Source organism: Nesoenas mayeri (assembly GCF_963082525.1).
Source record: "Nesoenas mayeri genome assembly, chromosome: 1".
Classification (NCBI taxonomy): Eukaryota; Metazoa; Chordata; class Aves; order Columbiformes; family Columbidae; genus Nesoenas; species Nesoenas mayeri.
The window spans coordinates 87,581,288-87,653,376 of NC_137541.1; the positions used below are offsets into that span (position 1 = coordinate 87,581,288).

The 72,089-nt window shown below is 40.4% G+C and overlaps 1 protein-coding gene across 1 annotated transcript; it reads right to left on the reverse strand.

Moving 5' to 3' along the window:
* Window positions 1-11,888: 11,888 nt before the first annotated feature.
* On the reverse strand, window positions 11,889-50,720 carry CD86 (CD86 molecule; the record flags this gene model as incomplete). Its single annotated transcript, XM_080349491.1, is given in 8 exon segments — window positions 11,889-12,321; window positions 13,221-13,227; window positions 40,319-40,453; window positions 42,500-42,811; window positions 48,841-49,182; window positions 50,473-50,517; window positions 50,520-50,522; window positions 50,654-50,720. Coding segments are annotated over 8 exon segments (1,344 nt in total).
* Window positions 50,721-72,089: the final 21,369 nt, after the last annotated feature.

Here is a 72,089-nt window from a genome sequence, read left to right on the forward strand (position 1 = left end):
AAAATCTGACTCTTGAAAACCTAAGTGGTGCTGAAAAAGCCATGAAGTATTTGTTTACCATGTAGATACCATCCAGAGTTCAAAAACCACACATCAGCCACCCCTATAACAAAGCTATGTCAAAAAAAGTTTCCCCATGTAGTTAATGCTGTCAGAACTTGAACTATATTTTTTTCCATTCCTCATCAGAAGTACAAGACCTTTCCCAACTTTAAGCCAGAAATGCCAGGAACGTTGCTCAGGAAAGCCAGTGCCATTGGCAAGATGGGCACTTGTCTGCAACACACAACTTCTGGAGTCCAACCAGGCCCTGATATGCCTGAAAGACTAGAACTGGGCCATCCTACATACCAAGTGAGCCACCTGCATGTTAGGTTATGGCTATTCAATTATGAAATGGACCTTCCTCTTTTTGAACCAATACTTTCTTGTGTATTTGAAAAAAACCTTTCCCAATACAACTTCCATATACTTCCATGATTTGATTTACATAATTTCACTTTCTCTGTCAAATCCTACACTCATTTCTCCTTCAGAGCAGTATCACCCAAACAAGAACCTGCTGTTTTGTTTGTGAATACACCTGCACACAGTGGCAGAATGCTCAGATCCCCAGCTCAGCTCTGGGAAGAAGGCCTTTTAACTTCGGCTGAAGAACTCACCTTTCATCTGCAGAGCATGAACCTTCAAACATGTTCTGCCACTGGTCAGATCACACAACAAGACAACTGAATCAAGCTTGCCAACATGGGGAAGGTGTGATGACAGGAAATTTAGGGGCAGTGTGGGAAAAACTCACAGTACCAGAAGCCAGGAGATGGATTAAAGGAGGACATAGCTCTGAACAAACGTTCAAACTCTACTTATTTGTGAGTGCAGAAGAGTTGTTCAGACAAATAACACTTGAGAAAGTTTATTTCTCTTGATATCATGTGACCTTAAAAGGATACAATAGTTGCACACGTGCTTTCTAATTTCTAAACTACTAATAGTTTAAGACTACGCAACAGTGAACAATACATGAAGAACTACAAAGGAAATGCATTCCTGATACAAATTTCTGAACAACTATTAAAATCTGTGAAAAGTTAATTAAAATTTCAGAACCTGCTATCAATTTTACCTATATTCAATTTATAATTACCTGATTACCCATGCATAATTAAATCATCCCATAACCAGGGAGCAGGAGCGTTTCCTCAAATCGCAGCTGAACCTAAATGATTATTTTGCTATTTTGTTTAAATGAGATGAAATAACTTCAGTCATGGCAGCACGTGAGTTAGAAACGAGCTGAAAAATCAACTAGTTCAGCTCTACAACATGAGCTTAAATTTGTACTGCTCTAATTCATCTGTATTTTCATTTTTCATCTCAGTATAGAATGAATGACCTTTTGATTTTTCAACTAGCTGAGATTTGCATTATCATGCAATCTTTATTTACACAGCCATACAGTATTCCTGGAATAATATCATGTCAGGCAGCTGTTATTGTAATTTTATATGTGTCAGTGTAGAGTCTTGGAACATGCAGAATATTTCTGAAGAAATGGTCCAAGGAGATAGCGTAAGAAGGACAGTTCATTTAACAAACTGCAGAGGAACCACAAGATCCTCTCTGCTTCTTCAGGCATTTAGGAAAAATAGAGGTATAGTGAGTAATGGCTGGGATAATGTTTGGCATTTGATATAGTTATGGATTTTGTTCAGAGTGAGGACATCTGCATATTCTTATACACAATTATTACTCTAAACTATTTAAGTTGCACTGTAAACATGCTCTGTGTTAAACAGATGTCAGGACTGCAGTGGGCTTTACAAACTAAGTAAGCAATGGAAGAAGGATTTATTCTTTGCCTCTAAGATTTACACACTCCATGCAGATAAGGATTTTATTGTTTTATTAATAAAAAATAAAGGTAGCAGAAAGCAATGAATCTAGGCATCTGTTAAGACCCACAGCTTAAACATTTAACTGAAAAGGAACAATGTGCTGCACAGAACAATTCGACATGAATAAGTGTTGCTGTACAAGTCATGCCCAGATTCTCCAAGCTGTTATTGTCATAAGACCAGAGAAGGTGAAACAAAAATAGCTTTATGCCATCTTTGCAGTTGCCCAAATCCTGTAACAAACAGGGAGGGCAGCCCCAGCCCTGCATGCCACCATAGAGCTACAGGATGTCTCTGTATAACACCCACTTGCCTGTGGTTCCAACAGGGTTTTTGATGACCGAGGACCTTTAGGAGAAGCTGAATTCTACGTCCCACAGGTATTTTCCCCAGGTACAGGAAACTTTAAGGGAGTTGGCCAGTACTGAGGAAATAGGTCTCTGAATTTTAGAAACATCTCAATTTAAAAATTGTACTCTGTGAACTTTTGGGATGAAACAATGCCATAAAACTAACATGAGAACACTTAAACTGGACAAAGTGTGTAGGCAAAGCAGAGAGATCCCACAGGCCACTGTGTTCATCTTCAATTTCTATCAGCCCACAGTATCGAAAGGAAAAGATTAGAACCATGAGTTATCTAGCCCCCCCACCAGCTGTATTAGTGAAACTGTGTTCCTTAATTAAGAGGTATAGATCTTGTAATCCCTTTCCCCAACAGGATGTGAACTCTTGTTCACCTAAAATACTTCATTTAGGAGGAAATGTGTATTGTTAGGGACACACCAGCACCGCTGCATTACATGGTCAACTAAGAATTATTACTTCTTTTTCCTTCCTAGTTATCCTTCCTGTAATACTCCCGGAACAATTTTTGTAGTCGCTTTGCTTCTGAAGAAGGTGTCATAAGATTAGCATAAGCATCATAGATATATGCTAGCTGGCAACTACAGGCTGAAGTCAGAGACAAAGTATCAAAAGCAAAAAAGAAATTTAAAAGCCCAAATCCTACTGAGAAACAAAATACTTCAGGCTTTTAAATGTTTTACAGGCTCATCTAAAACTCCACCTTTTCATCTCTAGGCCCAGAAATCAGATCGTTTCAAACTTCAATGCAAGTTGCCATCTAAACCAATATTTAGATCAATAACATGAAATAGAATATGAATGTAAGTACCCAGCAATAGAAACCTGAACCTGAAAATTACAGTTGTGTATTTTTTCTACTTTAATAATCCCTGATACAAAATGAGAACCCATTATGCTGTAATTAGACATTTTTAAAAGCTCTTTTAGATCTTCGGATGAAAGACAGTTATCTGAATGCCAAGCTGTTGTCAACTGTTTTTACTGTCTGGAATTGCATGTTCAAATCCTGGTTCAATCAAGCCAATATTTCTTACTTCTGAGACAGCTATTTCAATGTACTCTGATTTATAACAAGCAGAGGTTTTTAACAAGGCCATATAATGTAGGGCTGTTTTGAACAGTGCCTATAAAAACAAAATCTTAATATTCTACATGTGTTGCTTGCAAGTATATTCTTTATAATTTACAAGATGTGATTGTTTTTAATGGCCATCCCTCCAAACTTATCTGCCAGTTTGCAAATTGGTAACAGCAAGAGAAAGGCATCAGAACAAACTGTGCCCTCAGTGTCACCTACTGTATCCCCCAATTTGTTGGCACAACTGTAAACAGTTCTCAATTACAAGTCAGTAATTCTGTAGGCAATGCACACAAAGAGAGAGGACACAAATTGTTGTGTCAGCTCCAATGGTTTTGCCATGTTAATAGAAACCACAGTGCCCACGATTTGTTTTAGTCTTCAGTAACTGCAGCTATCACCTTGATAAATATGGCAATAGATGTATTGAATAAGAAAATGATACTACTACAAATCACCACCCAGAATAAGATTTCATGGTAAAAACTACAAACACTAACAATATCATGGTGTTGCTTATAGGAAAGGTATCTTGGCAAAACTATAAAATTTTCAGGAAAATTAAGTAATTTCAGAAAAAGTTATTTAAATTATCTTGATATAGTGGCATTAAAGTAATCTGTTCCTCAGTAATAATCTTTGTCAATAGTCTCTTCTTGCAGCATGTCACTGGGATCTTCAGTGTTGTTTGATGGGCACTGTCAGGTCTATCACTGCACACAGGAAGACCATCAAAGAGAACCAGTGCACAAGGAGAACCACATATTGTTCACCTATTACATACACTGACCAATAATTATGGATATTTCTGACTGTAGTGAACTCCTTCCCATCAAAAGTGTCCCATGTCCAACTTTTGTTGCTCTTCCTTCATAAAATACTTCATTGCCTCAATTGAAAACTGAAATACACTCTATGAAATCAACGAAATTAACTACAGAAAAGCAAATCCCCAAAACTTAATCTGCTTCATTCTGGTGATTTCCAACACATGGTGACAGATCCTCCTGCCTTTGTGAGATTCCAGCCACAGAGTTACATGGTCACAGCACAAACTCAGCAAGAATGCACCTATGACTTCGGTGAACAGCGATCATGTGGGTTCATTTGAACATCAGTTTTAAATTAAAACTAAATCCTTCTAGCTCTCATGGCTGTGAACCAAAACTTCAATGCATAAGTAGAGCAAAACAAATGCATTCAATGTTGTGGACACTCCAGAAGAGGACAGGATTGCAATTATTAACAATGAGGACCTAAAGCTCAGGTCCTTTAAGGTTCTTGAGATATTCAACAACCACTTCAGGCACAGAGATTTTTGTACCCTCAAAAATGCCACCCAGCTGCTGCTTAAGCCTGGAGGGTTAAGATCTCATCACTGCAAGCCAGCACACCGACACTGTGCCTCCTGAACCAGTTCATAGAGAGACACAACTGAAAGCTCCCAGGCAGCATATTCAAAGCATGTACACTGATCTAACCATGAAGAAGGGAGGGTAAAGGCTTCTTAAGATTAAGCAGAGCTTTCTGACTGACTGCTGCTTTCAAAGGCTTAGGTATGCAAATGTCAACAAAAATGGACATGACACATCAGAGGCCATTAACTGTGAAAACGCTACTTCCTGAGAAATGGAAGCAGCAGTAATTGCATCTCAGCTAGCTGCTACAATTAGTCCACCTAAGACTATCCTGGGAAGTAAAAGAAGCGTAATCTACTGCTGGTATCTTTGTTAAAGACAGAAGTCTAAATCACATCAAGAACTCATGCTTACACATTCACACATCACTGTTGATACTAATGTTTGCATCTTCTTTAAAATGCTTTAGGCCAGGGTATCACATGGAGTAATGTATTTAAAGGACATTGTGGTACAACAGGTGAAACTATTTTTCTTGTATAGAAACCAGACTTTTATACCCAGTTTGTCATTCAGTAACAGGATCCAGCCCCTTCAATCTCTAAAACATAAAACAGGAGAATTAGTTACCTCCCTAAGGTAAGATAAGGACTGCAGGCATGTTCCCTGCAATAATAAATACAGGCAGTGGAAGATTTAGGATTACAGCTCGGTTTATAAATCTGCGCATTTTTGCTAGACTGAAGGCCATTGAATGGAGGAAACTTATCAGCAGGGTTGACATTTTATCATTTGTGCAAGAATATGACAGTCTTGCAAAATATATGGCCATGCAGAAGGCATAAAATATCTGTGGGACTTATCTGTGACGTAGATTAGTTGTCCTTTGAGCAGACTGTTGTCTTTCCAGGACCAAGTCTGCTGGAAAGAACTACCTCCACAATTCAGAATACTTTCAAAGCACTTCTGCAGAAAGAATGGCATCTGAACAGCTGCAACACTGCATGGTGTAGAGTGTACTGCTTGTTGTAGACTGGGTACAGCTTAGTTAAATTCCTTCTCAAAGGCTAAATGTAAAACATGTTCTAAAATGTAAACAAAGAAAGAGATCTGAAAACTGTGTTGCTGTTGCAGGGCTTGGACAGTTGGCTTGCTCAGGAATAGTCAGAAATTCATAATATGTACCAATTATATGTTCAAAATATTTAAAACCACATACAGCTAAACAGGTAATCTTGAAAGCAGCTGCCAGAGCAGACTGAGTGTGGTATGTGTGGACCCATGCAGTCATGGCTTTCCACAACGAGGTTTGGTTTCAAGTGGTACCAAAGAACTGAGCAGAAATGTGCACTGCACGCGGCAAAGGCAGCAATAAGGCAAAAGGCGGAGACAGATGGGAAGAAGGAGGTAATCCCCACCACAAGCACCAACTACTGAGGCACTAGTCTAGACGTTTCAACCTGCCTACACTGTGCCTTGTTAGAATACCAGAGGTAACTGCACCAGTCTGACAGACATGACACAGGACCTGCAAAAGGTCCTTGCCCTTCCAGGGCACAGCGGCTGCAGGCTGGCTGGCATACTGCTGCGCACATGAAATGGTACTCACTGAGTATTTTAAAGGTAGCTCTACCTTTCTGGGAAGAGAGAAGGGTGCCAACAAAACAGTCTGCAAGCTCTAGATCAGCTTAGGCTTCTCAAAGAAGAATTTAAGTAGAAGACTGGATGAACGACCCATCTGCTACCTCAGTCCCTAACCTGCAAATTCACTGATGAACCTCATCACCACCAAGACCTCAACTGCCCTTTTTGACTTGCCTCTGCGGAGAGTTTTGAGCAACAGACCATGTAAACACAGCCACGAGTGGATGTTCCTAGAGAGCTCCTGAGTTTGCTGAATACTTTGACACTAATGACCAGTAAAAGAGACACAGATCAACTGCACATTCACTGAAACAGTCTGCCCCCATCCCCATCCCCATCCCCTCTTGATGCTTCCAGTTAGTACTAGAGGAGCCAGCAAAAATGGGGCTGGAGGAAATTTCCCAATAACGTTACATTCCTGTAACGGTTTGTCTTCAATGGTGCTCCTCTAGCACAGGCAGCTCCCAGACAAAGCATCTTCACAAGCAAATGCTTAATTAATGGTGCCAGGCCATTGGTGAGACAGAGGGTAGAAAAACAGGAATTAGGAATGAATGTCCCTGCTTCAAGAAGATTAGGCTTACAAGGTAAAAAGAAAGCACAGAGAACAGAAAGCAGAAAATACAGTTTAGATGGTACTTCTTGGAAAAAAATACTTACATCTGTTAAACTCTGCCTTGAGGAGATGATGACAGGAAATGGAAAGATTAAATGTCTTTCATCTCCTTAACTGAATCTGCTTGAGAAAACTTCAGCACTTTATGGCAGGGACCAGCTCTCTTTTCAGCTTGCAGAGCATACTGTAGACCACTATTCTGACTTATGAGATGTCCTCCTAACCAGAGACAAGTAACAGTAACAATAACAGGTCAGCAGTCCTACTGCTTGCAAAACCCAGCAAGACTGCTCTGAGCATGGTGCTGGAAGGACTTGCTGACTGAAGGCAGAGGGCAGGCAGAGCTTCTTACAGCAGGGATGATTTATAGTGACCCTTTAATGAAGATTTTGCTTTGGGTTGCTCCTAAATGTTCTGTTTCTCATAAGATGCACGTAAAGCAACCCAAAGTCACTAGTCTCCCAATGTTTTAATTCAAGACATCGTGTCCAAGTATAGCAGTGGCACAATGAGTAAACAGAAGCATCAGATCTCAAACTCTTTCAAATTAAAGTGGGCTTTCTGTAGATTAATAGACCTATATGTTGCTTATTCATGATAAACACCAGAAAAAAATTCTGAAACTGTCCTATGAATTCTTGTGTATTCGATTTGCTCAGAAAGGTTGGTGCATCTGTCATCTACCTTTAAAAGTTCACATATTGGTACTCTCAAGTAGTAAGTTTAATTAGGAAACTTTACTAAACTGATCCCATAATTTAAGTGTTGTAGAGAATTTATTGTTACTCATTAGAGGTGACTTAATGTGTTCCCAATTTATTAAGCTGAAATAACTGTTTCTGGGAGCTGAACACTGGTAAAAGTCTCAAAAATAGTGTGTTTGTGTAAACTTTTACACAAAACAAGTGTTTTAAGGAATTTCTGTAAACACCAGCATGGACACTGAGTTATTTCTTTTAAATAGATGCAAACAGTTTAGCTGTAATGAATGGAGTATTCAGATAACTACTGTTTTGGTTGTCAGATGTCTGTGAACAGACTGATTTTTATCATATCTTTCAGAACCAGGAGTGTACCTTTCTGGTTGAGTCATGGCAATGTATTCATTTTTTGAGAGGACCAAATTCCATTTCATGACTGTCCATGGGCTGCATCATAAATTCAAGACTACACACTCCCCTCTCTCTACTGATCTCCCACAGATGCCAAAAGGAAGCTTGTACAGAGATCAAAGAAAGAATTTGGGCTCTGTGTAGTAAAATAAAACTTCCAGTTGTTATTTTTTACATCACATTCAGAACTGCTTAGTGGAAAATGTTCCCTTTGCTAGGATTATTGCCACCCTTGCTTCTGTCTCTCATTCCTTCACCATCCTTCTTTCTTTTCTGTCTTCTTTTTCATCTTTTTGTATGTGTCATCACAAATTCCCATCCTCTCTGCAATGTGTTGGAATGGTCACTGTTAGCATGCAAAGTGTCACCCTTCACCACAAGTACTGGCACCCTGACAAGTCCTGAGAAGGGAGGGTTCAAATCTACCTCCAGACCCACGACACAGCACAATGGCCCTCACTTTCTGCACCACAAGAGAATATTGCCTATCTGTATCTGCAATGTCACAGCTGTGTTTAACAACTCCCACTCCCATTTTTCAAGAAGCAAAAATCAGAATCCAGGCACTTACTAAATGCCATACCCATATCAAACACTCACCCAGGTGTTTGGTATCTTGTCCACCAACGTATTCAGCACCAAGTAGTCTCTGTCCTGGTGTCAGGCACTGTAGGCAGGGACAGGTTAATATGCCAGCCCCAAGTGCCCCAAACTATTAATAAATGGAATTATCAAGTTCAGTGAGATGAAGTTTTCCTTCCAACTCCAAAATAGATTTAGATCAATCCAGCTAGTTTCAGGTACAGGGGATATAGCTACAAGGTCCACCTGAAGACTGCAGAACAGAGAAACAGTCACCTGTCCTTGTGCATCACAACAGTCAGTTGAACCTTCCTGAAAATGGCAGGAAAAAGAATCAGAAACTTCTGAACTTCTCCACTCTGCCTGTTCCCATATGGTAACCATACCTTACAAAAATACAGAGATTTTGTCTGGAAATTCCAGGGTGTGCTTTAGAAACCCCTGTTTCAAAACAAGACATTTCTAACAAGACCCTACGAGGCATGGTTCTTATCCCCACTTTTGAAACTGGAAAAGTGAAAGGAAATGGTTTGCCCAAGGCCAGTGTCCAAGCCTGGGACAGGTTCTGGAATCATCTTCACAATTAAGTCATTGGATCCTGTTGCCTTCACTAGCAATTCACATATGCTTCAAGAGATCACAATCCCTTATATTTTGTGAGCTAAGTGGCTCATCTATTCTAACTTCATCAGCTGAACAAAACATGTGCTTGAACAGAATTAGCCCTGATACATCAACAGAGATTATTTTGGTACTAAAGCTACCACCACTCTGTCAATGCCCTCCTCAGTCTATTTGAGTGTCAATAATGTTCTTACAATCTGTGGCACAAATTAGTGCAGGTAAAGCATTCCTCACTCTTGCAGTTAATAAGTGACTGAGAAAGTCTATCAACTTATGCAGAAGAGGTTGTTTGCAACCAACAGTAGATGCAACAGTTTGCAACCCAAATGCAGATGGAACGGGAGCTGACTGAAAAAGCTCCTGTTGTCTCACTTGGCATTTTTGCTTATATTTTGGAAGATAATTCTAACAAGCTTATAAAGCATCAATAAAGTATTGAGGTCTGAGAATGGCACAAAGAGTGTCAGACTGACAGACCTGCAATCTGAATTCTTTCATTGAGCCATAAAGTTTAAGTGCAGGAGGTAACTATGCAACCTTCTCTGTCAATACCACTCTACTGCTACTTCAAGAATGATGTCAAAATTTTGCCTGCATGTCACCCACTCCATCACTAACCTATTTGAGAAGATAATGGTAGGACAGTTTGTTGTCAAATACTGTGGTCAAATTAAACACACACTTGGGCACAGAATTGGGATCACCTTAATAATTTCACAGACAACCCCAAACATCAGCCATGTCATGTCCTAGAATAAAAGAAATTACTTTGGGATACTCTGTATGCCTTCTCATCACCAATATGCCATAATCTATCTGCTTTAAAATTATCTACTTTTCAGCAACTTCAGTTACATTAATTAAATGTAAGTTAGTTATTGAAACAGTTTCATTGGAATAGTCATCAGATCCCTTCACCACCACTCAGTAAACCTCAGCAAAAGTATTCCTAATAATCATCATACTAATTTTTTCCACTCTCACAACTAGAACACATGTATGGATCTAGACTTCACAACACTGGGATCAATGACCAGACCCCAGTGGACACACAGGGAACAGAACGGGATCCTGTCCCTGGGGCTGGAACTTGCATTTGTCACTGAAAGGTGTGCTTAGTCCTGCAGCGTGGTGAGGCAAAAAGGGTAGAACAGAAAGCAAAGAAAAGAGTTGCCCAGCTCCAGCCTCAATCAAGAACAGGAGTTAAGGGCTCTAATTTCCACAATTAGCATAAACACTTTCAGGGACACTACACTGCCAGGGAAATAGCCTTAGCAACGCCTCACTAATACTCCTCTGACCTTGCCCCTCCCAGCACATCCTCATTGCATTTACACCAGGGGGTGAAACTCGAGTAGGAGGGAAAAAAGTCGTGGCTGTGATAGAGACACTACTTACAAGGGGAAATCAGGAAAAGCCTGCAAAGCCGCTCTCCCCCACGCACATGACTGAGCAGGAGCACCGCACTGGGCATGGCTGAGAGATGTAGGGCTACTGGCCCATTACCTCCCCTACTCCTCTGAGTCCAGCCTGGAGTGTCGAGTAGGTTTGCACCTGCTTTGCACCAGGACTGCACAGTAATGCACGCAGAGATGGTTTTCAGGGGCAGAGCCTCACAGTGAGCAGGAGGGCTGCGCATAGAAGACCATCCGTTCAAAGTAGAAAAATATATACATATATCAGTAAAAAGGGAAACACTTAAAGCAATTAAACACATCAAGAAATTCTAAGGATCATATCCTTTACCCACAGAAGTCAAAATGAAGATTTTAAGGGCAGATACATTAGTTTTTAGAATCTCTTTTCAGGCATATGGTGAAATTTGTTTTGAGCAGTGTTTTGAGCTCTCAAAAATTCTACTTGCGTTACAAATCAGTTTGCAGAATACTGCTATTAGCTGCTTCCTATCAGGCCCACTTGTGGTGATTTTTTTTTCCTGTGCATGTTTTCAGTAAAACAACCTGTTGCTCTTCAAAGTTTTGTTATGAATTACTGTTCTTCCCCTCAATATTATTTCTAGATAACTTCAGCCAGAGAAAACACCTCAGATGTCTATGGAAATTGCTCCTTTTGCCTGATCCTCCACGTAACAGAAGCCACCCTGCCCAAGGTTTGGGGAAGGGAGGCGGAGGGGTCCCTCCGTGGAATTACGTCTGCATCTGGCATGGCCGGCCGGGCTCAGCCTGAAATGCCCTGTCTCCCCGTCGCCCTCGGCTTGTCCCCGACCTCGCCTCGCCGGGGGCTTTGCTCCTCTGGGTTTCTGCACCCCCAAATCCAGACCCCGGCGCTGCATTGCGGGCTCTCTCCCCTCCCGCCTCGCCGCCCGTGCAAACCCCGCAGGCTGTGCCCCGTCCCTTCCCCGTGCGCCCCCAGCGCGGGCGGGCTGGCCCCGGCGGGAGCACTGCCCGCCCCGGCCCCGGCCCTGGCCCCGGCCCCGCTCCCGCTCCCGGGCGCGCACCCACCTGCCCCGCGGGCCCGCGCCCCGCTCACCTCCTCCCGCCGCCGGGGCTGCTCCTGCCGCCACCAGCTCCTGCCCTCACTCCGGCACTGGGCAGGGCGGCGGCAGCATCCCCCGCCGGCCCCCCAGCTGCCGCGGCGGCACTTGCAGCCTCACGGGAACCGGCGGCGAGGGGAGGAGGGGGTGGGGGAGAGAGAAACCCCTGGCCAGGGCCCCGTCCCAGCCCTCCCCGCCGCCTCCGGCACCCGGGCCCGCTCCCACGGGCCACGCAAGGCGGGGCGGGCGGCGGCGACCGCGGCGACCCGCCCGGGTGCGTCCCGCTCCGCGCCGCCCCGCGCAGCGCCCACAGGTAGCGGCCCGGGCCGCCCGCTGCTGCCGGGCACAGCGTCCCCGGCCGGGGCACCGCGCACACCGGCCAGGAGGTGCGGCCAAGTCAGATACCTCTTCATGAACCTTTCTGCAGCTGGGCTACGCTGCGCTGACCGATGTGCGAGCTCCCCTGCATGGCACCGGGGCACGGCCGCCGTGCTGCCCGGCTCTTGGGTTGCAGCGGCATCCGACAGGTTGGCACCCGAGTTCTTTACCCTGCAGCAGGACACGAGTGTGTGGGGGGAAAAAAGCCCAAACATCACTCGTTCCGTTTTCTTTTAAAGTCTGGGGTCGTCTTCCAGTTCACACCAAAAAAAGTCTGGCCGCCTGTTTTGTCACTGTTCCCTGGTACCTGAGCCCCGTGCAGTAAAGATACCGGAGACCTGTATCTTTTGAAGCAGAAAAATCCCCAGCTCGCTCTGTTGTGTGGTTGTGCGGGCACGACCAGCTCCAGATTTGCCATGTTCATCCATTTCTTTGGATCTTAAGAACTGAAACGCAGAGAATAAACTGTTTTCATCATTATTTGCTATCACTTATGTTGCTATGCTGCTTTTCACGTCCAGCGATCTGTTAATATTGATTGAGAGAAACACTGTCTTTTGAGATCATAATATAGTTTATATCTGACATCTCTTAACCTGATAAATTTGTTGTTATGTTTTGTTTTGGTTTTAGGAAAGGTAGCATGTAGCCCCATACTTAGATTCTGCTGCCATTCTACAGCCCAACCCTAGTCACCTGGATCTGTCCTGAGAGTCCAGTTTTCATGTTCCCAAATAAAAAAAAAAAAAAAAATTGTTATAGTTGCAATGTACTCATGAGAGTGACACTTTGAATATATTAAAACTGTATTGTATTTTTCACCCTGAAGGGGTGACAGAGACCTTTACTTCTGAAGGAGATCCATGAGACCTAACTTTAGTAAATAAGTAGTCCATATATTACTGCAGAATTACCAATGGATTTAAAGTCACTTAGGTCCTCAAATACCATTTGGTATATTAGGATGAAGTTATTTTGAAAAATATTTTTTAAAAAAAATATTATTTTCCCACTTCTACTGCAGTAAACAAACTTCTTAAGAAGAAGATAATACTTATAATAATGCTTACCGTATAACTGCGTGACATAAATAAGTGATCACAAATGATTTTCAGATTTTAAAAAAAATGCTGATTGCATAGGTGAATGAATAGCTTCCTTAATTCTTAATCATGCTTAATTACGAATTCAGAGAATTCCCCATGAAGATTTGGCTAAATGTTTATTTAGGGACCCATGCAAACCTAGCAGTTCCCTGCAGCAGTCAAAATGTTAATGTTTTGAATACCAAAACAAATTAAACACTTTTGAAGAAATAGTAGAGATTTCTTCGTACACCAAGTGTGTGTAGTCAAGTTTTTCAGGACTGTGCTGTAGCATGGCAATAAAATTCAACTTTTTTAAGGCTATTCTCTGGTTGTACAGAAACTGGAGGAGAAGAAGAAGGTGGCTATTTTAAGTTATCATCTAGCTATAGCTTTGGGGTAGAGACAGGAAAGATGGAAGGAAAAAAATACCTTTAAAATGGGAAACAATCCAGGTCCGATGTCAGATTGTGGTACCTTTCCAAACTTCTCCCACAAAATCTGTAAATCAAGTATTTCTATATTCATTGCAGCACTACTTCCGCTCAGCCAATGGTAGAATTTATACCATAGGTTTTGTGTGGCCCAGTATTTGAGGCATGGTTTTGTCAAATAGGAAACAAGGTAACAGAAGGTTTTTGGTTTTTATTTCTCTTTGTATTAATTGTAGCTCCCTGTTATCTGCCATTTCATCACTTTGTGATTGCTTCTTCCACCATGATAGTAGCAATAGAGCAAAAACTGTTTCTGCCAATAAAAATGGGACAATGGAGAGGCAGCAGGACAAGCCCATAGGGACCTTCTGTACTCTTGCTGGACAATTCATTGCTTCCTAGAGCTTAGCTACACAAGCCAAGGTAGTAAAGTTACATCCATTCAGGGCCCTTGTATCTAAGTCGGAGTAACACAACAGGCATTTTTTCTTTGTCTCACCTATTGAGTTCAAGCAGGCCATACCAGAATACAATTTGTCAGGGCACTCTTGAATCCCAGCATTTGGAGAGTTCAGTCAGACTGTAGAAGGCTCAACTCCTCCTGTGTGTAAGCAGATTTGAACCCACATCTCTCACTTAGCATGGGAATAGCTTGAACAGCTGGCCACAGAGCATTCCAGAGGAAGAATTACCCATGTGGTCCTTTTGAAACCCATGCTACCCTTTGTCTTGTTTCACATCGCCTCATTTTATTTTGAAATTGGTGGGAGGAAAAAGAAAGAATAAACTCCTTACACCAGGGAAACGCTAACATTTTGAGTGCTGTGCTAATGATGGTTGATTGTGGTTTTGACTCTATCATTTTCCTTATAGATGAAGCTGCCATTTTTAGTAGACTCTGGATCCAAGCCAGCTTCATTAGTGACTTAATTTGGGAGCTAGTCTTTATATCTCAGCTTCTCTCTGCAATTGACATATACAACATACACTTAAAATACAGCATAAAAATAACAAGTAAAATCCAAATATATTACTTTTATTATTAATTTCCATATTTATTGTAATACCATACAGCATTAGCAGCTCAGTGATACAGGGCCTATGAAAGATGCAAAGCAACTGAGGATCACCTCTATTTCAAAGACACATGTGAGCATAAAAAGAAATGGAACACACAGAACTACAGAGAACATGCAGCTGTTTGTTCCTTTAAAACTACAAGTGAAATCCACCTTTGAGTATTTCCTGGAATACTACAAGCAGTTTAAACAAGGAAAAGCCAGGTAGGGCTGAGCTGGAACATCAGACCTAAGGGTAAAGAAGAGAACAGCTGAGGTGGCAAGAGTTTCCAGGTAGATTTTCAGGGTAGCGTGGTCACCATTGATTGGAATGAAATATGTAGTCAGTTGGACCTACTGAGGATTTATGTATGTAACACATCTTATTTTGAAGAACTAAGGCAAACAGGGTCTTCTGGACTGTCCTTTAGGGCACAGTTAGACAATTTATGTTAGGCTGCTGATTCTTCTGATGATGCCTCTGGTGATCCCTGGTCAGGAATAACATCTTTGTTGGGTGGCATTGCGCAGCCATCTTTCCTCTCCAAGCTAATTTCCTAGTGAGCAGCCAGAGTTGGGACTGTGCAGATGCCATGAGGTCATGAAATTTCACAAAGGCATGGGGAGTCATGATGTCATGTTGATGTGAACAGGGCAGGTGTGAGCTTATAGGGCGGAGGACTGTAGGTTGCACTTTGCATACAGGCATTTTGTTCACCTGCTGCTGGTTGCCTCTATGCGTGAAGGACAAAATAATCCCACAGAAGCATTTTCCTGCAGGAACTCTGCAGTGGTACAACTTCGTCCATCATCTGGACAAAGATTTAGGTGACCTCCCAGACAAAACTCTTGCAGCTCTCAAGTGCAGCAGTCAGGCAGCTCTCCGAAAGGATTGGAAAGCTGTCTGATTCACCCGGCCCTGCTTGGCAGGGTGCCAGGGTAGGTTTGCTGCTCCTCTAAGTTAGCCTCTTCCAGCTTCTCTGCGTCCCTTATCCAGGATGTGCATGTGGTTGGGGAAGAAGAAAGGGTCAGGAAGAAGGTTGTTAGGGAGTAGATAACATAGGCTAGATGTAAAGGCTAGATGGCAAGGTGCAAAGTCAGATGGAACAACTGGAAAGTCCCGTTCTGACAAAGCTTTCTGATGGTGCAGCAGGTGCTTGCCAGAGGTATGCTTAATACAATGGGTGTGGATGTAAGTGGGTTAGCCCAGTTGCTTGGGAAGCTGAAGCCCAAATTTCAGCCAGACTACTGAAGGATGAGTCTTGTCCCCAGGCCTTGATGTGCTGAAGAGGATTATACTGATAAAGCCTAAACCAGGTTCTCCATTGTTTTGTTTTGTTAGATAAAGTCAGGGAAGTATATGACAGGGAGAATGACTATGTCTACCTCAAATTCTTAAACTACTTTTATTGCTAATAAAAGAAAGTAGACTCATAGTTTGAAGACTGACAACTCAGAAGGCTGAGGTCTTCTTTCCAAAGGACAAGCTGAGTACCACAGGCAAGGCATGTCCTGGTCTCCTGCTACCCCAGAATGTTCCTCGTCTTTGGCTTGTATAGGAGAAAAAGCTTTATTCAAGCCTTCCTCTCTACCGAGACCAAATGATGAGCACTTGGAAGGATTATGTGCAGGCTGAGTTTTGACTGGGATTCAGAGAAAATTGGAGTTATTATACTGTGGAGGAAATGCTAGGTGTGAAGCTGACCTACTTCGGCTGTGTAGATGTGGCTATATCACTGTCTAGTGGCTGTCCCATGGAACACAAGTCCCTTCTCTGCAATTAGACTTTATGGATAGATCATGTGCTCAAATAATGAGTTCTATGTTTTTCAAGCCCAAAATTCTTCTTCCCCTGCTGAGGCCCATGAAGTCTGTGTATCTGCAACACATGGATCCCTTACAGAGGAGAAGATTTGCTCTCGGATGGCAGTTGATGTTTTGGTCAGTGCAGGAATGAAGAAAAGAATCAGCTTTTAGTAACTAAATGCTGAAGGAACTAGACGGGTATTATACTACCCAAAATGAAATCTACTGGTCTGTCTAGGAGTGAAACATAAACAAAGCAAAATTTGAATTAAAGGCTGCTAGAAAGAGAATGCACCCAGTGTGCATTGGATAAAACCTGCAGCCCTGTGGACTGAGGACAATCCAACAACAACTCCAGCCCAGCTCCACAAATGTTATTGAACAAGTCTCATGAAGGTGTGTCCTATGTGAGTTAGCCTTAAACAAAGAGGACTAAAAATCTCAAGCCTGTTCCTTCTTCCTCCCTGCTGTCTTGGTTTAAAAGTTGAAAAGTCATGATTAAATTGGCTGAACTTGTTATTTAATATGTTTTATTTAGTTTGTATCTATGATTTTTTAAATATTTATCATATTGCTAAAGAATGGTGACTGTTTTCATAGAAATTGGAGATGGAAGAGACCAAATAAGTTCACATCCAGTCCATCCCCCCTGCTGCCATTGCAGAATTGTTCTGCAAGTACATTCTCCAAACTGATTTTTAAATTTTTTGGTTGAGAGTCTGTGTTCCTCATGTACAGTTCTGGAAACAGCTGGTGATGTCCATTCTCATATTTTCTTTACTCCTTTCCCTCTTCATCTTCTTTGTTCTTGAATTCCTTTTTCAGGCACAGGCACTCCTTATTTGGTTATTCTTAAGTGTTTCTTCTCTTTCCTTAGCTTTTATAAAAGGATCTGTGCAGCTGGGCAGGGCTACCCTGGCAGATACAAGCAGCCTAAGCAATATGATTTGAGCAATTATTTGTTGAGCAATCCTGGAATATCCTGCCCTGAGGAGTATTAAAAACCAAAACAAAAGCTCCAAGGTATTTGCTGAATATCAAAGCAGAAGCACACAGAGAACGCTGTCCCTCTGTTAATCACAGCCAAGCATACTCTTCTTAAAATCGTCTTTTGCGATAACTTTTCAGCAATGAATTTTCTGTTAAAAATGTTACTTATAACTATTGTAGCTCCTTTTTTTATTATTCAGTCCCTGCATTTGTTTTATCTAGAGGTCACATTTGGCCTTCTTGGGGCAGCCTAGTGACCTGACTGTTTTCCCTCATGACAGAGTCATCTTGTGCTTCAGGAGCTAGCCATGGGTAAAATAACAGTTTCATGTCCACATTTTATGATTGCAAAGAAAACTTTCTAGATGTGAGCCAGCCAAAATGGATGTAGTGATATCTGCACCAGAAGGCTGCCAGCTTCAAACAATAATTCTGGGAGGCAGGACTTGCTTTCCATATTTCAGCAACAGAGCCCATTAATAACTATTTGAAAATCAGCGTGGTGAACAGTATCTCTGTTTGCTCATAAATGAAAAGAGACAACTAGCATGAAAAAATAGGCCACTGAGGATGAAGCTTTCCAACGTTAGCACAAGTGAACTAGTGTCTGACTGCCTGCTTTTTCCAGTCAGGCTCCTCCTGTATTCTCTGATATTCTTTCCTCAGTTAGGTTTGGTTTGGTTGTTTGGTTGTTATTGGTTTGTTTGTTTGTTTGGAGTTTGTTTGTTTGTTTGTTTCCTCCTTTCTAAGATCAGTTCTCTCACTGTCTTCCCTCATTATCACGTCTTTATTTCTTCTCTAGATTTCCAAAGTTTGGTTCAAGAGAGCTACAGAAAAACCTTGCACACACTACCCTGTCTTTTTTTCTCAGGCCGAAGCACAAAGGCAGCACATCTGCCCAAGGCAGTAGTGATTATTAAGTGTGGAGGTCCATAAACGCTATTCCCATTGCGTTAGTCTGCAGTTGGTGCAAGTGAAGTGTTGGGGTGGAGAAACATCAAATGTGACCTCAGAGGAGGCTTCCAAACGTCCCTTCAGCACTGACAACCCAAGCAAGAGTTATATCATAGAATTAAAACCAAACACAGAACTACATTGAAATCAGAAGACTTTGAATTTACAGCAGGATATCTTAAGAATGTCCCATCTGTGTGATTTATTTAAAGAGTCAATTCTGTGTCATGTTGTTGCAGGTGTGAGCAGATTTTGACAGATTGACTGGGTATGGTGTGGGTTTTGTGTTTGATTTTGGTCAGTTCAGGTGTTATCTGTCTGGACAAACAATAACTGAGAGATGAATCTTAAGTTCAGCTGCTGTTGTGGTTAATTATTCATTATGATGAAGGTTAATAGCTACCTTTCCCTACAATCTTCGTAAGTGAAAGTTTTTACTGTAGTAAAAGCTGAATGCTAATGCACTCCTCCATATAAATCACAGAGAACTGCCTTTCTACAAATTAGTTATTGTCTCCTGTTGTTCTCTAATAACACTAAGCAGATGAAGAAATGGCAGTGCAAGAGGTGATCTGTAATTCAGATTGTTTAGGAAACTTACTATATAACAAATAACAGAGGGTCAGTGAAAGTATAAGGCTCCATCAAGAGACCCTGGAGGTGTCTGTCTCTACAGAGTAGAGAGGCAGCATGGGACAATTTTTTGCGCCTAACCAAGATACTTCAGTCAGGACCTTAAAATTTGGATGAAAAAAAACCCCTTAAAACTAGGATGAATATAGTTCTCAGTATATTTTTAGATTCACACAAAATGCCACCAATCTTACTTTAGCACTTCTGCTCAGTTATTCACAAAAGTCTAATCTCTTCAGCTGTTTTTGGGTTATTAGTGATGAGAAATCCACACATATTGACACTTGTGCATGTAGCCACTAGGGCTTAGTCCTCAACTGCTACGAAAGCAGCAGAACGTATCAGTGGATGTGTAAATGAATATCAGGTTCACCTGAACAATACTGCACAGAAATGTGTTAATTTAGAAACTGGAGATCTGCTTCTGATTTGCACTACCGTGGCAACAGATGGAATGGTGTATCAAGGGCAAGTATTCTCACTTTAAGTCAGATGGCCTTAAAACTGGAAATGAGCAAGAAAAAGGACATAAGAATTATTAAAGATTTGGCAAAAATGCCTCAGTAAAATTTGAAAGAGACAGATGTTTACTTTATGAAAAGGAAGCCATCAAGCACCCACAGTGGGTGGGAAAGTCATAATAGAGAGCTTTTCATTTTGAAAGCCACAGACAGGTTTATGCTAGTGAAGTAAAAAGTAGATAACCTTATCTGTTTGGTGTTCCAAGCTAGGCAAAAAACAGATGGGTAAGCCCTTAGTTCCTCAGAAACGGACAGACATCCACATGCCTGCATTTACACACAGAAACCTAGCAGGGCAAGAGACATTTGTTGAAATTTGAATTTAAGCAAATTTAGACTTGAAATCAAGTAAGTTCTGCAACATGGCTGAAAAATAGCTTTCAGAATAATTACAACGATTTCTGGTATGATCTCCTGCAATGGAAATCTTCGCAATTCAAAACTGGGTTTTTTTAATAGTCAGGACATGAATTCCAAATCCAACAGTCTCTGTCACAGGAAAGGTTGGATTACATGTACACAATGCTTTCTCCTGTCTTTATAACATCCAATCTCTGAATGTATGCCTTTATTACAATATTGTTTGGTCATCAGTCTTAATGAAGTTCTCATTAACCACCTCTGTGAAATGGTCACACATACTGTTCAGCCATTACTGGATAAATCTGGTCATTAAAGAAAGAAAATAAATAATCTCTTCTTGGCTTCTGTGTCACAGCTGCTAATGGGATGATATCTGTAATGTACCTCATAAAGTACATTCTGTTTCCTTTTAAAAACAAAGAAAATAATTTAAAATGTTGCTATCATGTTGCACCTACCTTTTGACATGTACTTTTCCACACTTATCATGACTTAGAACATACTCCTTGGGCAGAGTAAATCCTTAGTCTTCTATAGATAATGACAATTTTCTGAGTGGTTTTTAAATACTTAGTTATTGGTTAATATTGACATAATGTTTGAAGGGCAAGAGAAGAGATATGATCATGTTTAGCTCTATATCCTACTACATTCTTTTGCTACATCAGTCTTAATAGTTTCTATGACAAAATGCTTTAATGTTTTAATGTATTTAGGAATTCTTTTCCTTCTGGGAAAGTTTTTTGCTGCGAAGACACACTTGGTTAAGTATTGCCTCTCCTTTGCAAATAGGAATCAACTCACTTGAATTAATATCCATATTCAGTATTACAGAGATTAGTTTCATATAGTTACAAGAATGAGCAACTCCACAAACAAACAGGCAGTGATTTATTATATAGGTCTTTAGTGCTGGGTATTTGAAAATAATTTCTCCACCTTACCAGCTGTGACTTGGTCTAATTGTCTGTACAAAATTTTGGTATGATCTTGTTTACCTCATTATTTGTCAGTGACTGACCAGTTTAACTATTGGTTCCATGGCCACATGTGTTCCTCTGCCGATTCAACAACTAGGTCACTATTGAAATAAAACAAATGGACCTATTATCACAACACCAATAGTTCTACATTTTTAGAAGGAAGGGCCTAATGAGATAGCTGAATATCTTATATCACCTGTCTGTGTTTGAGGCTATGGCTCCAAGAAAATCCTCCTAGAAGGAGTCATAAGGTTAAGAAATTGCTACTTGACTCCCTTGGCCCTGAATGGTCACCTCTTTGTTGTGTGTGACTGTGGAAGTGGACAGGAAATTGGAGAACTGATCTGATTAAAGAAATAAATTAAAAATACATGTTTTTACTTGGTCCTTTTTACTGGACAGCCCCGCAATCATTGATAGTGTCACAAGTAAGGAGAGGCCAGATGGGAACAGAAAGGGCAGCTGCCTGAATCAGGAGAAATAGCTATAAAAAGTGGCCCAGAATAATGCCTATATTCCTAGATGGTTCCTGAAGCTACTCTGAGAAATAACCCAGAAACTGTTAATTAGTCTGAGGATAATTCTTCCAAAAAGCTAGCCCTTGCTTAGGAGTTCACAAAATGCTTTCATAAACTAAACTCACTCCTCAGGTTGAAAGGCCCCTCCTCTTAGTATAATCAAGTTTCAATTAGACATTAATTGAAATTTTTGCCTCTCAATACTCACCTCAGATTTCTTGGAATTTGAGAAAAGGTTGATATAAGTACAATTAGAATATAGTAACTCAGCACAAACACAGCTTGTTCATTATAACAAAGGCTCAACAATCAGTATCATCACTTCACAGTTTTCCAGTCTAGGATGACCAAATGACAGTACTCAGAGATGATATCTTATGTAGTATTCTGGAGTCTTAATATTAGTTCTACCTTTTACTTTATGCTGATCATTCCATAGTCCTCCATCAGCAGTAGTCATACTTACTGCTTTCACCGTTTACCTTCTCTTCAAGTTATTACACTTGCTTTGCATTGTTGGCTTTTCTAAGTAGCACTTACCACCCTCAGAAAGTATTGTACTAATTTTTAACTTCCTCAGAATCCAACTTATTTTGCTTGGAGTTTGAAATAAAATAATCATCCATCATTTTACAAGGCAGAAGGTGACACTTGGCACTGTACCTTGGTGTAAGTAACATTTTTCAAATTTATTTTTCTGCTGCTGGTTTGTTTTGGATGATGGCAAAACTTTTGTTATTTTGCAGTGACCAGATTGGTTGGGGTGTTGTTTTTTTTTCCTTATTTTCTTTTTTTTTTTTTTAATTCTCTTTTTCTATTTCTTTTTTCTTTTTCTATTTCCTTTTTATTTTTCTTTTTCTATTTCTTTTTCCTTTTTTCGTTTTCTTTTTTCTTTTTCTTTTTCTTTTTCTTTTTCTTTTTCTTTTTCTTTTTCTTTTTCTTTTTCTTTTTCTTTTTCTTTTTCTTTTTCTTTTTCTTTTTCTTTTTCTTTTTCTTTCTTTTTCTTTTTCTTTTTCTTTTCCTTTTTCCTTTTTCCTTTTTCCTTTTTTCTTTTTCCCTTTTTCTTTTTCTTTTTCCCTTTTCCTTTTTCTTCCTTTTCCTTTTCCTTTTCCTTTTCCTTTTCCTTTTCCTTTTCCTTTTCCTTTTCCTTTTCCTTTTCCTTTTCCTTTTCCTTTTCCTTTTCCTTTTCCTTTTCCTTTTCCTTTTCCTTTCTTTTTCTTTTACTCCCCCCTTTTTTTTATTTTGGTGGTGGTGGATAATTTTGTTTATTTCATTCTTTGTTTTTTTTGGGAATACTTGTATAGTACAAGAGGATTTACATTGTTTACTACTGGTTGCAATTCAACTACCAGCTGCTTGCCTTTCAGCTTCTTGTTGAATTCAGTGGACTTGCCATGGGAAGACTAAAACTCTGACATGTCCACATCTGGAATGTTGTCCTCAGCTCTGGTCTTTCCCACTGAAAACAGGGTATATTGGAACTACAAGAGTCACAAAGTAAAGGAGTAAGAATAATCAGTGAACAGGAATGCCTTATGTTCAGGGAGAGACTGCATAGGCTCTTCAGTTTGGAGATGAGGCAGATGAGATATGTTACGATAGAGGTCTGCAAAATCGTGAATTGTCTGGAAAAAGCAAAACAGGAATTTGCCATTTCTCATAATACAAGAAGTGCATTGGAAGCCTAGTGAAACAATATGGAAAAGGGTTGAACAAACAAAAGGACAGAATGTCTTTTCCACACAGATTGTGGAGTTCAGTGACAAGGGATGTCATTGACACCAAAAGGATGAATGGGTTCAAAATTGAATTCGACAATCTCATGAAAGAAGCTTCTGCCCAGGACTGTTTTGGCTTGTTGGGAGTATTCGAACTGGTGGATTTCTAGAACATGGGAGAGAATTGAACCACATTTTGACTGTTCTTGTACTCCTTCCCTCAGCATTTCTCAATGGCCCACAGAGGCGGTATGATACCTTCTTAAGTGGAGCATTACTAAAACTGAAGATGGTTGTTCTCATGTGCTTAAGAAGGCTGAGAACAGAGAGGGAGAGAGAGATGGAGAGGAGCATTGAATGCATTGGGATATGAGATCGAGTAATCTGTGAGAAAGTGATGTGATTGTTTACTGCTAGACAGGAGGAGAGGAGAGCAAGGAAAGAATCTGCCTTTTCATCTCCTTGTCCTATACTTTCAAATGACTCAATTTGCAGTTTTCAGTGTGAGGCTGTTGTTTGGTCTCCTGTCTCTGTCATCTCTGTTCATACTCCTGCCCCTTCAATAGCCCCACAACCTTCCCTAAATCAAATATTAGAGGCAAGATATCAGTTCAAAAATATATGCCCTGAAGTAAACCTTCTACATTCCATACCATCTCCTTTGGCACCAGAAGGCCTATACAAATTGAATTTCTTCTGCAGGCTGCTGTTCCTCTCTTTCAGCCATCATATGTCTTATTGCAGACCAGCTGCTTTAATGTTGCTAATGTTTTCCCCTTGTTGTGCACTCGTTGTATAAACAAATGTCTTTTTGCACAAAATGAAGCCGAGTTATCATCTTTGATCAGATTGTTTGGATCAGGTTCAGCTGACAACTTGAGTTGTTTTTCCACCCCTATGCATTTTCAACATGCTGCAAATCCCTTATGCTTGTGGGATTTCTTGTTTGTTTGCTTGGGTTTCTTCAGAGGTTAACTTCTCCAAAGAGCAGTGTCGAAAAGAGAGGAAAGCAGCAAATTTCCCGGATACTAAGGAGCAAAGAATGTGTGCTGCTGGCAGAATACAATTGCTAAGAAACATCTTGGATACCATCAAGCTAAAAGCATAAGGGCTGTGAAGTCAGAGAGTGCATCCACAGGAAAAAGGTGAAGCTCAAGCTGTCAGGCCTTTGAGCATATGGTGCACACCTGAAATAGATCTTCAAGATCAAAGGTTAAAAGTTATTTTTTAACTCATATAAACAATCCTTTTGTGCTTCCACAGTGCCTTTTGTCTAGGGATCCCAAAGCATTTTTGTAGCATGGGGGACCATTAGCTTATCTAATAATCAGGGACACTAATGTGCAGAGAGTTGAGGTGCAAAGTCAAGTCACACAATCAGAAAGTAAAGGCTGGCAATGCTGGAAACTATACCTTTCTCTGTGGACCTTTTTTTTCAACATCAAGGATGTAATTTTTAAAATACTTTGTTAGTAGTGTAATTATCAACTGACTAACCCTTCCTATAGCAAAAAGACCACCAAAATGTGACTTTGTAGCAAAATACCTGTGATTTACCAAAGGAAAGACTGATGGTTGTCCAGACAAGGAAGTATTGTTATTCTTCCCATTTTAGAGATACTCAACCCTCAGTCCTATGTTATAATGAATGAACCATGTTTGCAACAATTTTTAGGTGTATATACTTCTATTCTGTCCACCTTTATAAGAGTGCACATACTGAAACACAAGCAGTTAGACAAGGCAGCAATAATTTTGTTTAAATCTTAGCCTTACTGCAGGCTCTGATTGGCTCCACGAGCCCAAAGTCTCAAGTCTCCACCTGGAACCTGTACATTGCAGCACTGGTGGAATCAGTATGAAAGAAGTTATTTACCGGATACAGAGCTTGACAACAGCAATGCCAGGCATGTTTTGTCCAACGTATTAGACATCAGTGCTCAAAGTTCAAATACAATTTATGCTTCTAAGTGCTTACATATCTCTTCACTTGCCCTCATCAGCCAGGAATGAAAACAGAAATAGCACAGTACTATAGAGATAGATCAGATTGTTCTTGCAGTATTTCAGACCTTGGAACTGAAATATGAAGTGGTTGTTTCTTTGATCTAGAAAGTCTGAATAACACCTAAAGTACCAAAGTGATCTACAGGAAAGGGCATGATGGAATGTATTCATTTTGCCAACGTCTCTGATTTTGAATGAACCACATTAAACACAAGCAGATGTTTGGAAAATAGGCAAAGTTATCGGCAAAGGCCCTAATAAGAACTGCTTTAGAAGAGTGCCTGATTTGGAATATCTGGATAGGCATCAGTGATGTGAAAAAAATGGAGAAAGTTTACAGAGGAGTCTCAAGCAGATTTGTGTTTCTATGAAGGTCTGATTTTGAAGTATCTCTTCTTCCTGAAGTGGCAGAAAGACCATAAGCTTACAAAACACAGAGAAAGGAAATTCTGTGGGAAATAATCTATGAGGAAAAAAAGATTGGGGGGGCTTGAAATACTGGTATGCTGATTTTGAAACCTACTTTTTCCATGTGAGCTTCTGAATATTTAAAGCCTTTTAAAACATAAATATTGGACACAAAAAGATTTTCCAGATGAAAAAGAAGGCTTCATTTTCAACACATTAAATTCAGATATCATAACCACATAATTTCCCCAGATTTTACCGAGTCAGTTTATGAAAAACTGCTCCTCTTACTAGCAGGGCTGGTTTCAAAGAATTAGCTTTTCCTAATGAACACTGTTACTTCAGAAAATCTTATCTGGTTTTAAGAAGGACTGTGTTTAAAAGCAATGCAAAACTCCTGACGTGGGGGCTGGGGCGCATACACTGCTTGTCAGTGACAAATATATAATCATCTGGTGGTAGCTAGCCTTTTATCAACAGCTGTCAAAAGGTACAGGTCAGCAAGACCAGCACAGAAAAAAGGTGCTGGTGCAGCATCCTGAGTAGGAGGCCTGACCATGTAAGTTGAGAAGATGAAGAGTTTTTTTTACAGGGGCTAGAATTACTTGGGGGCATCAATTAGTCACATGGATGTGCATACAGGGAAGTATGTTCTCTGTGGCTGCAAATGAGACAAGAAATTATTTACAGGGCAATCTGTCTATTTCTATATTGTCCCCAGCATGATAAAGTTCAAAGGTTCCTGGTCAGGTTAGTAACCTGGTCCCTAATGCCTACTGACAGCTTCCTGGTACTTCCCACAAGCTATATCTGCACTGTACTGCTGATGTGATGCATTTCCTTAGGTGTCTGGGAAATGAGCAACTACAGAAGGATTACTATGGAAAATCTATTAATTCTGTTGTGTACTGACTGCACATGTACAATGGTCTAGGATCCAGGAGCCATGGAAATGCCAATGGCTGGCTTAAGAGATGCAGTTATTAATAAAAGATTAAGTATACTCATTTGGATGGATGATAAGCAAGGTTATTTGCTCTAGATAGCACAAAGGCATATTCCAACAATATAGGATACTCAAACCAATAAATCAATACTTTATTTAATCCACATTTGCTGAAATACTACTTTCAAGCCTCTGACTCGATTTGTTTCCTCCACTGTGCTCTTTTTCCCTTGCAGATCAATCTGCTCAGATTCTAAAACTGCTTTTATCCATTTATCATTCAGAAACATCTACATCCTTTTCTTATCTTGATTCAAGCAAAGCCCAGAATGTGGATTTCCTGTTGGAAAAGTGGTCTGCAGTGACTGAGATCAGTTGTTGAGCAGTTGGCTCAACAAGGAAGAATGGCCTTGTCAATCAGACAGTGGAGTGATTCTCAGGAGATCAGATTCTCTACCTTAGTCTTTCAAAACCTTCCTGTATATCTTCAGTCTAATGGCTTCACTCTGTGTTTTAGTTTTTCCATGACACAGTGTGACAGTACTTGATTACTTCCATTGGGAATTCCTTGCACATTATGGTGATGCTGACAAATTGAGCACCTAAATTACTAGACAGCTCCAATGCCAGCTTCTGTATCTGCCCTGACATATACCTCAGTTCTACAAAGACACCAGAACCCTCACAGATGCCTTCTCTTAACTTCCTAAGTGTTTCCTCATCTCTTTTTTGGAGATGTTTAGCTCCATTGTTTCAATTCCAGACTTTCCCTGTTGCTGAAAGGTTTCATTTATGACAGATTATAAACCAGATTGGAGCTAATCATAACAGCCATTTTAATTTTTTCCTATCTACTTTCAAATGCAGGAAAAAGGCCTTTGGAATTTTCAGCTAGTCAGTCGTCCGTCTAACTTCCTTTGAACCATTTGTGTGTAGGCAATGTTAAACAATTGCTGTGGTCCATCTCAGACATTTCTGTAGTGAGCTGTTCCAACATAGAATGAATACAATACATAGAGAATTAGGCCTTCACGTGCCCCCATCACTGAAGGTAACTTAATCTCTCAAACACATTTCCTTGAGGCTGAGACTCCATTGCAGGGTAATTTTCAGGTTCTGTTTCCATAGCAGAGTCTCCTGGAAAATCAGTAGGATACAACCCTGGGCCAGATCTCAGTTCTCTGTTTTCTTGTGGGGGTCTGGCTGCAGGAGAAAAGTTGTGAAGTAAAAGGCTCCAAGAAACCAGTGACTTGGGTTTTATTCTCACTTCAGACATTGTAGAGGATCCTGTAATTATTTTTTTTTCTATGACTTAAAGGTGGCAGATTCCTCCTTTGTTTTGTGAATCAAGAATTTTACTTAGTTAAAAAAAAAATCCCAAACAAGATGCATCTTCATATTTTTTACCTTATGAGACATCGCACAAATTGTTTAATTAGGTGTTGGGCTGGAGGACTAACAGGGCAAACACATTTCTCTCTCACTGAAAATAAATTCTACCTAGCACTCTGTTGCAGAAGTTTCTGAACACAATGGAGCTTCAGGCAAACATCTTTACTCTTTCCCATGTAAAGTAGCAGGAAACACCCACGTCTCCAAATATGCAAACTCACATGGGTAAGTTCTCCTGTTGCTGCTCTATGTGTACTTATCAAAAACATAAGGGATGAGGCTGTGATGTTTATACTAGTTCCCAGCATGGCTCATGCAAGATTGATTCCAGGGCCTGTTATATTTTCTGGTACCATGTTTCAGAATTTTGCTTCTTCTTACCGATCTCCTTAAGATCAGTTAAGAGTGGCTCAGCTGCTTAACCACGTTAGCTGCTTCCAGTTGTCAGAAGGAGGAACAGAGTGAACTTGTTCCTCTTCAACAATAGACATTTTTTTTAAACAGTGGGAGAAGACCACCAGACAAACACGTTAGAATAATATGCTTTCGCTACCACCTGTAAAATCTAAGTCACTTTTTCCTGACACTGCGTTTCTGACAGCTATGTTGGACTACTTGCTTAAAAGCAGTGGATTTTCCTACTGAATGCTGAGTATACATCCAGTAGCAGTATTGCCATAATATACTGAGGGATGTGTTCTTTTTTTTCTGATTTTCTTTCATGGACCAAGTGTGAAGGTCCTGATGCACCAAGATTCAGATTTACCTAGCTAATGCTCAGAAACTTTTCATCAGGACCTACAGAGGATATAATTTTTTTTTCTCTTCAAATCTTTGTGGAGAAATCACTTAAGCCTATGGTGATCTGCTGTCTTCTTCATCTTTCCACATAAGCAGCATTTTGGTCATATTTTGCTAGGAAGGCAAAGACCCATTGCAGTTGCCTGCCATCGAATATACTGCATTTGGTGACATACTTTTTAGAGGTTATTCAAGAAGTGCACTTGAATCAAGAAATCTATTTCTCTGGATGTTTTTCCTGCATATTTTTGAAGTTTCTTATGCAATTTGCCTTTTGCGTAACTTTTTTTTTTTTCTCATATTAGCAGAACTAAGTCCATGTAGGGTTCAATGACCTTTGTTCCCGAGCCAAAGAGACCTAAGGGCTTGTGAGGTCAGACAGAAACTGCTATTTTACTTCAAATTGCTCAGATAGGTAGAAAAAAGATGGTCCTCCTACAATCAAGGTATCAACTACAAGAGCTCAAGTGTACTGATTGCTTTCTTCCAGAATATTTTGTATTCTTGGAACATGCAGAGCTGCTGCCAGGACATGAAGGATGGGGCATTCCTTATACTTTTTTTTTTCTTTTTTTTTTTTTTTTCTTTTCCTGTACATGTGAGAGGCAGAAAGGGAAGAAAAAAGAGTGGGGGTGTAAAGAACTTTTCAGGTGTTGCTAAGGCAAAAATTTCAGTTAATATTGCTTGTATAGCCAGAGTAAGAACGTACAAAATATCTCAGAGAAGATCAGTAATAAGTAACATTTTTATATAAGGCCAATAAATAATTATGGTAATGTCTCTAAGACTTTAAGTCCCATGTGCTCTTCAGTTTACCTCCTAAAATGTCCAGGAAAGCAGGAATTGTCTGCTGAAAATCCACAATTGTAGGAATACTTGTCTCATTCTGACAGAGCCTTACATCTCTTTTGCTTGCTGCCCTAGGTAATGCCATAAGGACATAATAACACCATTTTTCCTTAAGATGTTGAGGTCACATGGGAATGCTGCAAAAGAGTGCTTTTGCAAAATGTCACTGTGACACCCCTACCCAGCTTCACACTTTTGTCAGGACGATGCTGCATTGCACAGTGGGAGTCATCATGCGTGTGTAGTAAAAGTAATGCTGGAGCCTTCCCCTATGGATGCCTACTCAACCTACCTAAATGCTTGGAAATTTTCACAGGGGCATGTAAGAGAATGGATTTTCCTGTCTCAGATGGCTAGTGTTCTATCATCTTATAGAGTGCTAGTGCAAACTGAAAGGATTTCATACTACACTTCTTGTTTTTTCATGGTTCTGCCACATGAAGTGTCTTCAGAGGGCCTTTTCTTGTCTGACCTTCTCGCTCTCAGCGGTATTACTTAATTCTATTATTTTCATGTTGTTACTTATTTTTGAAATTGTGCTTATGCACACCAATAAAAGATTTAGGAAATACAGCTGACGGAGTATACATCATGGAGTTGTTCTCTACTATGCAGCTTAAAAACCACTGTACTTATATTGATACATGTCTAATGACACATATTAGATAGTGGGATCTATTTAACCAAAACTATCAAGCATCTTTATTCACTTGTAGATCAGTCCCTCAGTGTTTCTCTTTAGGTCAGCTGAAATCAGCCCATAAATAAAATTCAGTGCAGAGAAAACTTCAGGTATTACAAAGAAAATTTCAACAGAATTTTTATTCCTCTTGAAAATACTAAAAAAAAAATTGTCTTTAGACGTTGGGGAGGGGGGGAAATATTCAAACTCAAAAAAGGATTACTTTGATATTTTATATGTTCTCATTCTGATCCTTATTTTGTTTGGATTGTACAGTACTGACACTGTTGAATTTAAATGCCTAGACTAGACTTTTTTCCAGTTTTTACAAATACCTTTTTTTCATAATTTCCCCTTTAAGAGTAAGCGTATACTCAAAATTATTAATATTTTCCCTGAGAGGAAAGCTGCTTTCTATCAACTGAAATTTGCACCTGCAAGGGTTTATAAGTTTCATGAAAAAGGAAGAGAGTCTCTGTCCTTCTCTCTGATATGTTATCATCCAGATTCTCAACTGTCAGTATGAGTTCCATTCTCCCTGTTGCATTTAGTTGTCTGAATATCTTTTCACTTTCAAATACACAAATCATTTCCCCTCTTTTCTAAACCTCAGTCTTGTTGTCCCATTACTTCTTTTTTTTTTTTTCCTGGACTGGCTGTTCACATTAAAAAAAAAAATCTCCTTTTCTCTGTATCTTCTGAGTACCTTGTAGTTTCACATGAAAGACTCACAAGATGTCAGTAGAACAAATTGCAAAGGATTTATTGAAAGTGGGCTAGACTTGTGGAGCTGATCATGAGCCAGGCCAGAGAAGAGGAGAAATGGCAAGAAGACTACAACACAACATTAAAGACAGTTTGAGTGAATGCATCGATTCTCAACACCTTGTCTCCAAAATTGTTAGCTGCCACTGGGGAAAAGATGAAAAGAATCCCATCAATATGGAAGAAGGTGTTGGTGAGATGATTTCTATCCGTGTAACTCACGATAGAAGAGTGTGTTGGCAGCAAACAAGGCAAATGGTATCCAGGGCTGTACTGACAGCAGCATTGCCAGTGGATTGAGTGAGGGGAGTAACACTACCCCTTTTTACTCAGCACTTGTAGAAAAAATAACTATAATAGCATGTCCAGCTCTGGACTCCCCAGTGCAAGAAAGACGTGGATAAATTGGAACAAGTTCGGTGGGAGATGGCCTAGGTAATGATGGTTCTGGAGTACTTGCACTGTGAGGAGAGGCTGGAGGGGCTCACTTTGTTTGGCTTGCAGAAGAGGTACCTAATTGCATCTTTCCGACACCTACAAGGAAGCTATTAAAAAGATGGAGCCAGGCTGGTCACAGTGGTGCATAGTGGGAGGATGAGAGATGACAGCCAGAAACTGAAAGAAGAGTGGTTCAGGTTGGGTGTAAGGAAAACTTTTACCCTGTGAGGACAGTGAAGCAGCAGGCCAAGTCTCCACTGTGAGGTTGCGCAGTTTCCATACTTGGTGGTTTTCAATACCTGCCTGGACAAAGCCCTGAGCAGCTCAGTCTGACCTCAGAGCTGACCAGAGCTGTTTGCAGCTTTCAGGGTGGCACTGGAGACCTCCTGATGTCACTCCCAGCCTGCGACGCTGTGACACCCTCACCTCCCCACAAACACCCTCTGACAGCAGCATCTCCAGATGTGTCTGTTGGGGCCATTGGAGCTCTGCCCTGGCAGGGCATGGTGAGGGCTGCCTCTCACTTTTTTTTTTTTTTAAAGAAATAAAAAGGATGTGAAATCAAGAGGGTACCAGGGTGTCAGCACAACCAGGGAGCAGTGGTGGCCCTCCCCTGAGCAAAGGCTGTGGCTCGGGCTGTTCCTGGAGGTGCTCCCTGTCTCAGGGAGGCTTGTCGGGCAGGAGGAGACTGCCGAGTGTGCTTGAGAGCCTGTTGATGCTGCTGGTCAAGTGTTCCAGGAAAACAAAGGAGAAGGAAAAGAGAACAAAAAGCCAAGCCCAGTGTCCTGACTGAGGACTCCCGTTATAAGACTACATTTTCCCTCAGTGGTGTACTGCCACTGCGGGTGTTCGTGTTGGGTTTTAGAGAGGCTAGTTACAGTCAGCCTCCCAAAATTCCCCTGCAGATGAATGTCTAGGGTGCAATAGCCTTGAATTCAGTTTGGTCACTTTTTGCCAATGGGAGAAAGCTAAGAAATAGTAAAAACTTACACGAGAAGATTATGTGCTGTGGTTCCAAACTCCGGTTTCTGGGATCATGCAGCTGTTTTGCATTACTTTAGGGGAAGCTGGGTTTTAATATATTGGTGTTTCATGCTGATAGAGCATTTTTGTAGGTTTTACTTGATAAAACCTACTCTGTTCTTCTACTGCAGTTGTTTTTATACATTTTCTGCCCTGGCTGCATACATAATATGGAAGGACTTAATCACTGACCCAGTCAAAAAAACCCCTTCCTAGTGCTTATAGTCTAATTGAATTTCTATAAAGGCTTAGGTCTGCAATCTAGTTTTCATTCCTGATCACTTCTGTCCTGCTTCCCCGTGATTGCAAAGATGTTAAGCAATACCTTTTCCTTTTAAGAATAACAATCAGCTCTAACTGTAGCTGAACTAGAGCAGAAGAAGGAATTAGTTGTTATTGAGAGATGAATTATTTTAAATTATCTTTTCCAATGCTTCTGGACAAAGATGACTGCCCATATGATATGTTGTTATGCATCAACATAATTCTGCCAGTTTCAGCCAATCCGATCTGACCAAACCTTTATACACTCTCTAAACTGTAGTTGGAGAGTGGATCTTGTACAATAACCCAGAAACAGAAATAAAATCTCTGAAGAAAGATCTCAGAGTTTTTGAGTCCTCCTCTGCTGGATGTCTGATCTGATAGGAAAAGCTTGATTTCTACTTCATTGACAACATGCTCTGTTGCCATAGGCAACTTACATAGTGGAAGCTGTGACCACTGATAATTCTTCCAAGAAGCTATGTAGTGATGAGAGAATATGCTGTGGAGCATCTTCTTTCCTTTTCTTGGGTTTGTCTTGGCTTTTCTTCCCACCTGGAGTCTCTTGCTAAGTGTAATAATTTTCCTCACTCTAACCTTTTTTTTTTTTTTAATCAGTCCCTTTCTATTCTGCAGTACAAACCTTTATTGTATGCTGGCTCTTTCAGATACATCCTAGAAACCTGCTTATTCTTTCTCTTTTAACTCAACTTCTTTGCTTCCTTTCCATGCAGCAGCATATGCTGGACAAGCTGGAAATCAGCTTTGCAGAAAAAGACTTGGGGTTCCTGGTGGACACCAAGCTCAACATGAGCCAGGAACATGTGCTTGTGGCAAAGAAGGTGAACAGTATTCTGGGCTGCATTAGGAGGGAGTGTTGCCAGCCGGTCAAGGAATGTGATCCTTCCCCTCTGTTCAGCGCTGGTGAGGCCACACCTGTAGTAGTGTGTCCAGTTCTGGGCTCCCCAATACAGGAGTCGCTTAGTAGGAAGGATCTTTCACATCTTCCGTATCTAACAAGTCGTTCAAAGTGTTGGAATGCTAGACAGATTGTTCAGGTCCTTCCTCCGTTTTCTTCATCATCTCCCTAGGTTGAACTCCATAAACTTCACATTGTAAACTTGCTTTCTAGAGCCTTAGTCACCTTTTATCACTTTTTATCACTTTTCTATTTCTAATACTTTAACGTCTTTTTGAAATATGACGTGGTTCTGGATACAGTAGTGCATTTAACAGTGCAAGCTAAAGAAACGAGATCTCCACTTCTGTATCATAGACAAATTTTCATACCTGCAAGGAGTGCATTAGTCCTCTCAGCTGCGTAACAGACTGTGGTTCTGGCAAACAGAAAGACAAGTGAAAGCTGTTTTCATGGTTGAGAACCTTGAGAAAAGTCTCTCTCAGACTGTGGGTTCTATAGGACAGATGGAGGGCAAAGATGAAAAAGGGTGTAAAGTTGAGGTGGTAGTGAAGTTCTCAGTTTTGAACACTCTGAAAATGGAGCATTTTCTCTTACTAATAGCAATAGAACTAGGCTGAGGAAACCTTTAGAAAATTATTCCAAAACAAACTAGTTATGCTTTTGATTTCACTTGTATATTTCCGAAGAGGGTTGGCAATATACGTGGTTCATTAGCTGTGTGTGTATGCATGTAACTGCAATTTGAGCTATTGTCACCTCATCTTTCATTTATTTCCTAGTTCTATGTCCTTCTGAAATCATAAGCACTGCTTATTAGGGATGGGTCACTAAGCATAATTTTTAAGATTTTAATGAGTTTTTGTTTTAAAAGCTATATTAACAAAAGCAGTGGACAAAAGGTATGCAGGTCTTGACACTAAGCATGCACTAAGTGCAGAAATGTTTGATCTTGCATATCTGCCATCAAATTCACAAGTATGTAAAGAGGTATGGCAAGTCAAGGACTGTGAGAATATTCTGGATTTCAGGACCTCTGTGCAGAAGCTCTCCTTGCTAATGGCACTGCTGCTGGCTGGAGAGAAGCTTTCCCCAGAAGGCAATGGTCAGAGAGCTGCCAGAACCTTTTCTTTCCTGGGGTCTATGAAGCAGGGTCTTGTGCATAGGCTCTGCACTTGATCCATGTGCACTTCCTGTTGGAAGCCAGCCTGATGTGTCACTCTTTTCCTTACACCTTCTCAGCCCTTATCCATTTATTCCCCTCTTTCTCTTCTTTCACCAGCTTTCCTGCCTAACTGTATTTTTTCTCTTGACAGCCTCCTGGTAGCCCATCCTGAGATCAGAAAACATATCTTCCTTAGACCCTTCCCTGTCCCAACATTATGGCTCTCACAGCCCAGAAGATGGGAAAGCAAAAAGAGACTAATTATTAATTATCATAGCCCAGCATTCCAGTGTATATAAATATTTAATTTTTTTTCTTTTTTTTTTTCTTTCTGAGTTTGGAAAGGAGGGAGGACGAGAATTTGAACCCAAAACTTAGAGGTAATATACACAAGAACTAGATTTTTTTTTTTTTTTTTTTTTTTTTTTAATAGAATCACCATATTTCTGTGGACAAATGCAACCTCCAGTAGCAAATAATTCACCTGAAGAGGAAAATGTCCACTAAGGGATGTTTGCCATGAGATGGTTTGTTAATGACAATCTCCTCAGAAGTGACTGTGGAATAATCTGGAAATGCAATACTTCACTGTCCCCTCATCTGTTAACCATAGGAAAGCGTTGCTTGGTGCAGTAGTACTGTCTGACATTAAGAAATCTGCAGTAAAATTGAGTTTCTTCTTCACTAATGACCTGCATGATGGGAGCGAGTGTACTTTCAGCAAGTTTATAGTTGATAAAAAACTGGGAAGAGTGGCACACTAGAGGGTTGTGCTGCCATCCAGAGGGATCTCAAGAGGATGGAGAAATGTGCAGAGAGGAACCTCAACAAAGGGAAATTCATAGTCCTGCACCCGGGGACGAGTAACCTCATACACCAGTACAGGCTGGGGCAAGCCATCTGGAAAGCAGCTTTGCAGAAAAGGACATGGATGGCCTAGCGGACAGGTTGAAGATGAGGCAGCAGTGCGCCCTCGTGGTAAAGGCAGCCAACAGTATCTGGGCTGCATCAGCATTGCCAGCAGGCTGAGGGAGGCCATCATTCCTCTCAGCACTAGTGAGGCCACACCTGGAGTCCTATGTCCAGTTCTGGATTCCCTGGTACAGGAGAGACATCAACATACTGAAGAGACTACAGCGAAGGACCTCAAAGAGGATTAAGGGACTGGAGGATCTCTCATCTGAGGAAGGGCTGAGAGAGCTGGGACTGTGCAGCCTGGAGAAGAGAAGCCTCAGGGTGATCTCATCAGTGTGTATAAATCCCTGAAGGGAGAGTCCAAAAAAGACCGAGTCAGGCCCTTTTCAGTGATGCCCAGTGCCAGGCCCAGAGGCAGTGGGCACAAACTGAAACACAGGAGGTTCCCTCTGAGCTCAAGGAAACCCTTTTTTTTACTGTGAAGGGTGACAGAGCCCTGGAGCAGGTTGCACAGATTCAGAAGCTGTCTGCACATGGACCTGGGCACCTTGCTCCAGGTGACCCTGCTTGAGCATGGGGGTTGAACTGGACAATTTCCCTAGGTCCATTCCAATCTCAACTATTCTGTGACTCTGTGCTGGTTGATCAGTGAACCTGAAGCATTCTATCACTAGTGTAAGTCTGATGACAGGATTTTAGCTTAGGGCATTGTATACTGGTTTAACACAACATTTCCATTTCGTTGTTAGCATTTTCTGAAATTTGTAATGTTATGCCTAAAAATAAAGGAATGGTCTTTTTAAGTGAAGCTGTTACATGATGTGGCATGTCGTGGGTATATGCTCATTTGTTTGCTTGCCGTATTTCTAGAATCACTAAATGACTGAAAGCTTGCTGTCCAAGAAAAGACCACAAAGTGAGTGAGGAGGTAGCCTGGAAATCTGAATGTATTTGTATGGAGGACAAAAATGCCAGCACATCAGCTTTTCTTGTACCTGGCTACTGTGCTCATTACATCTGCTGGTGCAGAGGATTAATGCATTTGAACAGATAGAGGAAAACTAAGATTTTCCTTGAAGTCCATCTGTTTGTTTGTTTGTTTTTCCCTTAACTGTCTTTAGATGAAGGAGGGAATTAGAGTTGATTATAAGGGCAAGAAAAGAGGAGGTAGAGAAACTGAGCAGGTAATAGAAGGAAGTTGGCAGCCTGAAGTAGAGAGATGGCAAGGCAGGACAAAAACCAACTTCACTAATTAGGAACAAATAAAGGATGAAACAGCTGCTGGTAGTGATAGTAGACAGTGCATTGGGGTTAAAAGCCCCCTCAGAGGTACTAAGACATGTTGCAAAACTTGTTGAATTTCCAAGTGCTAGGTTTGTTGTTTTTGTTGTTGTTATGTGAATGTGCTAGAGAAGAGACCTTGACTCCTAGCACAGATTTTGAGACACCCTATCCATTGTGGAATAACTGGTTATTGTTTTTCTCCTTGGGACAAACATGAAAGGTTGGTGACGGATTTCTTCCTCAGTGCATAAAGCTGACCAGATATGCAGCACATCAGGATTCAGGGACTGGTAGGAGAGGTCCAAGACTGTGAGTTCAAGTGTGTATGTGTACATGTGTGAATCTAGTCATATGAAAGACAAAAGACCCACAAGACTTGTTGTCTGGGTAGGAGCAAAGTAGTAGCTTGAACTGTTGTTCTGCCGACCTCAATGTTAGTGAGGATTTCAAGGGGATCACTTGAGTGGGAAGGGAAAATGTTGAAAAAAAGAACTGAATTACAATGTGTTAAAAATAGCAAGGCAGACAACACAAATCTAGTGAGTATCTACCTGATTTGTATATCTGATAGTTTAACACATGCTTTATTTAACGAACTAAATGTTAATAAGAGTTAGAGAAGATTGTGTGACCCACTGGAGATATATTTGACAATGTGCACTATAGAATCAAAAGGCCAAATTTTCAGACTGGAATTTTTATCTAATCTTTGAAGAGTATAGGTCAATAAATCAAGGAAGTATGCATACACAGAGTTGTGCACATATATCCAGCTCCATGAACGAACATATGAAACCTTCAGTTGTGCCATTCTTGGTCATTGCAGCAATACCTTTTTTACTCATTTATTTCCAAGAAATAATTCCGGGAGTGTTTCCTCCCTGAGAACAATAACTGTGGGTATTCCCCAATATACTGCTTAAATGCCAGGAGAATAAAACACCAACACAGAAAAAGACATATTTTAATAAGTCACTTAAATAATTTTGCTAGCAAATATAAAATTAACATAAAAGTAAAGCCTTTAACGTCTACTAAAATTTGAATTATATTCATCTGAATGAAAGTACTAGGAATGTTAGTGTAATAGCTTCATAAACTGACTCCCAGTGGTTTAGCTAACTCAGAGGGACATGCACATTCTCTCACATACTTGAAAATGGAGTAAAAATTGACATGGAATCTAGCAACTCACAACATCATTTAACAGAAAAGATTATTTGTACCCAGCAAAAACTGAGAGAACTTATGTCCCCAGACTGCAACTCTGAGCTGAAATTTGGTTTGAGAATGTGGTGCTAATGGCCCTCCGTTTGCTGAAAATGTCAGACCTACAACAACAATCAAGACCTCAGAAGAATTCTGTCTCAATTCTCCTGCACTTTTCCTCCTGAACAATGTAGATGTTGTTGAAGGATATAAAGTGCAGAAATCGTTCAAGATTGGAGAACTTGCACATTTTGAGTGAAACAGAGAATATTTGCTGTAAGGTAACACTACTTCTCATAGTTGAGCATACCATAGTGTATGGATTGCTCTGTCTTCAAGGTTTGAATCAAAATTAAGAAAGAGGAAACATAGTCAACCGAATTGGAACATGACCTACTTATATAATATTTTTTCATTATCTGCTTAGCTTAATTCTGTATATTTGGATTTATACACATATGAATGATACATCATGCTTTCTTTTTCTATCCCTAAACAACTAATACAACATCCAGTCAGAATACAGAGGAGCAAAGCGTGGAGGTATTAACAGTCTGGGCATATTAAGCTCAGATGTCAGTGGAAAAAAAAAAAAAAGTCAAGATCACCAGAAATTATGTTTAAAGTTAGTCTTTCCTTCAGGTGATTTCTAGTTTCAAATGACTGATAGGAATTGTATGACTTTTCACAGAAGGTGGGAAGTGCCCTGAAGTAGTTCTTTCTGCTGTGGAGCTTTGCAAGAAAGTTCCTGGTACAAAGCCAAATTGGCTCTTCCAAAAGTGTTTATGCCTCATGGTTAATAGCCTTTCTCTGATCATGTTTCTAGTGATGGTTATGATTCACAGATTATGGCCTAACTCTTTCTGTTTCTGAGACATTCTCTTCTGTAACTCACACAGCTCTGCTTTCTACACTGACTCTCAGGATTTTACAATGTCACAGTGCATAATGAAAGATATAGCAAAAAGATAGTCATGCAGACAGATAGACATGCAGACAGACCACCATTCTGAAGCAAAAATAAAAGCATAAGAACACTGGATGGTGGATTTCAGCCGCCACACAAAAATGTTGTATGTTGTTCTGCAGCATATCTGGAGAGGATTCTTATTTTGACAGAACATCTAATAATATGGGACCTCAGTCCTTGCTATGTGCAGAGATGGTTCCCAGTCAGTAGTCAGGCTGATGGCCTTGGTTTCAAGATGGGTAGCTTCTAGACTGCTAGACTGACACCTAAAATAGAGAAATATGTCATTTACAGAAACGTGAGAAATAGGAGCTGAAAAAGAGTTGATAGTAAATGTCCGGTTATCTTAGGATTTGGAGAAAGAATGAAGTGGGGCTCAAACACCTTGGCTATGTAAGAAAACAGGACTGCCTGTGAGGGAAGCATTTCCTTCTTGCTATGAGGAAGGAAAGGCTCTAATATCAGCATGAGGATCCTTTCAGTGCAGAGTAAGTCAAGGACTACTGAGACCTAGTCTTGGAATAAAACAGAGAAACACTATACAAAAATTGAATTTTGTTCCTTGTACCAGGTGATTTTTCCAGTACAGTGTTGGGCAGCCTGTGGTGTAACAATACCTTGATCCTTCAGTTGTGTGATAACAGAGATACTTGCACTTAATGGAAGCCTCATCTAATTCCTCTCTCATCTTCACCTTTCTAACAAATGGTGATGGACAAGAAAGGTTTATACAATTTGATGATTTTAGGAGCCAAATCTACCAAAAAAAAAAACCCAGAAGGAAAGGATGAGGCTTCTGGGAGAAGTGGTAAGCTGATACTGTGACAGTCTCACAGAGTACAAAGAGGGAGAAGTAGACCCCAGGATGAGACAGAAGAAAGATGTTTTCTTTTGTTGCTGGATGGACTAAATTGTTGCAGGAACTGAGTTGTCCAAGGAGGTTTAGCTTAAGTCCAGCCTGAAACCCAATTTTTAGTCAACAGCTGGAATGTAGATAAAGGAATGACTACAAAGAACAAAGCCTGTGAATTAAGGGACAGTAGAGATGAATGAGAAGTAATAACTTACTCTGGTTGGTAGGTGAGCTATTTCTTTTCTTCTTCAATATCACAAAAACCAGAGAAAGTGTGATCAGTATAATCACAGCTGTAAGTGGGCCCAAGAAATCTATCTTCACTTGCTCCATTTCTTCCCCTGGTATCTCTAAATAAGAAAACAGATGAGATACACACAGGAAAGATTTAATTCGGTGACAATTAGCTTAAACAATATATCCCAAAGTTATGTGAATTAGAAGTTTAGGGGGAGGCTCTCAGCATCCTTTACTTTTACAGTGCTTTAATAGCATCAATAAATTACATTGCTTATTTCCATTTCCAATAACTAGCTAAACTGTCAGGTCTTAATGGCCACTTCAACAACAATAAGGCAAAGGGGTCTTTCTGAAGTTTAGGTAACATATGAGAGATCAGCAACTAAATACAAGACCCTGTGAGGCAGCTACTGTGCTAATGCTACTCTATGCTACTGTGCAAGTTTGAAGAACCTGGGACATGTTACTATTTGGCGTCTGTTGGAAATGATGGTCAAAGCCTAATGAAAATGCCCTAAGGGATGTGAAAGTAGCAGGGAATGCGAAGGAATTTCCCTCTATTTCTGGTTATTGTGCTTCTGAGGTTTTAGTTTCAAGGGTTAGCTACAGTTATTGACAAACAAAGCTCTTGTTTATATGGGGTTCCTAGTTTCTTACCCATCATCACTGCTTATCAGGTGGCTACTTTCATAAAGCCAAGGAGAACAGAAAAAGAATTGAATAGGGAAGAGGAGGATGCAGTGCTATAGCTATAATAATATAGCTAATATAGCCATGTTAACACTCAACAAACAACATGTAGAGCTGTGCAAACCTCAGAAGACTTCTATATTGTATTTTAATGTTATTTAAAAATCCTAGGAAGTGAGGACATTAGAGGCCATTTGCCACATCTAGCATTGATGACTTAACCCTTTAGCTAAACTTATATGCAGAAAACTGCACCGTGGAACTTCTTCCAGAATGAGTGGCAAGCTGGATTTACATCTGCAGTAAAAAAGTGCATGCCTGGACTACCCTGGTAGGCTTTCCTGCAATGCTACCATTCCCTTGTGGCTCCCTGTTCCCGTCAGTTGAAGCACAGCTCTCCGTTTTCAACATTGTCTAAAGGGAACATGTGGAAGCCAAACAAACTTATGACCTACGTGGGAATTGTCTTTATTTTTATGAGCTCGTGCCATGCCTTATAGACAAAAGTATGTCAAATTGTGTTTTCCTGTCCCAGGAGATAAATTAAATGCAGCTTTAGTTTTAAGAATGGATCAGTCATGTGGAACTCTGAGATAATCCAGCAGTAAAGTCTTATTGGAACTCAGCTGCATACTGCAAGAGGTGTCTGAAAAAAGACACAATCTCAGTGGAAAAAGAATTCCCAAATAGTCATTTTGGAATGTGCACTTCATTCTGCCAAATGTTATGAAAACCACCAGGAATGCTTCTAAGACTAGTCAAGGTTTTGTGGCCTTAACATTTAAACTCAGCACAGTCTATTTGGCAGTTTGTGATTCAAATCTGGTCCAAGGGACTCTTCTGTTTAGCCTTCTTCTTTCCTCTAAGGAATGATCAAGAATAGCAGCTCAAGCACTTAAACATCAGAAAAAAAGATGTTTTTACTGTCAGAGTGGTAAAGTGTGGAACAGTTTGCTAAGAGAGGTTGTGGATCCTCTATCCTGGGGGATATTTAAAACTCAACTGGACAAGGCCCTGGACTACTTGTTGACCCTACTTTGAGCACAGCGGTTGAATTCCAGATGCCTCCAACCTTAACAGTTCTCTGATTCTGTGAAGTGGCAACCTCTCTTAACAGCTGTCACTCCCAGAAACTGGTTGCTGCCTAATCCAGACATCCAGGTTGCTCTGTTGCTACTGCAACAGGGGTTGGATGAACAGGGCTGTGTTCTGGATTGTGCAGCAGTAGCCTTCCTTCTCTGTGCTCTCTCCTCGCTGTAATAAGATTTCTCATATGGAAAGGAGAGGGAATTTGCTGGCTATGGCTGTTGGTGAACAGGATGGAGAACACAACCCTCATAATCAACTCCTACTGCTGCTTATGGTTTACTCCCTGCCTTGACTATGCTGCTATCTGTGACTAGCTCTACTGCAACCTGCCCTGCTCCTACCCATGTAAAAATCTGTATGGGCAAATGGAGACTTACCTATGCCTAGTGGCACTGAGACAAGACTCCCCAGCTGCTCTCCAAGGTGAAGCAAGCAGCTAATATTAGTGAGGGTGTTCGCAGGAACTGTGATATTCAGCTTGGTGGTAACACTGTATAGCTTTGTTACAGCATCCTGTGAGACATCCATGTGACGCATAAGCCTGAGTGTTCTGTTTTCGCGTGAAATTAGCCAAGTCATCTGCTTGGGCTCTGGATAACCTCCGCTGGAAGAACAGGAAAGATTCAAGTATTTGTTGGGCTTTAGTTCCCCAGTGTGCAGCCACACTATCTCAGGTTGACTATAGTTGGCTGAAATAGACCAAAGACAAAGCATCATAAGTCAGACATACCATATCTCATGACAGTTCCTGCCAATTATTTAAGATTTTCAGGCAGAAGCAAGGCTAAGCAATTTTCTCAGGAAAACCACGGGAGTCCCAAGAAGGTTTTGTTATGGTTTTGGTGTACGTGTAGGCTTGCTGCTTCTTGTCCTCAGGGTTTTTCAAGGACATAAGTCTGATCAGCCAGACAATGGTCCCCTGTCTCTCCCACCTCCTTTAGATCCATTGACACTTCAGAATAAGCAAACCTGGCCTGTTTGCAGGCAAGTGCTTAAGCATAAAATGGGAATAGGATATAGTGCTGCCTACTCTTGACCTCCTGATTAGGTATAGGCAAAATCACAAACTTCAGACTCTGAAGTGTAGAGAAAGAAATAATCTGAGGGACTTTAGATGGGGTAAGTTCGTGATCCAGTGCTGTCACAGGTAGAAATATCCTTGGTGTCTGTCAGTATTATGAGTAATCATTTTGCAGCATATAAAGTAACTCTCTCATCCTAACTTAACAGTATTTGCTCAGCTTTTTATGTGGAAGGGACAACAGTGCAGGTTTTTGTGTCATTGTCATTTTGTGTCATTTTTGTGTCATTGGACACTCATTCCAGCCAATGAAAAACATACCTATTGCTTTAAAAAGTCAAGTTTCCCAGGCAAGAAATAGTTAGAGAGGTTTGCAAAGACTTATTTAAACATAAAATATGAATCACAAATGGAAGGTTTTAGTCAATACTCTCTAAAGTAATATTCTCAATGAGGATTTGTTTGGTTAAAAGGTCATAGGACAAATAGTAGACTATAATGGAAAAGGAGAAGGAGAGAATGTAGACATAATATTGACTGCAAATTGGCATACAGTAAGTTAAAAAAAAAAAAAAAAAGCAACAACAACCAAGAAACAGATTCAAGGCTTCACTGAAAATGCTTATTATTTTAGTGCCACTAGGTTTAAAGACAATATGGAGGAATATTGGAGAAAGGGAAAAGGATTCATGGATGTCATGGAAGGCTTTTTACTTTTTAGGAAAGACAGGCCAGCAAGGCGAGGTGGAAGAGTTGCACTTTATCTGACAGAGCAACTCGAATGTATTGAACTCTGCCTGCGGGGGGAGTTAAGAACGAGTTGAGTCCTTATGGACAAAAATTAAGAGACAAGCTAAGAATAGTGACACTGTTGTGGGTGTTTACTACAGGCCACCTGATCAGGAAGAGAAAGTTGATGACACCTTCTACAGACAGCTGAAAGTGGCCTCACAATCACATGCCCTGGTTCTCATGGGAGGCTTTAATCACCGTGACATCTGCTGGGAAGACAACACAGCTAAGCACACACAGTCCAGGAGGTTCCTACAGATCATTGATGACAACTTCATGACATGGTGGAGGAGCCAATGAGGAGAGGTGTGCTGCTGGACCTTGTCCTAAAAAACAAAGAAGAACTGGTTGGAGATGTGAGGGTTGGGGGGAGCTTTGGCTGCAGTGACCATGAGATGGTGGAGTTCAAGACCCTGCATGGAGGAAGCAGGGCAATAAGTAGGATTACAACCATAGACTTCAACAGGGCAAACTTTGGTCTCTTCAAGGTCCTGTTTGGAAGAATCTCATGCATTAGGGCTCCAGAGGGTAGGGGGGTCCAAGAGAGCTGGCTAATATGCAAACATCACTTCCTTCAAGCTCAAGACTGAGGCATCCCTATGAGGAAGAAATCAAGTAAAGGGAGTAGAAGGCCATCATGGATGAGTAAGGAGCTTCTGTCAAAGCTCAGGTGGAAGAAGGATTTTTATGCAATGTGGAAAAAGGGGCAGATCATCTGGGAGGAATACAGGGAGGCTGCTAGAGTATACAGGGATGCGGTGAGGAAAGCCAAGCTCCACTTGAAATTAAAACTGGCCAGGGATATCAAGGACTTCTTCAAGTACATCAGCAGCAAAAGGAAGATTAGGGAAAATGTTGGTCTGCTACTGAATGAGGTGAGTACTCTGGTGACAGAGGATACAGAGAAGGCGGAGTTACTGAATGCCTTCTTTGTTTCCATCCTTACTGCTAAAACTGGCCCTCAGGAATCCCAGACCCTGGAGGTAAGAGAGAAAGTCTGGTGAAAGGAAGACTTTCCCTTGGTTGTGGAGGATCAGGTTAGAGATCATTTAGGCAAACTGGACACCGACAAATCCATGGGCCCCAATGGGATGCCCTCAGGAGTGCTGAGAGAGCTGGAAGATGTTACTGCTAAACCACTCTTCATCATCTTTGAAAGGTCTTGGAGAACAGGAAAGGTGCCTGAGGACTGGAAGAAAGCCAACGTCACTCCGGTCTTCAAAAAGGGCAAGAAGGGTGACCCAGGAAACTACAGGCCAGTCAGCGTCACCTCCATCCCAGGAAAGGTGATGGAACAACTCCTTCTGGGTGTCATCTCCAAGCATGTGGAGGAAAAGAAGGTTATCAGGAGTAGTCAACATAGGTTCACTAAGGAGAAATCATGTTTGACCAACTTGATAGCCTTCTATGAGGTATGACTGGCTGGGTAGACAAGGGGAGAGCAGTGGATATTGTCTACCTTGACTTCAGCAAGGCTTTTGATACTGTCTCTCACAACCTCTTCATAGGCAAGCTCAGGAAGTGTGGTCTGGATGAACGCACAGTGAGGTGGATTGAGAACTGGCTGGACAGCAGAGCTGAGGGGCTTATCATCAATAGCATCAAGTCTGGTTGGAGTCCTGTATGTAGTTAGTGAAGTTCCCCAGGGGTCAGTCCTGTTCAACCTGTTCCCCAATGACCTGGATAAAGAGACTGAGTGTGGCCTCAGCAAGTTTGCTGATGATACCAAACTGGGAGGAAGGACCAACACACCAGAAGGCTGTGCTGCCATTCAGTGAGACCTGGACTGGCTGGAGGACTGGGCAGAGAAGAACCTGATGAAGTTTAACAAGAGTAAGTATAAGGTCCTGCACCTGGGGAGGAACAACCCCAGGCACCAGTACAGGTTAGGGGTTGACCTTCTGAAAAGCAGCTTTGCAGAGAAGGACCTGGGAGTCCTGGTTGACAACAGGTTGACCATGAGTGAGTAGTGTACCTTGTGGCCAAGAAGGTCAACAGTATCCTGGGGTGCATTAGGAAGAGTGTGACCAGCAGGTCGAGGGAGGTTATCCTACCCCTCTGCTTGTCCTAGTGAAGGCCACATCTGGAGTACTGTGTGCAGTTCTGGGCTCCCCAACTTAAGAAGGACAAAGAATTACTGAAGAGAGTCCAGCACAGAGCTACAAAAATGATTAGAGGTCTGGAGCATCTTTCTGATGAGGAAAAGCTGAGAGAAACCACCTTTTTCACACTCTAAAGTTCAGTTAAGTTGTCCCTCAGGAAGGCTCAAGCTGCTTCTTTCTCCTCAAGGTCTGACTTGCTTAACCCACTGTTCAGTCCACCTTCTGATCTGGAGTATTTATTCTCTCCTTGGCATTCTACAGGGTGGACAGGAATGCAATTCACAGCTGTGAAACTTGCCAAATCATCCAACTGAATTAAGAGTTTCAATCTTATTGATGGTAAGTGGAAATAGTGGAATATACCTTGATCAAAGCACTTCTGTATTTAAGGTTTCTGGAACCTCAAACTACTTAAAGTGATGTTGGTTGCATGGAGGGTAGAGGCTACATATATTTGGATTGTTAAAAGAAAAGCATGTTTCAGAAAGTGCATTTTAAGATAAAACATCTTCCAAAAAGGCTATGGGTTCAGATTTAAATACCTCAAAAGACAGCAGATCCATCAAGCCCTTAATATTTTTTCTCAATGGCTTAATTACACTACCTGGTTTTGTTCCGTTTTCTAAAGTGACAGCGTGCCTTATTTCTCACTTGCTTCCAGCCACTGATTGTTTTTATATCTTCACTGAATTAATTAGCCTTTTTTTAATGTCCAATATTTTAAGTGTATTTCAGGTTCCCACACAGTGAAAACAAGACTCTTCTCAGTCTTCTGAATTATAAGCTAATCAGATAGATCTTTTAATGTCTCTAATTGGACTGTATTTTTTCCAGCCTCAGATAACTCTAGTACAGCTTTTCTTCATGCTTTTAAGTTTTCCAAGATGCACTTTAAAATGAGGATGCAAACTGTTAAGTCTCTATTCTGACATCAGTTTGACTCCCAACTCTTTGAATAGCGCATATTTTTAAATAGCTTCCCCCGTCTCACCTACTTCCCTTATTGATCTATCCAAAGAAAGCACTAGAGCCATTCTACAGCAGCAGAATTTCCAGTTAAGGTGCTTGTCACTATGGTCCCTACCTTGCCTGTTTTAAGAGCTGAAGCTTTCCATTGTGAAACCTCCTCTTCTTTCCAGAGAATGATCTGTATTCTTTGTTCTTATATAAATCATCCTGGCTGTACACAATACATGTAATATACATCTATCTATCTGTCTGTCTATCTATCTATCTATCTATCTATCTGTCTATCTTCCTAATGTAATACACATAAATAACACATGTAAACTGTATTAGAAGGTACTTCTGTATTTCTGAATGGGCTTGGTCACCAAGTGATCTAGATATCTTTGTATGACTGCCTTATCATTCTTGTACAGCACTCAATCTTTCTTCTGTCCATTTTAAGTGTGACACACTACAAAAAACCCCTCCATGTACGATATGAGATTCTAACTAGGAAACAGTAGGTCAGCACAAGTACATTTCAACATTTGTATTTTTCTTCTAATTATTTTCAAGCTTTTGTTTAAAACAGTTTTATGCTTCTCCTTCCTTTGGGAGCTTATTGAACACAGTCATTTGGAAGGAACACAGCAGCAAATAGTTTAAAAATCTTCACAAGTTAAACCTTTAAGGTCTGGGAAAGTTTTAGTGCCTGTGAGACTTCTATAAAATATTGCTCAGATGTTGTCTAAGCTGTTAACTGATTTAGCTGCTTGAATTAACTGAATGGTTGATGCTAAGCATCTCCTAAACTGGATGCCTTGATACTGAGTGCATATTATGAGTTTCAGAGTTCTAAAACTTTACTGAAAATACTTGTCAAGTAGATTTTGGGAGAACCAAAATTAACAGTCTAGGTTTTCTATCTGTGAATCGAGGGAATACTTGCTGGTAGCACAAAGCTGAATAGGCTCAAATGTCCTGGTACTCCATTTTTGGCTGCTGTTACACATGGCCTGTTTTCTTGTGAAGCAGTTTTGAAAACACCAGTGGAAGTTAAAAGCTGCTATTATTAATGACTAGCACTATCATAATGGAAGAGAGAACACAGGCATATGGACCAAGGTGACTAGCAGAACAATTTAAAATAGAAAAACTTTGGGAAAATATATTAGGAATCACTAAAACTATACAAAATATTAGGGAAAGATTGCTTCCTCACTGAACCTCATTGCCCTGTTAAAAGATTTTAGGCTTTTTCCTCTGATAACATGCAAAAAATCAGGCTGAATGTCATCAATGCCTGCGTTTTCTCTTCAGAGATATTTTCAGTCTTACTTTAACTGAGCATATGAATTTCTACTCCTCCACATATGAGCTGCTCTTTTCTTTATTTTCCCTGCAATTTATACCATTATAAAATAGCTGAGTGTTTGCAGAAATCTTGTTATGTTTCAATTGTAATTTACTACCAACAGTGCTAACTACTAGTGCTATTAATAGAAGGCAGTACATCAGATGCAAATAAAGAAGTGTATTTTCCAGAGTCCTAAAAGCCATCAAACTTGCAGGAGGCTAGAGGAAGAAGGCAGAATGGTTTTTACTATAAAGTATGACAGGGTGGGAATCAGGAATCATGCAATACTAAGCAAATTTGAGGATTTTCTCTTGAGAATGCTCTTATCCATCTTTAGTAATTACGCTCCAGTGCAGGTACATCTCCAGCGACTTGGGGACAGTACCATGCATTTCTGGACTGAAAAAAGTGACAGAGACCCACTGTCATGTTCCACCCCCTGCCAAAATCCAAACCAATAGAACTCAGACCAGATGACAACTAGAAGAGATTACTTACCAATGATGTACAGTAAGCACTCAGATGTGTATATGAGCTTTGGTGACTCTTTATCTCTGTGCTGTATAATAATACATTGATACTGTCCCTCATCCACAATTCCTGCATTTAACAATTGCAAGGTCCATTTGTTCATATCCATCTTGGTGCGATTTATATATTTAGGGCTAAGGTGGTCATGTTTTTCTTGGCCATGGTATACTTCGTGCACCACTTCATCACCTTTTTGCCAAAAAACTACGAAATCCTTTATGTCAGTCGTCTGAGAGTTTGGAAAATAGCAGGATAGGTATGCAGTGTGATTGAGAAATGACATCACCTGATGCACACTGGCAGCAATACCTTAGACAAAGAGAGAGAAGAAATTTAGATTTCCCTCAGCTACAAAAAAACATCAAGTATTTGCACTCACAGAGGCAACACTTAAGAACAGTAGCAATAAAAATGCCAGCGTTTACATACAAATTCTCCCAGTAGGTATGACAGGACACATAGTTCTTCAAACTGACTCAGTTTTGTGGAGTTCAGGTCATAAAACTGTTTCTTATTTTTCTTCCTGTATTTTGCTTTCCAAGGAAGGTCTACCACACAGAGGTTGTGAGCATCTATATTTTTAGAATACATATATGCAGGCAAAAGGTCCAAACCATTCTTGTGTGTAGCTTCCTGAATGCAGTGAGATTCTGCCACAAAGGAGATACTTGCACAATTTCTTTTTAAAAAGTTGAGTTCACTCTCCTGAAAAAATAACACAGCACTGCAGTTTTGAACAAAGCTGTGAAGTGCACACTATGTGGTAAATGTTGGTTTCTAGGGAACAGATGACCATGAGGTCTGAAACAGGTGGACATTTTCAGTCTCACCAAAAATTAATCTAAAGTTTAATGAGATACTGAATGTCAGATTTAAGTGTTCTGTAATTAATCTAGAGTTTAATGGCTGATTAAATGCCAAATTTAACTGTTCTGTTGCTGATCTTGTTAACAGAAATAGTCAATAAACACAATTTTGTCTTCATGCAAAGAAAGCATGAACCGTATTACACAAGGGATGATTTTTCTCTGTCTTTCATCAGTGTATGTAGCCATTATTATGGGTGGTGGTGGGTTGGAAGGACCATCTTTTATTGGAATGAGAAATGTAGTCCTCTGTCCCAGAAAATACAAACACCTCTGCTGTGTTCAAAAGGTGAAGATTTACAGTCTTTCTCCTGGTGCAAAGTTTTGACTGCTCCTCCAGAGCACCAGACTGCAAAATGATCTTCACAGCTGCCTAAAACTCCAGTTGTCCCATACCAAACTGTCAGTTTTCAGTTTAATATTGCTCTGCTGTATGATATACAGAGGTGATATACACATATTTTAAAAATGAATTTAAATTGAAAAGTTAAGAGCAACATGAAATGAGTGTAAAGTAAAGATATAAAGTGGAAGAGAGAAAGAACTTACTAGATATTTTATAGAGTCCCTGCACACGATTTAAATACATGTTGCATAGGCTATATGACCTTGATTGTGGAACAGAAATGATTAATTACTACTAAGGAATGAGCTTCTTAGTGGATGAGAAAGTATCACATACCAGGACACAAACAATCAAACCAGTTTTTACACTTAAAAATGCGCTTTTTACCTGGGGGAAGTATCATAGCATAAAGGAAGAATATGCAGACCTCCATGACACTGTAAGAAGGAAGAATAAAATAAATACATTAAAGGTTGAAAACACTCCAGTACCTTCTCCAGTACTCCCAAAGAAGTGGTAAAACAAGAAGTTTTGGCAAGAGACAGACTATTGATAAAGTTAATCTCACCTTTTCCATGGACTGGTACAAGGACTTCTGTGTGCTTCACAGCCTTTAGCAACAAGAAGCATGCCATGATAGATCTCTGGTTTACAGAGAAGCTGATGTGGTGCAAGATTACTGCAGACAGGGTATGCCATGGGAGAAACACAGAGCCCCCAGGGTGCAAAGGACAGGATGAGTACCCAAAACGCTTGGTGTGGAGGAAAGAGGAATGGGGAGCATGTGTGACCTTGGCAGTGTGGGGAAGGAGATGGGGGAACTGAAAGTAGAGGAGGAGGAGAGGATGACACAGGAGGAAGAGGTGGGGGAGACAGTGGGATGATGTCAGCTACCAAAAGCGATGGAGTTTGTGACCTTCAGTTTTGTAACAGGAACTTATCCTTCAAGTCAGTAAAAGATAACTGAGAGAAATCCTATATGGTTTAAAGAGTTGAGGCTAAACAGCATGTAATTTATATTCAAGAAAAACTGGTATCTGTTTAGAAAACACGAAAAAGCCCTATGACTCAACTCATAAGCAAAACAACTCTATAGCTGCTTGGGTTCTTCTGGTATAAAGGCCTATAATCCTGGTAAACAGCCAAATGTCATTCCCATGCACCGGTGAGAGAACAGCACCTGCATCTGCCTGGCCTGTGGTTGCTGGTTTGCTTTTTAGCAGCACCTTCATGTTTTTCCTGTGTCTTTTCCAGATATTCAAGAGATGCCTCCATAACAACCCTGACGAGGTCCTTTACTTTCCTCCTTTAAACAGCTCCAGAGAATCCTGTTTTGCTGGAGCATGCGTAAAATCTCTTCCCCTCTTATACTACTTAAAACCAGTGAGATTGCTGTCTGCTGTCCTGTTAGTACAGCTTCCCAGTGGTTTCCCATTTTTTGTCATGTTTTATTTTAAGCTGGTACACTTAGATCTTTACCTTTACCTCAGGTCTCTGGGAGAAAGAGTCTCTTCTTCTGTTTAATACAGAATTCCCCTCAGTCTGCTGACATGCTTTTTGTGTGTTTACTGTAATGTACAGAATTGTAAATTATATTTTTTCCAGATTCATCCTGTCTTTTCATAGGAAAGAAAAAGAGAAATAAGCCCAAATGTCTCAGAGGATATAGATAATTTTCTTTGTGATCTACCTGTCATAGCCAAAGAGGAGGGAGGGCTTGTGCAGAATGCATGAATCCATTTTCATAGACAGAGCTCATTCTCTTTCTGCTCCAGCCACCCTACTACATGGTGAATTTTTACCAAGGGGTTTTCCTCCTAGGCTGGGTTCCACTGAATTAAACCACACAACTGATTGTCCAAATAAAATTGCCTGTGCCAAGTCACTGAAAACTACAGAAACTTCTCAGCAGTCATATTTCCCTCCTGTGAATAAGAATTTTTGCTTCCAGTTAAGTAAAAAAAAAAAAAAAAAAAAAAAAAGAAGATAGCCCTGTTTTTTGATCCTGTGCAGGTGTGTAACAGGAGAAATTAAAACAATTTAGCAACTGGAAACATAAACAGAAAGAGTATACTGCTATAGCTGGGCATCTTTTGCAATGACTGTGTCACAGCAGCAAAGACCAAAACCAGAACTGAAAATAAGAGTGAGAGAAAGAAATAAAACCCAGGAAGAAATACCAGATAACAGTATTTACCTTTCTTTGTGGGTTGCATTCGGAGCTGTAAGGACAAGTCTCAAAGATCTTACATGGCTTCCTGGCTGCTACCTTCTGAGAGAAGACATGTTGCTGGGGATGGCTTCATGAAGAAGGATCCCATGAGTTTCCAGAGGAGTCTATACCCACATTCCCTGCAGAGGGAGGTCACCGAGGGTGACAAACTGCTTCTCTTATGAGAGCTGCTCTACAGAAAGTTGATGAATCAGGAACCAGGCCAATAAAACTTCAATGCTGTGAACAGCCTCTCTTCCCCTTTTATACAAGATGTCTTTAACCAGCAAATGTAAATCCTTGGAGCTAGTGTCCAGAAGACTGAGGGGAAGAAGGAGAATTACAGAGTCTCTGTGTTAGCTACTTACACCGTTTCTTTGACATATTCAGCACAAATTCTGTGCTCAATTCTCTTTTATATCCGCAGGTCATTGAAAGTCTGGTTATGTCCCAGAATTGTTTAGCACTCAAAGGGAACTAGGTAAGAAGGGAAAGAAAGACATTGTTTCAGCGTATGGCCTACTAGCTGGCAAATGGTGCAAACAAAACTGCCCTCTTTGTGACATTCTGCTCCACTTCAGAGTGTTCTGGGTCTGTGTACACATGTGCAGTTTTTCTGTTCACATGCTGGCTGCATCCAGCTGTGGAAGTGGTGCTTTTTCATGATGCCAGTGCTAACTTATGAGATGGGAGTTGTTTGAAGACCCAGGGCTTAAAAAGTATCTCTGACATCCAGAATCATGTGAGCTTGGTCCATGGGGAGGTAACTATTTTCCCTTGTTAGATAAGGCTAGCACTATGCGGTGTGTCTCTCTTGCCTTTGAGGCTTTGTCAGCCATTTCTGGACATGTCCCCATGACTCACAATTACAAATCGTGTGTGGATGTTGGAGATGAAAAATGGAGAAGTATATTAATTGAAAGCATGCCTGTAGGCAGTCAGTAGTCATACAACCCTTTATTTACTGTCTCTGCAATCCAGTAATTGAAAGGAGAAGAAACCCTATGAGTACATGCACTTTACTGGCTGTATTCATGACTGCTTTGGTTTGGTTCAAACCGGTCTGAGAAAAGTCATTAAGTAGTTCCCACTTGGCTGAGTACAGGGGAATTCCTTCCCTGAAGAACTCTAAGATCAATGTTCGGGAAAAAGAGGCAACTTCACTCCCTTTACTTTTGAGGGCAATTGCCAGAAAGCCCTGTGCAACTTATTTTGAGATTGACTTGTGCTTTCTCTCTCTTGTTCCTCCTAATCCAGCATATGAATACATCATGTGAAAATCCAATATGCACAGTGAAGCAGGAAGGTCTTGGAGCAAATAAGAGCTTTGTGTCTGGTATGGTTGCCTGGGTTTTCATTTGCTCTCTTTTTTCCTGGTTTCATTTTTGGATGTAGTCATCTTTTGAAAGACACTGTCAAATTTGTGGTCTTTGACTTGTAAGTTCCTTCACTGCCCTTCAGTTCCTTTCAAAATAATCCTTTCTTACTTGTTTTTACAAATAGTTAGTTTATTTTCTTGTATAATGTACATACCTTGCATGGGAAGACTCTTCTCCCCCATGTTTCATTATGACCTCAAAACAAAACTCGCCACTGAGTTAGTAACCTACTCTTTTGATTTTTCTAGTGTAGGGAATTTTTCTAAAATTTCCACCCTGTGCAACACTGAGTGGCTCCATGAGCAGTGCTGTGAGTCTCCTGGAGACAGGACATCTGTGACTAAGACTTCCCACCGCTGATATGAAAGTTACACTAGAGACTTCTAAATTAAATAGCTCTAAAAGTGCATTTACCAGCCTTCTCCCATGTTGTAAACACAGGTTGATTTGAACAAGTGTTGTCAAAGGAAATCATAACTTCATAAAATTCCCTTAACATGTCAAGGTCAGAGAATTCTTGCATGCCCTCCACCCCAATACTAAGCCATACAACCACATAAATATCCAACAATGGACACACTTTAAAAACACACTATTAGCCAGGCAGCTTACGTTTCCTACATGCTGCTCCAGTTAGAAAGCTGCATTGTTTTAATCAATTGCTAAACTTTTTCTATTGCTCATTCTTTTAGAACAATTTTTTGCTGCAAGTTGCATTTAAAAATTTTGAGCTTGTTGTTTAATCATGTTGTTATTACATTTTTAAAAAGCCTCTGTCGCCCTAATGTTTGATTTCTGAATGCATTTTGTATTCCTTGCCACTACCCCCTTTCAATAATATCCTTTATCTAAGATCCTCAGGAGAACCTTGACTTTCTCTGTGATTCTGGGATCACTTTGCTCTAACAGCGAGAAACTACTCTTTCAATAACAATTAAACAACACCAATTATTTAAATGATACCTTTGGTTCAACGATCATGGAACATTCCACTGCCTCTGCAAGCAGAATACTTCATCCACAACTAAAGGGAAATCTCTAAAAGAGAACACAGTGACTGCCTAACAAGGCACTGTCCCACAGCACAAATCATATGACACAAACACGTACTCCACACAAGTGAAACTGTGGGGGAAATTTGGAGGGGAAGAACGTCATCAACCAGAATGAGACATTCTTTGAGATAAGCTTATTCTGAGTTCCACCTAAAGGACAGGCCAGGTTGACATAATTTTCCACACTCTAGGGTACACCTGGCCACAGAATTGGCAAGTTAGTTGAATCACTTCTGCATCACAGGTACCACATCAAGTGACGTCTGTCCTCCTTTCCCAGCTCCTGTGCTTGCCTCTAGGTTAGTCAAGCAACCATGTCAGATGGGTTCACTTCTTACCAGATCACATTAACTGGTTTTACTTCGCAATTAAACAGAGAAGGAGCACACATGTTCCCACACAGGTGACAATTTAGAGATGCCAGCTGACTGACAGACCAGTCAGTTGCTGGAGTGTCCTCAAGAGTCATTGCACAGAAGAGAGAATTCAAATGCCCTGTTTGGTTGTCCCTTTTCTGAGCCTCCTACTTCTGCACAGGACACTTTGCCTGGAAATGGCAGCATGGCTACACAATGCAGTAAAGCATAACCTCAAATGGCAGTTTGCAGAGCACCTCTGGTGGCAAGATGTGTACTGTACATGGAAAGACAAATCTGTAATTGATTTCTAACCTACACTCAAACACACCTAACAAGGATTAGCAGCCATACAATATATTACATGTTTACTTCTCAGGTACTACATTCTTTATTTTCCATAAGTATCTTTCAAAACCAGCTGGGCATGTGACACAAACCTCATTCTGCCTCTTAAATGGGAGGATCACTGATCAGGAGCTACTTTTTCTTGCAATAAATTAATCTCAGTTATTAAAGAAGATGTAATATTCGGAAGTGCAGTTAAATGAGCCAAGTGCTGCTGCTTGGAATCACTCAGGACACATACTGATTTTCTCACAGTGCTTCTCATGGCACATTAATTGATGTACAATGCTAAACAAAGAGGTTTTCCCTTTTGGTTTTTGGCCCCACCCTTCAACCACCAGAGTTACAGTAGCTGGAAAGAAAGGATCTGATTCTTCTGTCTACTGGTGTAAATTGCAATCACCATTCTTCTAACATGCATAATTGTAAAATGCCCTGCGGATCCACTTTGGTTCTTTCGCTCAGTTTCCAATTATAAATGTCCCGCTACAGGAATTCAGAAAATAGTTGTGCTGATGTGACTATAAAACAAACTGTACCTCATTCTGCTATAGATTGGTCAGCTTGCTCCAGGGAATAAGGGATGTGTGTGAAGCTGCTACGATTAGCAGCTGTGACTCAAATGAAATAGAGAGCCGCTATGGAGCGACTTTACTAAGAGCAATTACATTTTTACAAATGTATGCTCCTACTTGTTTATAGGAGCATTACAAAGGCTTGTCTCAGTAACTGCTGAAATCATTATCAGATAAATAAAAAAGCAAGCTTACTCAATTGCAAGCATTATTACAGTACTAAGGAGTACCTGATTTCTTTGTCCAGGCTTCCTGTCTCAGAGGCAGTAATATCCTCTGGTATGGATCTTCACAACAGAAATGTTCATTCTTTTCTCCGTCCTCAGTGCCTGTCCTCCACCTTATGCAGAAAGCCCAGACTACAGGAAATCAACTCTTTCATATCACAAATATGTATGTGCCTCTTACAGCAAGCACCGTATGTCCAAAAGAAACTTCCTCTTTTAAAGTTGAAATTCCCCTTCTTTCAAAGCACATTTAATTCTCTCCCAAGTGTTAGTGTTATTCACAGTGTCCCTAAGTTGCTGTGTAGCCCTGTTCTTTGAGAAAACTTTTGCCTGGATTTTGCCTGTAGGAAATAACCCTTTTTGAATAAGGCTTAGTTTTCATGGCCAGCAAATTCCATTCTTTTTCATTTGCTTACACAAGTCTTACATTAATAGAATGGAAAACAGATTTGTTGGCAAGGACTGAAGTTTCTTCAATGAGATTAGACAGAACTCTCTGTCCTGCCCCAACGCTCTGCTGCTGAAAGTCACCAAGTTAATTTAAGATCTGATGATGCAATAAAAATACAGCTGAATGGAATGTTATATAAGAGCAGTGATATCAGGTCTGATTTCATAGCATTTTTGAGAAATTAGAGAAATTTGAGGCCATACCTTTACCACAGCTGCTATGCTTTCCACATTCTAATTGATTCTTCTGTATGACTGAGTAAAGTTGTGTGTCTGTTTGACTGTTTGTATGTATCATCCTTTGCTAAACTGACCATTTCGTTTGTCTGTACTGCTAATTTATTTATATTGAATTTGATTTCTCCTGTAGCTTCATTTTGATTCTGCCAGCTTAATTAAACTTGCAACTTTATCATCCATTAAGATTTGTTTTAAGTTGGCTTATGAGCATGCATTGAGCCACATAAAAGCCCAGCTTAATGACTGCAGTTGTGCTTGCCAGCCGTAGATCAAACATTATTCACACCTGAGCCTTTTTTATCTGAATCACAGTTTATACATGGCATTCAAAAAAAAGAGCTGTCTGGGGAGAAGAAAATCCATCCTGTTACACTCAATAGCTCCAATTAAAATTAAAGAAGTTGACTGCTATGAGTGAAAAAGAGGAAATTTTTTCTCCAGTCTGTAGCAATCAGAGAGATATAATTTGCTTTTAACTCAAGTTTCCTGTGAAAACAGCCAAAAGAATAATTTATTTAACTAGATTGAAAATTAATTGGATCTAATGTAAATGTTTTCCAAACAAGTGTAGCAAAAATCTAAAACCTAGGGCCTTTTGCAGGCTTCAGTATTTTTACCTGCTTGCAACCTAGTCTTGTAGTTAACAAGAAAGACAGGAGAAGTGCACAGGATTTTCAGACATGATGGAGTGTCTTCCCTACACTCTAAGATGTCACTAAAAGTAATGATGGATGAGACCTAAATGTTGTACTGGAAGTAATCAAATTGGAAATGCTAAATATCCTTTATCTTTCTGCCTACAGAGTCTCACCATTCATACTGAGTGTCACACAAATTTATTGAGTTCAGTTTTCAGCTGAGTCAAATAACCAGCCAGTCAGGCTGGTTGCAGTTAAATGAGGAGATAGTGCCCTTTGTTTTAGCCAGAGTGATTTTTGATGTGGTGGGATTTGGTTCCTTGCTCAGGGTGAAAGTTTTGCTATGTATTTGTAGGTTAGCTTTGCCTATACTGTTATTGACAATAGTAGATATTTGATGCTGATAGCTCAGTTTGTAATGTATTGCCTGTGACTCTCTCATAAAAACTTATTGTGTGGCATCTGAAATAGGAAACCAATGTGGCTAAATCAGAAAAGAATCGAAAAGGTTTGGAGAAAGACAGAGGCAGTGTGTGGGCAATGAAAGAGAAACTAGTTGAGGCTTTAGTTGAAACACAAAATAATTACGTAAGAAGACCATAGAGAGGCAGGGATTTTGTAAAATAGAATTCGCAGTTAGCAGCAGATAAGGAGGTTTTTAAGAAGAGGTTAGTGAGAACACAGAGAGTGTTAGGAGGAAAAAAAGAGGAATACTTGATGATAGATCATGAAGAGAAGGCAAGCAATTATTCAGAAAGACAGACAACTTGAAAGCCCAGGTTTAAGAGTGAATTTTCAGCAACTATTCAGTCACTCTTTTGTCTGTTGCTGAAGGAAAAACCTTGAAATTGGAGAAACAATATGAAGATACAAAGTAAGGACTGAAAATAGATTTCCAAGTTAGCATACACAGAAAGAGGAAACGTTCTTTGTTGAAATACTGTGGTGGTACAGACTTCCCCAGGGCAACCTGGCAGTCTCAAGACTAGCTGACATCATCTTCTCACACTGTTTACAAGTGTTCTTGCTTTAATCACAACTGCAATGAATAGAAAAGTACTGTCAGTCCTCGCCTGGTGATCACAAGGCAGGTCAACTTTGGTCTTGTCTTGATCATAGAGTGAGCTGGGACAACCAGGCACCCCCTGATGGCACCTGAAACTCCTGCTAACTGGATCATTGCCAAATCTGGAAAGTACCAGGTGAGCCTAAGGTGAGTTGTGGAAAAATACTGAGCAAAGTCAATGATCTCGTAACCCTATAAATAGTGATCCTAAGTGAGGCCAATTGAGCTCTTTGGGGTTGCACTGGGTTGTTGCTTTGCATCTCCCTCTGAGGTGGGATGCCTCTCAGAATTGCCTCATGATAGATGGACACTGTGAAGCTGTGGGTGAAGATAGATTTCTTGAGACTCAACGAGCATCTGTTGAGAATTACAATGCAATAAAGTGACTCCTTTGCTAAACTCAAGAAGTAAATTTTGCCTATTGGTATGCGTCCACATAAATTCAAATATCCATGGATTAGTGCATGTGTATGCATGTATGATTTATAAATTTGTATGTATGCATTTTATCTATATATATTGTGTGTGTGTCTGTGCCTGTGACCTGATTTACCCATTTGTAAGTATAATGTGACCCTCACCATTTTCACATCTGTAATCAAGTTGCCGTTCTGATTATAACAGATCCCACTGAATTGCTTTAAATCACTTTATTAATCAGCAGTTGATTGCGTGTTATTAGAAATCATATATCAAACTTCTGATCCACCTTAATAAATTTTAAATTGCTGCTAATTCAAAAGCATGCAAAAGTCCATCTGTGACAAATAAGTCACACATAACATTATGTACATCCAATACAGCGCAAGCCTAAAAGCTGACAGGTATCTTGAAAGATGTTTTCTTGCAGCCTAGATTCCAACTCTGTAGAGGTTTGCCTTGAAGTTATGTAGCAGCAAGGATGAGATGCTATGAACAGAGCCTCACTGAAATTCACAACTGTGCAGCAGGGGTGCAGGTTAAAAAGATTTGCTAATCTGGAGCTGCTTGTGATACTGTAAAACACATTATAAGATGTTGTGCAAGAGAATAACTGAAGCATATGTGGATCGACACCTGCCACCCACAGCATGGGTGCGAATGCTGTGAGCAGCTCAGACTGCATCTCCCATGCTCAGCAGATGCCCCAATCTGACAGAGGGTCAACGTGTGGATGGCTGAAATCTTGATTATTCCACGCACAGGTACCAGCTGAGTGTTATAAGTAGATTTTATTTATAGTAGGCAGATGTTTGTAGACACTTGCCAGGGTGGGAAAAGCATGGGATAAAATGGTCAAAGTCTGGGGTACTGAATCGTGTGAACCTGTGGAGAGGTTTTCTCAGAAAGCTCATATTGGATTTTATTGGGAAGGAGGTAAAGGACATCCTGAAGGAAGGGTTCTTAGTGCCCTAGGAAATGGTGTGGCCTGCAAGTAAGTGCCGCCTTCCTTGGGAACCCCAGAAAGCTTCCAGAGGAACTGTGTAACCCATTGCCTAAGGCTGAAGTAGCCACCAGGGAGGTAGGTGAAAAATTGCAAGCAGCTCAAATCCAGGGGTGATGGCACTTGTGACAAAGAGAACAACCCTATTTACCATAAGAGAACCCCTTGAATCCTGTGTAGGATCTCTGTTTTCTGTTACAGGTATAAGCCCCAGGAATATTAAATGTTGATGCAGAAATGATGCTTGACTGGTTGAAAAGAAAGATGAGCTCCAGACAAAGTTATGTTACAATAAACAACAGGGAGGTACCCAAGGTATTGTTAGGAAGTATCTTGAGACGCTGGAAGTATGATTATGAAATTGTTTCAGCATAGTCCTTCTAGAGACTCTGGATACCTCTAAGGTCAGAATCTCTGCTAAATGGCTTGAGCATACTAAGCACAAAAAGACTGAGAAACCGAACTGTCTTGCTTATACTTCCTCAGTCACTGCTTGTTCCGAGAAATGAGAACAAGTCTGGCATGGAGTATTCCCCAAATAGGTTGTACAGGACAAATGTTTAAATCTAGGAAAGGTGGTAATACATTCTTTGCCATAAATTGATAAGACAAGTTTTGTAGGCAGAGAAATATCTTTTATTAGATCCAAATATTGGTGGAAAAACCAGGAAGAGCTTGAAAGAGGCTTGAAAAATGCCTGACGCCTGCTTTATCTTTCCTGTTTATATGAGTTAGCAAATATCATTTCTCTACAAGTCTTGCTTCACTTAGACTATCCTGGCTACAGCAAGATGCTATTGTAATTAAGACTTGTATGCTGTTATCCAGAAAACAAGAGATGCTGCACATAGAGTTTGCAGAGTTCATGGAGAGAATGCAGTGCTTCAGAATGGAAATTTTGACAATTAGCACACTGAAAAGGGAGTCACCTACATGAGTCTATGGGAAAAGCCAGCACAAATATATCTTCAATCTGCCCACTTTCTAGGATGTGGCTTTCTAGTTCTGTGCTAATAGATATCTGCTTTCCCTCAGGACCTAGAGTCTAGAAACTTCTGCTAATAATCACCTTCATCACCTCCTTTTAAAAAGAAAGATGCAACACTCTATCAGAAGACTACAAGCAAATCCCCTTTCTCTTCTTTAGAAGCCAAGGCACTCAGGATGCAGGAGGCCCAGGTTCATGGTCCTCATGAGAAAATTCTGACTTTTTTTACACTGCAGGACTGCTCCAAGCACTAGGCTAAAGGCAATCCTGGAGTAGGACCAAATCACTTCTGAACAAGTTCCACTTTGCACAGAAGAATAACAAAGCCTCTGGGTCAGGAAAGGAGCAGAATGACATCAATTTTCTAGCACTTCATCCAGGACATGGGAGCTCTGGATTCATATTACTCCTCCTAGGATTGTACTAAGAGTTTTGCATTAAATATTATTATGCCAAATACATTGATTTTGGCTTGGGGCTGAGAAAAGAAGACCAGCAATGGCCTCTTCTGTGAGATTGCTCTCATCATACAGCTAAAGCAGTATTCCCCCTTCCTAGTTAGCAGGTTCAGGAGTGGTTGAGAATTTCCATCTACTATGGAATAGCTGTCCACAGTGCTATTCCATAACATGAGAGATGGAAGCATACAGATATCTTACAGGCAAGACTGGCAATTGGCCTGCACCCTCTCTGCTTCTGAATGAAGGCTCTAACCACTAAGCAGCTGTAAAAATAGTCCCAATCTGATAGGCAGAGAGAGACATCATCTTTCCAACCATATTTCAAAAGGAATAAGAGCCTGAAATCCTATTTTTCGCAGAGACTGATTCAACAAATATGTTCTGAGACAACCAACTTATGTCCATCAAACAAGACAATGAAATGGGTTTTGGCTAGGTCTGGGTCTTGCTAGCGCCTGAATTAGTAAATCCTCTCTAAGCATTTCAAGTTTTGTTACCTGTAAACCTGAAACTCTGGAGGTCTATAGAATTTAGGTTAAGTAACAGCTGAAAGGGGGCTTTCATGTTTGTCGGTCTGTGTTGGGATGTCTTAAATCCAGCCCAGGTGCCATCTTTGGTACTGAGAAACTTTGGTGGGTTTGGTGCTAGCTGGACAGACTTTTTCTCATGGCCAGGGGTAGCTCATGCATTGCTTTTGGTCAGGTCTTCGGTCACTGGGGATTATCAAGGCCTGCTGAAAAGAACATCCCACATCTCATGTCATAGTATGGCAAAAACATCTGGAGATTAAAGGAAATCTCACAGAAGGTACCTGCTGCAGTTCCTAAGAGCAATGGCCAGCAGTACCTGGGAAAACAGTCTAGCCCTCAGGAAAGACTGAGATTGAAAATTCTGCTGCTCCCAGGGCTCATTTCGGCAAGCCCTAACAGTTGTCCAGGAATAAGAACTGCATTAGAGATCTCGGGCACACCCTGTTTGGTTTTGATTCAGAGAAAGAAGCAGTTTCTATTATGGGGCAGGGGAACTACATTTAAACTTTGGTCGTTAACATTATTTAATTGGCTCTGTCCTACATGATGTTCCAGTTAAACTGGGAGCAAGGTTTATTTAATATACCTGTGCCTGACTTCTGTGAGATGAAGATTAAAGTATCCACTGCATTTGGAGAGGATTTCCCATGGCTTCTGGTTTAGCAACTTGTTTAAACAGAATGTGATTCTTTGATGTGGAAGTGATGGTAACATAAAGGCAGTTAAATACATAAAATTTAAATTCAAGCAATGAGCTAACAAACACTTAAGCCTGTATATATGCTAATGTACTTAAGTGCTCCTGCCCATGTATCCTATAGACTCACTCACTCTTTTTCTATATAATACTAACTGGAAGAATTATGACATTTGAGACCAGAGCAGAAAACACATCCTTTTCAACTCAAGTCCTTCCAGAGCATGAAAGAATCTGGCAGTCCTCCTAATAAAAAATAAAAAAAAAACCTGGCTGAAAATGGAAGAAAACTACTGTAGTCTGTTCTGCAGTGCAGGTTCATTGTGTGGAAATGTTGTCAAAAGAGAACTGGCATGTGAAACATGAGATTTTGCTCTTAAATGGTTTGCTTTCTATATGTAACTTAAATTAAACTCATTGCTGAAAAATAGCAATAATCGGGCAAGAGGTTAATTTGACAATTTAGTATCACTTTTGTGGGGGTGGTTTGTTTGTTTGTTTAAAGTATTGGGAATAACTAGTTTCTCTTTGAAACCATCACTTAAAGGCAGTATGGAAATAATAAACCCTTTGGAACAAAGGTTGGGTATTTAAACCTCTTTCCATAGTCTCCTATGCAGTGCACTGTCAATGCTATTTTCTTTGCTTAACTAAATTTCTTATTAATGCAACTACAGACATTTCTGTTGCCAGGGATGACCTTCCTCTAGCTAGGCTGAACAAAATTACTTTAACTCCCTGACCCTTTGCTGCTAATAGGACCAAGAATGATTGAAGAATAGTTGAGAGAGTACAAAATATTGACAGGTGCATTGGGAGTATCAACGAAGTCAGAGAAAATATCGGTGAATTAGGTCATTGGTGAAACTAAACAGCCAGAGGAAATGAGAGAAATTGACATCATAATCAACTCATCTCTTATCCTATGTGGGATTTGATAAAAGAATTGTGCAGTAATCTCTTATCCTGAAAGCTTCATATTTTGAGACCCTTATGTCATAGCTTTGAAAGAGGATGACAGAAGGCAAACTGCCAGCAAAAGAGTTCAGTTTTCAGGGTTTGGCACAGGGCTAAATTGAAGATAATCCCCTGAAGTCAAAGGGAACAGTGAAAGGAGAGACAACAGTGTATTTCAGAGATGCAAGATGTGACATCCCTCAATATATTTGAGGAGTTACAGAGAAAGAAGGATCTCATATATAGGGGTAAGCAGCACAGGTAGTTTCCTCTTGGACCAGTAAGATGCAGACTACTGCTGTCCTGAGGCTAACCCAAAGCAAATGATAGCTCAAGACTCTGTAAACTAGCCTATAGGTAGCTTGCCTACTGGTGGGTAATTTTTGTAACCTTTAGAAACCACGATTAAGTGTGTGTGCCTAATAGCTCGTACACATCCAAATATGTAGAAATGGCTATCTTATATCATCTTGCATTGTGAGGGTTGGAAACTGTGGGTTTTAGTGTTTTACCTTGCCAAAATGGGAAACAGATGGTTTTAAGCCATTTTAAATGAAACAAGAGCAACTAGGTTGAATAATGAAAAATTGCATAAGTTGCTCAATAAACAGTAATTTTGCTAAGTCTAGCAGCTACCTCAAATAAACTGAAAGAAGATTATGTTTGTTACATTACCATTATTACACATTACTACCCGGACTTGTGCAAGGAATTTGACACAGTCCTGCATGACTTCCTTGTCTCTGAAGTAGAGAGACATGGATTTGATGGATGGACCACGCAGAGGACAAGGAATTAGCTGGATGGTCACACTCAAAGAGTTGCAGTCAACAGCTCAATGTTCAAATGGGGACCAGTGATGAGTGGCATTCCTCAGGGATCAGTATTGAGATCAGCACTATTTAACATCTTTGTCAGTGACGTGGACAGTGGGATTGAATGCACTCTCAGCAAGTTTGCCAATGACACCAAACTGTATGGTGTGGTCAACACATGGGAGGGAAGGGATGCCATCCATAGGGACCTTGGAAGGCTTCAGAGGTGGGATCGTGCAAACCTCATAAAGATCAACAAGGTGTAAGGTCCTGCACATGGGTTTGGGCAATCCTAAGCAGACGTATAGGCTGGGCAGAGATAATATAGATTGAGAGCAGACCTGAGGAGAAGAACTTGGGGTGTTGTTTGATGAGAAGCTCAACAGAACCTGGCAATGTACCCTTGCAGCCCAGAAAGCCAGCCATATCCTGGGCTGCATCAAAAGAAATGTGGCCAGCAGATCAAGGGAGATGATTCTCCCCCTCTGCTTTGTTCTCATAAGACTCCACCTGGAGTACTGTGTTCAGGTCAGGGGTCCCCAACATAAGAAGGACATGGACCTGTTGGAGCAAGTCCAGAGGAGGGCCATGAAGATGATCAGAGGTCTGGAGCACCTCCCCTATGAGGAAGGGCTGAGACAGTTGGGGCTCTTCAGCCTGGAGAAGAGAAGGCTCTGGGACACCTTATAGCAGCCTTCCACTACCAAAAGGAGGCCTACAAAAAAGCTGGAGAGGGACTTTTTTACAAGGGCACGTAGTGACAGGGCAAAGAGCAATGGCTTTAAACTGAAAAAGGGTAGATTTAGGTTGGATATAAAGAAGAAATTCTTCACTGTGAGGGTGGTGAGGCACAGGAACAGGTTGCCCTGAGAAGCTCTAGATGCCCCATCCCTGGAAGTGTCCAAGGCCAGGTTGGACGGGGCTTTGAGCAGCCTGGTCTAGTAGAGGGTGCCCCTGCCTATGGCAGGGGGGTTGGAACTAGATGATCTTTAAGGACCCTTCCAAGGCAAACCATTCTACAATTCTATGATTATTAAGGCCCAGACAGGTAATTTCACAATCTGAATCTTACTCGTATTCACCTGAAGTCCAGTTGTTGACTTACTACTAAATCTTAAAAATATATTAATTTGCTTTATTCCAATTGTAATGGTAATTTGAGCATTATCTTGCTTGCTTTTAGTTAGCTTAGTGGGAAATACTGCTTTAATAGGATATGGATGCATTTGAAGCTTGTTTGTTTATTTTATCATCCTTGTAAAATGCTCTCGTGCATAGGGTTTTTTTCTTTCAGAAATGCAGTAAGGTTATAAAGCTATAAGCATTCCACTGGGAAGTATTTGTCTCTATCTCTTGATGTGTACCCATGTTCTTCACAGTACATTATGCAGTTCCATGTAAGACACTTGCTTACCTTGTTTTTAAGAACACTACACTGGATGCCTATGTATACTTGTGTATGAGTGTGTACTATATTAACAGTATATGAACCAGGAAAAAAAAAATCTCTTAATAGTTATTTCTAGTTATATATAACTTCAGGAGATTTGATGGACTGTTTTTCTAGTAATGGTCTCCTAAAATCTATTTGGTCCATGCTGCAGTTTCCATTATGTTTTGTCATTCCTCATTATTAGGCTCTACTTTTTGAACTGCTTAACTTCTAGAACTCAAGGTACTTCACCTTGAAATTGCATTACGTATCACAGGCAATGGATCTTGAAATATTCTTCAAGGTTATTTAATGTACTTCTGTTATTCGGCAAACTCAAGTGAAAAGCTGTGGAGTGCATTAGCAATGCTCTGAAATATTTAGTCTATCAGAATGTGCCAAAAAAGGATTATATAATCCACAAAAACATTTTTTGGTGCATTCTAGATTTACATTTATATTGCAAAGGCAAGCTCTTCAAAGATCAGAAATCCCTGCATACATTATAGTGCTCCACCTGCCTTGCCCAGTGCATTTATTTATGTAGGCCTGAAGGCATAATGTACCAAAACTAGTATTGTGCAAGAATGGTGTAGTCAAAACCTCTTTAACTGAGACAGATATATCTGCCTATGTGTAGTACCATTCAAACAACTCTGTCAATGCATTATTTCTGTTTTGTACTATTTTTATCCTACAAAAAAGTCATCATCAGCATTTGACTACTTTAGTACTATGGTATACTAACATTTTAAATAAGACATGTTTTGAGAGACTCTATTTTTCTGAAGCATTGTGTTGCAGTCTGATGAGGAAAAGACCCAAATAAATGAAACATCCTTAATAAAAAGACATTTTACTTTCACTGACATTATGAATGACAATGACCTGTTCAGATGTTACCAATGTGAATGTTAACACCTCTTGTTATGATGTAATTAAGAAAGACAGAGGGGGAAAAAAGCGTTTCAGAGGTCAGACTATACAGGGAAGATACAATTACCTTGTTTTAGGCCTGTAGATCATAGAACCATGAATAATTTAGGTTGGAAGGGACCTCTGGGCATCATCTAGGGGAATTTCCCTGCTCAAAGCAGGTCTAATTAGATCAGGTTGCTCAGGGCCATATCCAGTCAAGTCTTGAGCACCTCCCGGGAAGAAGATTCTGTAACCTCTCTGGGAAACCTCTTCCAGTATCTGACCACTCACAAGGTAAAAAAAAAAAAACAAAAAACAAAACAACACCAAAACCAAACAAAAAAATCTGATGCATAATTGAAATTTCTCATGCTCCAACTTGTGTCTTTTATATCTCATGTTATCGCTGTGCACCTGCAAGAAGAGATAAATCAAAAGTGAAGATTCCTGAAGGCCCATAGACCAGCGTGCCAACTGACACTGTCCAGGAAAATACAACTGAAGTAGCAGGGTGGAAGGAGAGAATAAAAGCAATATGAAAAGGGCCAACCGTTTAGCTTGGAAGTGTTAGAAAACTAGCAATTACACTGATGAGCTACCCCTAAGCAGGTTTCTACAATGGGCAGAATTCAAACCTGCAGTGTTGTAGGGAAATTAAAAGCTGGAATATTTGCAGTTATCAATAGAGTTTCTTTTTTTGTTCAGAGATTTTCAGACTCTCTGGCCAGAAGGGACCACCCTGTTCTCCTAGGCTCACCCTCCCTGTGCAGAGGCTGAATAATATTTTCTCAGAACTAGATATAATAATTTATTTTAAAAAGAGATCCAATCTTGTCTCCCACATTCAAAGGGATGGTGACCTAACCACTTTTTCTGAAAAGTTGTTAAAATGTCACTTACATAACTTAAAAGCCTTACCAGCATAAGGTAAATACTTTGGACTTCACTACAAGGAATAAAGATGAAAGTTGCTGAATTGGAAGTTCATGGTTGCCAAGAGACCAGTGTTCATGGCCTGATTATATTTAGTGTGGCCAACCACAGGAGAGTCCCAAACAGACAACTTCAAAAGCTTTAATTTATCAAATCTCAAGAAAGGTATAAGCAGAATCAGTGGGAGAAATATATCTGGGCAGAACAATGTCAATGGAAGATGGTGGTTCTTGAGGAGGGTTTATTAGCTATCCAAAAGACACGGTCAAAGAAAAGAACATTGGCTGTAATGTTTTCAGTTGCTAAGGGAAAGCCATGATTAGAAGTAAAAAAATAATTTATAGCAAATGGAAAAATTTGAAACAGGTTATAAAAATAGTGAATGAGTCACAAATCTTGGAAAACTGATGTGAGAAGACTGCCAAAGAAGAAGGTCTCTGGCTGGAAGGTCAAAGGACAATATCAAGTTATTTAAGAACAGTAGTGTTAAAAACAACATCAACAAACCAACAACCAACCAAAACCCAGAATGTTTGGCCATAGCTGGATGCAACTGATAAAATGGCTTCTAATAGTGCAGAAAAGGCAGAATAATAATTTATTTGCTATATTTAGGAAAAAGTGGTGTGATATATGTATATTAAATTAGACCGATGATCTAATTTCTGACCCACTAATTATTGACCTATTAAGTAATAGCTACCAACATTGTAGATCTGCAGGCCCAAATTACTTGCTCCTAGGAGTCATGAAAGAATTGGCTGAGTTGACTTCTGCACTTCTGATAATTTTTAAAAAATCTTGGAATGGTGGAAAAACACCAGAGCATCAACTCTTGGTCATAATACTGTGTCACCAGAAGGAGAAGGAGAATGATACTGCAAATTATTAGTTAGCCTGTCATGGCAAAATATTAGTTAGTCAGTCATGGCAAAATAAGGGAAAAGCAGTTAAGGGATCAAGTGAGAAAGACCTGAAGGGTAAGATGATAATTAATGTCAGTTAGCATATTTTTAGGGAAATTAGTCAGATCAAACAGTTGTGCTGGGAAAACAGTGAGTTACACTGATAAAGACAACAATTTCGATGTAATATACATGGATGTTTATAAGGCAGTTGCTTTAGTACCTCATTACACTGATCAAAATTTTGCACAGTGCAATGAGAAAGGAGTCCACATTAACTGGCTAACTGGCGGCTCCAAGTATCTGTTTGCAAAGCAGAAGCTGTCGCTGAGAAATCACGTTTCATTACTCAGAAGTGAGTATCAGCTGGCAGTGGGCTCATCAGGTGGTGTATAGTGTGGGTTCCTTTGAATCTTTTTTGGGCAGCCAAGGCTGTGACTAAACACATGCCGGTGGGCGGGTTTGTGCTGAACAGGACCATGTTGTGCTGCAGCTCCATGTGCAATGTGAGCAACTGTGAAGAGCCCCAGGACTCCCACTATGATAACTCTAGCTCAAAAACACAGGTAAAATGGACCGCAGCTTCCCTCAGATGATTTTGAAAGAAAATGCCCACTTTCTTAGCAACAGAGTGGCAGACTTTGGCTGATGGTCCATGGTGAAGCTCTGGGGAACTCAATGCAAATTAGGACAGAGGGTTTGATAACCATGGGCTGGATTTTTTGGGGTGACAAAGCCATCTTGAATCCTGCCTGGATGTGGCACCCATACCCTGATTGCATTTATCCAGCAAAATGTTTTCAAAGTCTTGTCACTTCATTAAGTCAGAATTTTTCTTTTTCAACTCATTGTTCAAGTTTTAGATGCTTCGGAGATAAGATTGCAACAAAACAGGAATTCCCCCTGCTTTCCTGATGAAAGAGGCTGAAACTGTTTTTGCTTTAACTTAACAGAAGAAAATTCAGCAACTGAATAAACCAGGCATGGGAAATTTTTGTCAGAAGACAATTACAGGTAATTGGAAACAAGGGATTAGAATTTAAACCCTTACGCAGCCTAACCAAAATGAGTGTTACTGATTAAATAAAACTGTATTGTAGGTGATGTATCTTTTGTTTAATGTTTTTGTTTGGTTTTTTTGTTTTCTTCTCCCCCAAAAAAGGCTTGGTGTAGCCACATATTTCTCTGCTTCCCCCAGTTTCTGTCCTGGAACACTGAGCAAAGGCAGACTAAAGGGAATTTTTGAAGGATTTTTCAGGTGCTTTCTTCTTAGGTACATTTCTCTTTTAGTAATGATAAAGAAGTCCCACAGTGGAACATTTATTCTGACCTGTGGGAATGTGTCATGATTTGTTTCCTGCCTGAAGACTGATGAAGATGCTAGCATATGAAACGCTAGTTGTTGGCCATGCTGACAAAAAAGGCATTTGTAGTTTTTAAGAACTATCATTAATCATACCTTGTGTCAGGGAGTGAAGAGTGCAGCAGTGCCAACACGTTTCTAAGAAATGAAGAAGTTGGCAAATAGGGAAGTGAGACTGAAGGATGGTCTGTGCCTGACCGTGTGGCTATTTAGTGCTCTGTCCTGAAAGTAGAGTGGGCTGGTGAGACAGCTAATGGGGGTCCCTAGGCAAATGAGGATAAGAATCTGAGCTGCTAATTTGGAGGTTGTTTGCCCTAGCTTTTCATTTATTTGCTTCCCAGGGTCCATGCAAACACTGTTCATATGTTCCTTAAAATTATTTTAGAGGTGGGCCAAATTAGTTTCCTAATACTAATAATTGTTAAACAATGTCTGTGAGGGATATGGAGTGCAGCTGGTGACAGAGAACATCTAAGATTTACATGCTGTCACCAACCGTACATGAAGGTTACTGCTATAAGCTGTCTGCCTTCTATCTAGTGTAAACAGTATATTTCTTCAACCTATCGATAATTAGGTAAATAGACATGAAAAAATGTGACATAGCATAAGCAGAACTATATAAGCACAAATCTGCACCAAATGTTACAGACATTTGCAGTTTATTACGGGATATCCACAAACAATCTCTGAATCCCTGCCATTAGAAAAATTAAGGCAAAACTAAATTTTACAGTCTTCCTAAAAAGAAATCATAAAAACTGAATGATAGTGGTACTTAAACAGTAGCATTTGAGAAAAAATGAATGTCTATAAATTAGTCCAATCAAACTTAAAACAGATGCTAGAAGATTTTAATCAGTGAATAATGAACTTCTGGAACATCCTTGCATACTGAGATATAAGTGCAACCCAGTTAGAGTCAGCACAAAGGAGGCAGAAAACGTGGGCACAGGATGTCATAAACTCATAAAAAGGTAGCTGATAAATTGAGAACCTGATAGACCTAATGATAAGATAATGATGGGCTGGGGAGGGTGCCAGTTTAGCCACAGGGTTTCTGCCAGAATTGCTCCTCTACACAAAAGCAGAGTAGGAGCAAATATCAGGTAGAAAGCAGGCCTGGAAATAGCCTGACAGGACCTTGCGCCTGCACAGAAATATCATGGCTGCAGAGCACACTGTGAAGGAGCTTTGTGAGGCAAAATCTATCAAACACATCAGAAGAACAAGTCTTTAATATTGTAAAAAATCTGCATGTTCCAGTGATCTCTAAGGCCTTCTATAAATATTCCTTTGTCTCTGAATGACACCTCTTCCCCGCAAGTAGCACTTTGTGTGATGCAACTGGCTCGCTCAGATCTGGGTCAGGTTTGTTAAGGAAGCTGATTTTCTGTAACTGCATACACCTTGTTCCAGCCAAACACATGGGATTCTCCTGGGATTTTGACAGAGGCTGGTTGCTTGCCTGGGTATATCTCTGTACCCTTATTTTGCGGTTGTGCCTTTTCTCTGAATTGATGCTGCCCAGTTACTCAGGCCTGGAATTCCTACCCCAACGCGACATTTTAGTCTTTGACATTTCAAGCTTGTTCTGTGTGTAAATAATTTTATTTCAGTTATTTCTATTTCTGCTTTCACTTTCCCTGAGAGTGTACTGTTTCGTATGTTAGAATATGAGCCATATGTGCCTGCTTTTATTAGGTATTCTCAGGAATAGCACATTCTTCCTTTATCTTACTTAGAAGGAGCTTATTCCCAGTAACCAAATTTATTTAACCCAAATATTTTCTTACCTTGTGAACTAGTTGGGCTCATCACTACAATTGCTGGGCTTTTGCTTGGCATTTCAACGTTTTCTATTACACCTGCCAGCTACTGTTTTTCCTGACATTGTTTGGCCTGTTTATTTCCTTTGCTATTTCATTTTCTCGAGTCTTTACTGAGACAGTTTAAAATGGGTTGCTCAGTATAATGTAATCTATGCATTTTAAAGGCCTTTGACATCTGGAGTCAGTGATCTTTCAGATATTCTT